The 72089-nt window shown below is 41.1% G+C and overlaps 2 protein-coding genes across 2 annotated transcripts; both read left to right on the top strand.

The window, feature by feature from the left end:
- Window positions 1–15644: 15644 nt before the first annotated feature.
- LOC128398912 (vomeronasal type-2 receptor 26-like) lies at window positions 15645–31676 on the top strand. The gene is made up of 8 exons (XM_053360178.1): window positions 15645–15747; window positions 16003–16291; window positions 19443–19734; window positions 20107–20205; window positions 21319–22164; window positions 23472–23681; window positions 29352–29445; window positions 30766–31676. Exons 1-8 carry the CDS (start codon window positions 15645–15647, stop codon window positions 31674–31676), a joined length of 2844 nt encoding a protein of 947 aa, XP_053216153.1.
- A 4367-nt stretch (window positions 31677–36043) lies between these two features.
- Window positions 36044–42768, top strand: LOC128398911 (vomeronasal type-2 receptor 26-like). Its single transcript, XM_053360177.1, has 6 exons — window positions 36044–36102; window positions 36881–37172; window positions 38339–39193; window positions 39762–39989; window positions 41043–41169; window positions 41858–42768. The coding sequence occupies exons 1-6, from the start codon at window positions 36044–36046 to the stop codon at window positions 42766–42768; spliced, it is 2472 nt and encodes an 823-aa protein (XP_053216152.1).
- The last annotated feature ends 29321 nt before the right edge of the window (window positions 42769–72089 follow it).

Raw genomic sequence — 72089 nt, 5'->3', positions numbered from 1 at the left:
CTCTTGATGCCTGTTGCGGAAGAAGCTGATGTGAGCACTGTCAGAGAGGAGGTTTTTCCCCTTCAATCTGGATGCCAACAGTTCGGCAGAGTCCTTTGACAAGCTGAGGTCTCGAACTAGATCATTCAACTCCTTTTGGGAAAATGGATGTGGAGCATCATCTTCAAGAACCACTTCTTCTTCTTCATGTCCTTCAACACTGGAGGCATCTTCGTCACTAATGTCAGGAAGTTCCCTGAAGATAGGCACTGGAATTTCATCACAATGAGCTACAGGACGACGTGCTGATTGAAGGTCAGGATACTTGAGGCTGCTCCGGTTCTTTCTGTCGATCCCAGTCACATCAACAGTGCAGAAGTAGCAGTCAGTGACATGGTTTGTCGGCTCCCTCCAAACCATGGGAATTCCAAAGTTCAGACTCCTCTTGCCATTGGTCCACCCACGTAGAGTCTCAGTGCATGATTTGCACACCATGTGTGGCGCCCAAGCTTTATCCTGGTCACCAAGATTAATACCAAAATAACTTTATGCTTTGCTGCACCAATTTATGGAAGATTTCGAGGTTTTATGACTTCAAACTGATCCCTTTTCGACATAATCACCCAGAACTATCAGACCTGAATACTTCTTGTCATTAAAATAATCATTTCCAATCAAAACAATTATTCGACATGGCATTTTACCCCCACCAACTTCTTCTAAAATGCTCCACACAAGCATACATGTGAACAAAAACGTAAAAAAATGACATGTGGCCATAGCTCAAAAACTTGACCTGATTGAGCAAAACCAATGTGATTTTTGAATTCAGCACATCAGATTTGTCCAAAATCAACTGAAAAAACACAGGCAACAAAATTGTTGTTGACCAGTGTTATTATTAAATTCAGTGCTTTTTTCTGGGGGGACGCATACCCCTAAACATTTTGTGAATCTAAGTTTGGCCTCATTGAGGGGCAGTATTTCAATATTAGTCGGAAAATGAGAGTACCCCTAGACATTTTTTTACCAAAAAAAAAAAAGCACTGATTAAATTTGTATACCGCCTTTTGTCAGTAGAACTCAGGGCGATTCACAACACAAAAATACAAGATAAAAAAAACATAATAAAAGCAAGAACAGAACAAAACCACCCTTCCCCTCCCCCCTACAACACATTTAAAAGGGTATCAGGTGTCAATCATCCAAAGGCCTTGCTGAAGAGGAACATTTTTGCCTGGTTCATAAAGGTGTATAATGAAGGCGCTAGCCACTGCAGAAAAGGCCCGTTCTCGTGTTGCCACTCTCCGGACCTCTCGTGTACAACTGGATACCAACTGCTAAAATGTGTGAGCATACAGTATTCCCTTAAAAAAGTTAAATCTGAGCTGTTATGAAACTTATTTCTGTAGTCATATATATATATATATATATGGCTCCATTGACACATTCAAGTCATGTTTATTGTACAAACATTCTGAAGTACCTTCCCTATGTAGCTGAGGAATCTTTGCTTACCCATCTGTTTTGAAATCATTCCTTCAGGACAGTTAGGACAATTGTAGCAACAAATCTGCTCCCCCTGTCGAATGATCTTGCTGTGTCCAGGATGGCAACTCTCAACACATGTGGAATGGGGCGGCTTCTATCAATAATCACAAATTAACAGATTTAAGATGGAGATTTCTCCTTTTCTCTGATTTCGCCTTATGTCTATGCTGTTGAATTTCACTGTTTGCATAATTGCATAGTAACAATTACATAGTAGCAAGCTTATTTTCTAGAATCCTTCAGCAGTCCCTCATATGTCTCTGGATTTTTCTATCCTACATTCTCCTTATGTTCCTTTTATCCTCACCACACAAATGAACATACACTTCATATACCGAATCAATCCCTTGGTCACTTTAGCCCAGTATGCCCATCAAGATAAGCATCAGCTCAGAAAGGTAGCAAGCAATGTTATGTAATATTTTGGGGGGGTATTTGCATACCACCTTTCATGAAGTATTTCTGCAGCGTACAACAGAAAACATATAAAAATGCATTAAACAAAATTAAAAATCAAAACCTCATCAAAATCTTTGACAAAATAAAATATAACAGGTGAAATTAACATGCTATCACCTCTGAATGTAACCACCAGCAAAATCCTGGAACACAAATATATCTCTATTATGTAGGACTAAACTCGACCAACAGCATTCCGTTGTCTTTTTGTATTGAGGAATATAAAGTCTTTCCCACCTGGTTAAACTTGCGATTCCACAAAATGGCAGTTCCATTAATGGTGAACTTCTTTACTTCAGGAGCCTGTGGGTTCATCCTTCCAACAAGAGCTTTATGGATGGACTGATTGTGGAATGTGATAGTATTGATGATATCATATCCAGTAGCCAACTCTCCATTTGCATCAAAAAATATTTCTTCTCCAGCACTGTTGTTGAAGTGGATGTGTTTCAGGAAGGCATGAAGCTAGATTGAGAAGGAAGTAACATGAACCAAGAGCAATGGTAGCAAAGTGATAATATGATTTCCCAGTTATTTCAATCTTATTCTGTTGACAATCTTGGCTAGATTTGTAGTTGGACAATGGATCAGAATGTCTAACAAGGGCAATGCTTTCATCTAAGGAGATGGCTTCTTAAAGAAATACCCCTTCATTAGCAAAGGAGGCCAATTCAACACAAGCTAAATATTTTTCTTACTTCAATCAGCAACCTCCTACACTACAGCAAAAACAACAACACAAAATTTGGCCATTGAAAGGCTTCTGGGTGCATATATTACAAAATATATAGCAGGCTGTACAATTCTAATTAATTTGGCATATATTACAATTGTGACTGACAGGAAAACCATACTTGCCACGGGTGAACACTGAGAAGGTTCCATGTCCCTCCATCACCTATTGCCTTCTTCATAGATCTTGAAGAAAACATCGCATGGAGAGCATGTGCTACAGCATAAACAGCGTTGTAGATACTGTAGCTCTGACCAGACATTCCCATTTCAAACACAGCTCCAGGGAGACTTCTCAACTTCTCCTCCCCAGTGCAGTTTTTTGCACCTGGTATGTAAATGTTATAGGCAGGAAACGAGCACACAAATGCATTGGACCAAAACCCATGGATGAAATAAAGCATAGAGTGATTGGGATTTAAAGTCTCAAGAAACTCTTCAAATTCTGCTACATCATTTGTGTGAAGTGAAAAGGACAAGGTGCCATTGAAGGTTTTTGGTGTGAAGACTCCACTGAAGAATACAGAAGAAAAATCCCACCGAGCTGTTATGATCCAAACCCTCTCTATTGGTTTCATCTTATCAAATTCATGTGATGATAGAACCATCCGAAAGCCCTCCAGAGATCGTGAATCTCCATGAACAAGAGTCACATTAGTATTGATTGATGAGATAATAGAGCTTACTCTTTCCAATTTAGTGTTATCTGTATCTTCCCAGTACTTCTGCAGTGTTGGAATAATTTCCTTAAAAGCCAAGCAAATATTGCTGTGGTATAACAGAGGAAGGAGAGTCCTAAGTAACATTTCTCCACTTTCATCATCCGAAACAATAAGGCCAATCCAGGTCCACCCAAAATGCTGAAGCAGATGAACAATCCCAACATACTGAGGACTTTCACTGGGGATCATCCGATAGATGGAAGGGAACTGTACTTTATCACTCAATGCAGGGTCAAAGGAAGCATAACTGAGCTAAGAAAAATGGCAGTGACATTTTTAGACTGTGTTTTATCATTCAGTGCAGGGGCAAAGGAGCCCTAGCTCAGCTAAGGAATATTAAAACAATCAGTTTAAGAACTCTATCTCATTATTCCTCAATTCATCTTGGTTTCTTCAAAGGTCCAGAAGAACAGGACCGTAGGCCTCTGTATTTGATCTTTCCCCAAAAAATTGCAGAGACTAAAACTCTCCCAATAAGGCAACTTCAGCAGGGTTACCATAAAATAACTACATATTAGACACAAACATCTACGTGATAAACTCAGTGCCTTTTGTATTTTAAAAAGAAATTTTCAGAGGTGCATTTGGCTCTGAGAATTTGGGGATTCAAACAGTGTCTTTCACTTTCTTAATAAAAAGAAAAAGAAAACCCTGATTTCCTTCTTGTCTGATTTTCACTCCTGTAAGAATTAGAGGTGAGCTCATGTGTGTGCGTGTGTGCGCGCGTGTGTGTTACATGCGAGATTTTATGTCGCAATGCTGTGAGGGGATGATTTGAGCAGGAGAAGTTGGAAGAAGTAACCAACAACAAGTGTGTGTGTGTGTGTGTGTGTGTGTGTGTGTGTGTGTGTGTGTAAGATAGATCTCAAGTACAAATTTCACCTTCTGGAAACAGCTTTTCCAAAGCTATACAATAATAATCACAAGATGGCAAAATATGCCACTACATCTTCAGTAAACTCAGCTCCTTGTGATTACAATTCACTGGAAAGTTCACAATGGAGGAGGGAAAACTCACCCAAAGGAACTTGACTAGTCCAGTTAGGTCCAGGATTGTTTGGGCCACAAATGAGAGTATGTAGGCCTGCCCACTCAAACAGGTTTCATCCATAAAAGTGAAATTTTATTAATTTTCATTTACATGGTATGATGACGAAGCCTTCTGGACTTGTCTCCTAAGTAAACAATACTCAAACAAGTATTTTCCCATGTAGTGTTGCTAGCCCCTGAGTTGAATGAGATCACTGCAGAGCTAAGAGTCGAACCATTTGGTCTGACCAATTCTGAGGAGATGAATGGCATGGATAGCAACCCAAATGACTCTTCCCCACCAAGTCGACTCCTGGTTTCACCCATGCATATAAAAAAATTGAAAGGCATACCTGTGGGATCTTGTAGGTATTTAAGATGTGGGGCATCTGCTTGGAGTTATAAGAAGTGAGTCCACCAATGATGGCCATTAGCTTGTATTTCCTAACACAGATGTAGTTAAGGGGGTTCTCCGAGCTCAGGAAAAGCATTTCCATAGTGGCAAGACAGGTTCCCATTGAATTGAAAGCATTTTGTCTGAAGATGTAAGATAGTGTTCTGTTGGGTAAGAGGTGGAAATTCTCGTTGATCTTGTTCAGGGCAAACATAAAGACAAGTAGTTGGTGGTAGTTATTCGGTATCACACTGCAATGATATTTCAGTGTAGACTTAGGGGTGTTATATATTCATTGATTTCACATACATACAGTAGATTTACTTATCTGCCCTGGAGGGCAGAACTCAAACAAATGGCTTTAAGTTACAAGAAAGGAGATTCTGACTAAACACACAGAAAAACTTTCTGGAATAGGAGGTTGTGGATTCTCCTACCTTGGAGGTTTTAAAGGCAGAGGTTGGATCGTCATCTGACATGGGTGCTTTAGCTGAGATTTCTGCATTGCAAGGGGTTGGACCAAATGACCCTTGGAGTCCCTTTCATCGCTACAGTTCTGTGATCATTTGAAGCTATTATTTAAATATCAGGCAGTAGAAAATATCTCCATAACTTTGTGCCGTAGAAAGTGTGATGTGGTGGTTAGAGTGTCCGACTTGGACCTGGGCGACTAGGATTGAAATCCCCACTAGCCATGAAGCTCACTGAGTGATCTTGAAGCAGTCACTGCATCTCAGCCTAACCTACCTCACAAGGTTATTGTGAGGATTAAATGAATAAAGGATTAAATGAGGAGGGGGAGATCTACTCATTGGAAATTGAGTAGGAAACGGAAATTGCAGAATGTGAAAGATAGAGTAATGAAATGGTGTGGTATATGTTTTTAAACTGTTGTTGTTTTGTTTTGTCTAGTTTAGTGTGTTAAGGTTGTGTTATGTATTGTTTATATATTGTATTGTATTCTTTTTTCTTTTTTCCTTTTCTGCTCTATTTTGTCTTTTCCTCTTGCCTTTTTCTTTCTTTTTTTTCTTGTAAGTCTTAAAAGTAATAAAGATTATTTTAAAAAAAGGAAATTGAGTAGGAAACGGAAATTGCAGAATGTGAAAGATAGAGTAATGAAATGGTATGGTATATGTTTTTAAACTGTTGTTGTTTTGTTTTGTCTAGTTTAGTGCGTTAAGGTTGTGTTATGTATTGTTTATATATTGTATTGTATTCTTTTTTCCTTTTTTTCTTTTCTGCTCTATTTTGTCTTTTCCTCTTGCCTTTTTCTTTCTTTTTTTTCTTGTAAGTCTTAAAAGTAATAAAGATTATTTAAAAAAAAGAAGGAAATTGAGTAGGAAACGGAAATTGCAGAATGTACAAAACAAAAACATTTTCTACAAAAGAGACACAAAACGTTTGATTCCTGAGTATGCTAAAGCTATCCAATATTAGAATCACTGGTTTTTATGGCCATTTCCTTTCTAAACGTTCTACACCGCCTTGGAGGGAAAAAAAGGGATATAAATGCAATAAATAAATCTCCACAGGCCATATATCTTTAGAATTATTTCCTGTTCCCTCATTATCCTTCCATGCTGCATTTCATTTTCCACATCTATTAAATTTTCTAACTCAAAGCATATCCTCTTTGATGACTGTGATTCGTGGGCTGCATTAGTTTGAAATTGATTTGCTTTGTCCTGGTCCAATCAATCTGTGTATCAATATACTGTATGTATCCATCTCTAGCTAGGCAGCTCCCTCTCATCCACTTTCAGTCACTACAAAAGACCTGACAAGGCGTTATTAGCTCTCTTCCTTCATGCCTCTCCTGCTAAGTAAGGTAGTTTGTCTGTGACTTTGCTCTATGCAAAGAAAGATCATTATTTAAGGTATACTCTAGCATGTGAACCTAACTCAATGCACCTTACTTGTAAGAATTTGTCTCATGCAGGAACCTAAACACTTGGTGAAGGAGGAATGGAAAGCTTGTGTTATGGAATAGCTAGGCTGTTGACTCCAGGTGTGGAGAGTATTGGCTTCAAATTTTCTCAGTATCAGTATCTGGGAAACACACCGACCATACCTTTGCTTTGTTAAACAATAGTGTTTCATGGAAGCAAAGCAAAAAAATAGAGCACAAACTGAAATGAAACACATTACCTGGATTATTTCTGAAAAAGAATTGTATGAATGGTTTGCTATCTTCAAGCAAATTTAGAAATTATATACATACATATATATATATATATATATATATATATATATATATATGGAAAACAGCAATCTAGCAGTCTTCACAGGTTAGCTCATTTCCTTAAATTCTGACTAAAATAAGACTATGAATAATAAACTATTTTGGCTATTTTCATTAGGCTATTCAAACAGAATTATAAATTGCCCCAACATTATATTTTTATATAATAAAATATTGACTTACTAGCCACTGATATCCACATGTGGAGTTCTATTAAATGACACATCATTCAAGAAAGGAATAAAGAAAGAAAGGAATTCACCAATGACAATACCCTCTAGAATACTAAAGTCATTTTGAACCTTTTGTTGCCAACCACATCCATTCTTCTCATTTTTGCTAACAATGTGACGCAGCAGCAGCAGCAGCAGGAACAGCAGCAATGACATTTGGTTACCAGAAAATTGTAGCAGTCACTGACAGACACGTTAATTTAGGCAAACACACCGAACAGTAGTCATGTGAATTATCAGTCCTGAAAACAACTCCTAAACAACCTTGGAAACACACTAAGGGATAAGTAGTCTTTGCTTCTTTCACTGATTCTAATTTGGACTCTCAAACATATGTCTGACATATTCCTTACCAAGAGCTATGTGTAAAAGGTTGTTTTGAAACCCACCTTTATAAATGGAAAGAAGTATTTCCTTAGCTCTTGAGGTGGATTCATCCGCATTTCTATTCCCCTCCTCAATTGTCTTTGAATCCCAGTGCAACAGTCTGATGAGTGATTAAGATAATTGCAGAGTAGATACTAATGGCCCTCTTTAATATTCTCAACTATACAGTGGTTCCGCTCCTTTCTCCTGGGCCATGTCCAGAAAGTGGTGGTAGGGGATGAGTGTTCAGACCCCTGGGCTCTCACTTATGGGGTGCCTCAGGGTTCCGTCCTCTCCCCCATGCTTTTTAACATCTACATGAGGCCGCTGGGAGGGATCATCAGGGGGTTTGGGCTGGGTGTTCATCAATATGCGGATGATACCCAGCTCTACCTCTCTTTCAAATCAGAACCAGTTAAGGCAGTGAAGGTCCTGTGTGAGTGTCTGGAGGCAGTTGGAGGATGGATGGCAGCTAACGGATTGAGGTTGAATCCTGACAAGACAGAAGTACTGTTCTTGGGGGACAGGGGGTCGGCTGGTGTGGAGGACTCCCTGGTTCTGGATGGGGTAACTGTGCCCCTGAAGGACCAGGTGCGCAACCTGGTAGTCATTTTGGACTCACAGCTGTCCATGGAGGCGCAGGTCAATTCTGTGTCCAGGGCAGCTGTTTGCCAGCTCCATCTGGTACTCAGGCTGAGACCCTACCTGCCCACAGACTGTCTTGCCAGAGTGGTGCATGCTCTAGTTATCTCTCGCTTGGACTACTGCAACACACTCTATGTGAGGCTACCTTTGAAGGTGACTCAGAAACTGCAATTACAGTGGTACCTTGGGTTACATACGCCTCAGGTTACATACGCTTCAGGTTACAGACTCCGCTAACCCAGAAATATTACCTTGGGTTAAGAACTTTGCTTGAGGATGAGAACAGAAATTGTGCTCTGGCGGCGCAGTGGCAGCAGGAGGCCCCATTAGCTAAAGTGGTGCTTCAGGTTAAGAACAGTTTCATGTTAAGTACAGACCTCCGGAACAAATTAAGTACTTAACCTGAGGTAGCACTGTAATCCAGAATGCGGCAGCTAGACTGGTGACTGGGAGTGGCCGCCAAGACCATATAACACCGGTCTTGAAAGACCTACACTGGCTCCCAGTACGTTTCCGAGCACAATTCAAAGTGTTGGTGCTGACCTTTAAAGCCCTAAACAGCCTCGGTCCTGTATACCTGAAGGAGCATCTCCACCCCCATCGTCCAGCCTGGACACTGAGGTCCAGCATTGACGGGCTTCTGGTGGTTCCCTTACTGCAAGAAGTGAGGTTACAGGGAACCAGGCAGAGGGCCTTCTCAGTTGTGGCGCCTGCCCTGTGGAATGCCCTCCCAGTAGATGTCAAGGCAATAAGCAACTATTGTACTTTCAAAAGACAACTGAAGGCAGCACTGTTTAGGGAAGTTTTTAATGTCTGATGCTGTATTGTTTTTAATATTCAGTTGGAAGCCACCCAGAGTGGCTGGGGAAACCCAGTCAGATGGGCGGGGTATAAATAAATTATTATTATTATTATTATTATTATTATTATTATTATTAGAGCAAAGAAAAACTTTTTTATCTACTTTCTAATGGAGGCCTGATCAATGTCAGTGCTGGAATTCAGAGCATTTTGGGTGCTCAGGACTCCACTGTTGAGTGCCTGAGGGCCCTGTTGCTGCCTCTCTCCATCTGGCCCATTTGTTTGTAATTATGTAAATCTTTTCATATTGCAAGCCGCCTTGAGCATTGTTTTGACTGTGGAAAGGCGGCGTACAAATAAAATGATGATGCTGATGCTGAAAACAAATTTAGGGTGTATCTGGCCAGTGCAATTGTGTTGATGTTAGCTAATATTTATACATGTTTGTGTATGTGTTCCTTTCTTGGAGCATTGATTTGAAAAGCAGAGTAGCAAAAATTTCAATTAATAAATAGCTCTCAAAATGACTCTTTGCATGTGAATATTTGGAGGGGGGAGTTGAGGAAAAAGAGCACACGGCAGGGCATGTTGAATTTTTCAGCTTTCAAATTTCAAAAAGGAGGGGTGGTTAAAAAGTTGTAACATGACTTAGGAATTCAAAAGTTATTTTGGTTAAAATAATAAAATTGAGTTTTGCTTGTTAAGTAAAATGTGTGTAAAATTGCATGGAAATCTCTTAGAATGGCAATGGTGCCCATCTGAGAGGTGCTTGAGCTGAGTTCCTGTGAGTTCACCATGAAAAAAATGCTCTACCAGTGACTGTCAGAATTGAAGCCTAGAAAGTGAATATCTTCTGGGTGTTCTGGAAGCAAGCAAAAGGCACTTTTGAATCAACCTGAACTGGCCAGGTGCCTTATTTGGAACAATGCCCGCTGGGAAAACCTGGACATTCTCAAAGGGAGGGAAGACAGAGAGTTCCTTAACAATTTTTGGGCCGTCAATTTCAGGGTGTTCCCTGATTGGTTGACAGGGACTGGACAGAGGAGGAATTGTGGAGATCGCCAGAGAAGAGGGAGACAGTATAGATTTACAACAGTGGCTTGCGAGAGGTCACAGCTCAGAGGCAGATGAGGGGGAAAGTTGGGAAATAATGGAAGAGGAGGAAGAGGAGGAGGAGGCAGGGCCGGAGCAGCTGGCTGACACGTTATCACTAGAAAGCATTCCAGACCCCCCCCCTTCTCCCAGGACCCAGGGAGCATTGAAAGTAGGAGAGCAAAAGGCTAGGAGACATGTGGCCCTAAGCGGCAACCATAAGGTGGGTGGTGCTGTTGAAGAATGAGGAAGTAGGAGAGAAGGGGGGGTGGAGATTTACTCGGAGCAACACCATTACTCCAAGAGGCTGCACTTCTAAGCCTCACTGTGAATATTTATTAAACAACATTGGTAAGAACTTTCCTTGTCTTATCCATTCCTGGCAATCTACCGTGGGGGGTTCCCACCAGGCAAATTGGGCCCACTTCAAGACAGGTGCACTGTGGTTTAACCGTAATTGTAAACAAGCCAAACAACATCTCTGTGCTATTTATAATGATTATAAATCCTCAGGGGCGACTACGCTTCCCAAGGAGTACTATCAGGCAAAATCAGCTTACAAATATGTGCAAAAAAAGGCCAAACAGGAATGGCAACTGAACCACTGGCAAGCACTTATAGCTGCCTCAAGTACCCGTAATTCCCGAAAATTCTGGCTGTTGGTTAACAGAAAATCTAAAAGATACCCCTTAACAGTTATTCCGGCCCCAGTTTGGGAATCCTTTCTAAGGAACTATTTTGCCTTACCAGACCTTAATATTAATACAATCGATGGATTTTATGAGCAGCTCCCTCTTTGGCCACCCACTGACCCGGAAGAAATCCACAGACTCATTTCTAATCTTAAAATCGGAAAAGCCCCCGGTCCTGACCTAGTCCCGGCGGAAGCTATAAAACTTCATGCAGACTGGTGGGCGAAAATCCTGGCCGCTACTTTTGATGCCGTAAACAACAGTGGGAAGGTACCAAGAATATGGAAGGATGCGATTATTGTTCCAATTCATAAAAAGGGCTCGACAGATGATCCGGGAAATTACAGGAATATCAGTTTATTGTCATTAATTGGGAAAATATATGCACGGTTCTTGTTAACTAAGCTTACTAAGTGGGCCGAAGAGAACAACCTGATTGGGCCTGAACAGGCTGGTTTTAGACCGAATCAGTCAGCGGTTGATCATGTCTTAGTTTTATACCACCTTGTCCGGAAATATTCCTCCCCAAATAGAGGCCAACTTTGTGCGGCCTTTATTGATTTAAAGGCCGCTTTTGACAGCATCCCCAGAGGATTACTTTAGGGAAAATTAGCCCAAAGGGGAATAGACAAAAGACTTTTGTGGCTAATAACTAAATTGCATGACGGATCGGCCGCTAGGGTGAGAATCACTCCGGCCGGCGACCTCTCAAATTCAGTAACTATCAATAGAGGTGTTCGTCAAGGATGTATCCTTGCTCCGACCCTTTTTAATCTATTTATAAGTGATATGAGGGCGCCTCTGATAGATTCTCAAGAAACGATCCACGCCCCCCGTCTTGCCCAATATCGTTGCCCCCTTCTACTCTGCGCAGATGACGCAGTGATCCTATCCTTCTCAAGAGTCGGCCTTAGGAGGGCATTAAAAATTTTCGATGTTTACTGCAAATCAAATTTTCTTACGATTAACCATGTTAAGTCCAAAGTCCTAATTTTCACCAAGAGTCGAAAAACCTATAATTGGAGAATAGACGGAAAAGCTATTGACCAAGTCTTTAAATTTCAGTACTTGGGAGTCCTTCTCCAACACAACATGGGCTGGAAGGTCCATCTTGCATATGTATTAAACAGAACTAAAGCCCTTTCCTTTGCGCTACTGCGTTTTTTCTTTTCAGATGGGGCTTTCCATATTCCATCAGTGTTAAAAGTTTTCAAGGCAAAGCTGATTGCAACAATAGCATATGCAATCCCGATATGGGGGTCCTTTGTTAATCTAACCCATTTGGAGGTAATCCAAAACCAGCTTCTAAGAAGGTTGCTAAAATTACCCAGGTGTGTAAGCAATACTGCTATACAACTGGAACTAAATGTTACATCTCTAGAAACCACATTATGGAAATGCATCCTCTGTTACTGGTTGGCATTATGGCATAAACTTCCAAATCTCCACTTGATACAGTGTCTCTGGAGAGATGACTTCCCTAGCCCCTGGGCAAAAATAATACATGGGAAACTTGTGTCCCTAGGACTATCTTCATCTGAACTATTAAAATTGGATTTAATTTCTGCCAAGAGAATTATAACTCACAAATTAGAGGAGATGGATTTACAATTTAATATTGCGACAGGTGGTGGCACCTGTTCGCCGATAAACCTTGGCTTAACACCACCAACGAAACTTCCATCTTATTTAACTACCTTATCTGTGGTGACGCACAGGTATGCCTTTATAAAGGCTAGATTCAATGTTTTCCCATCAAACGTGTTGGGTAACAGACTCTTCAACGGACAGATCTCACTCCTCTGTGACTGTAAAAGTGGATCTATAGAATCGTTATATCATATAATCTTCTGTTGTCCATTATATTTGGCTTCACAGTCCAAGTTTCTGGCCCCATATTTATCGAGAATTGCTGACGGACCTCAGGAAGCCCAAATAATATACTTATTAAACGACGAAGATACAAGTAGATCCCTTGCAGTCGCTAGATACCTGATTAATGTTTTATTTCAAAAGAGGAGAAATGGATCACTGTATGACTCTGACAGCTTAGCTAAACTTAAGAACCATCAATAAGTGCCAGAACTAAGATGCATACCCCCCAAAATCTGATGGATTTGAATGGCGGTTTACATAGAGCTTATTGTGTATAGTGTTTAGTTAACTGAAGTAAAATTGGTTTTATATGGGTGTTTTAACTTGGAACTGTTTAAATTGTATTGTTTATGGATAAATTTTGATGTATTGTTTTCGATATGGGCCAATGGCCGCAATAAATCTGATTAACACTGATTTTTGATTAACGGCTTCCTGAAGGGTTGCTATCACCTACAGCTGGAATTCAGATACCTTTTTAGAAACCTTTTGCAAGATATTTGGCTGCCAGCTGATCAGGGCAGTGTGTGAGAAGCAGGAGGAGGGTAGCTAGAAAGGGGATGGAGCCAAGGAGTAAAAGTATTTACTTTTTGTTTCCATTGCCTGATTAAATTTTATTCGTACTGGTGTCCTTTTGTTGGTCCCTGGGGACAAAGCCCTGGAAACCTCAAAAGGGGAAGCAGAACCTGCTGCAAGATATCTCTAGATGTGATGCAAGACACCACTCACACTCATGTGTGAATCTGCAGTTTGTCCTGCTACAGGCACCCCAATTAAAATAATAATAATAATAATAATAATAATAATAATAATAATAATAATAAATTTTATTTATATCCCGCCCTCCCCAGCCGAAGCTGGGCTCAGGGCGGCTAACAACAATAAAACAATACAAAAGTACAACACAAACAACACTCTAAAATCATTCATTATAAAATTAATTAAATTCAAGCCACTGGCCACTATTGGGCCAGAGCTCCGCGAAGATTGCCGAGGGAGGGAGTCAGGCTGTGCCCTGGCCAAAGGCCTGGCGGAACAGCTCTGTCTTGCAGGCCCTGCGGAAAGATGTCAAGTCCCGCAGGGCCCTAGTCTCTTGTGACAGAGTGTTCCACCAGGTCGGAGCCACAGCCGAAAAAGCCCTGGCTCTAGTTGAGGCCAGCCTAACTTCTCTGTGGCCTGGGACCTTCAAGATATTTTTATTTGAAGACCGTAAGTTTCTCTGTGGGGCATACCAGGAGAGGCGGTCCCGTAGGTACGAGGGTCCAAGGCCGTATAGGGCTTTAAAGGTTAAAACCAGCACCTTAAACCTGATCCTGTACTCCACCGGGAGCCAGTGCAGTTGATATAGCACCGGATGAATGTGATCTCGCAGCGAAGACCCCGTAAGGAGTCTCGCTGCAGCATTCTGCACCCGCTGGAGTTTCTGGGTCAGTCTTAAGGGCAGCCCCACGTAGAGCGAGTTACAATAATCCAGTCTGGAGGTGACCGTCGCGTGGATCACAGTGGCTAGGTCAGGGCGAGAGAGGTAAGGAGCCAACTGCTTAGCTTGGCGGAGATGGAAAAATGCCGCCTTTGTTATAGCTGCAATCTGCGCCTCCATGGAAAGGGAGGTGTCGAAGATTACACCCAAACTCTTAACGGACGGTGCTGGCACTAACTGCGCCCCCGCAAGAGATGGGAGTTGCCCCCCCAATCCCATATCGTCCCGTCCCAGCCACAGGACCTCTGTCTTCGAAGGATTTAACTTCAACCGGCTCCCACGTAACCATCCAGCCACAGCTTCCAAACATTTGGTCAGTGTGTCTGGGGCCGAGTCAGGATGGCCATCCATCAACAGATAGAGTTGGGTGTCATCGGCATACTGATGGCAACCCAGCCCAAAACTCCGGACAAGCTGGGCGAGGGGGCGCATAAAGATGTTGAAAAGCATTGGGGAGAGTATCGCACCCTGAGGTACTCCACACACCAAGGAGTGGCGCGATGACAATTCCCCCCCAAGCGCCACCCTCTGTCCCCGACCAGAGAGAAACGAGCGCAGCCATTGAAGGACTGTGCCCTGGATCCCCACGTCGGCAAGGCGGTGGTCCAGAAGTTCATGATCGACCATGTCGAAAGCTGCTGACAGATCTAGAAGAATCAGCAGACCCTTTGAGGAGATCCAGGACTGATATTGTTGTGTCACTTTTCTTCTCTATGTTAGGGCCCACAGGCCCAAACCATGTATCTTAATTTCTTAAGTCCCAATGGAAGCAAGGGTAGTTAGATGCCCTGTTCCTGGCTTCCGGTTCTAGTCTGCCTTAATGGAGGCAACTCCCATGACAGCAGGAGGTCATTGCCGAAGGAAAAACAAGGATGGTTGAGGGTAATTATTCTTGCAAGTTCCTCCCAGGGACGGGGGGAACGGGCATCACTTGCAGTTCATCTCGGTACCTGGCTCTTGCTCCAGCATGGAATGCGGGAGGCAGGGAGGCAATGAGTGCAAAAGCACTTCACCTGTCGAAAACCCTCCTACGCTGCCATTAAGAGGCAGAGGTTCTCCTGTTAATTAGAGCTTAATTTGGACTAAAGTAAAGGCATGAGCTAGAAGAGATGAGATCACAAACTGTGGAACAGAACCAGCTGCAAAGTCATTAAGGTTTGAACCTGACAGAAGACTCGAGTTGCCTGCCATGGCCTGAGCTTTTGGAATTAATATTGATAGTCATGGTAACATTTCAAGCTTTTAGCACAAAAGATGACATTTTTTTTATAACCTATAAATTTCTAAGCTACTAATGGTTGGAACATATTTGCTACTTTTCTTAACTAGAAAAGCACTCCTGTCCTCCTGTTATGCTACAGATTCCAGCACTGGCCAGTTCATTAGCAGCCATTGGATATGAAAAAGTTAATAAGCTTTCCTTAACTTTGCTGACAGATGAGGATATTGGAAAAGGTAATTATCTGCTCTGTAATTATCATGATCACTGTTCTCATGTAATTGTACAGAGATCCCACTGGTCTCAGGAAGACAGAAACAGATGGATTTGCTTCAGGAGTTGATGAAATGCTGCCTTCCATACAGAAACACAAATTTCAAAGCAAGCTTTTATAAGCAGCTCCTTGGAAGTATTCTATCAAGCCAATGCTTGATAAGCTGGATGGCGATGTGTGAAACAACGTTTGTTTAAACTTTATGGGGTTTTTCAAGGTGGCCTTGGAGCTACTCCTGCTCTGAGTATCTGCACAATGAACGTGTCCAGCTGTGGTAAAGACTTGTTGGTAGCGAGATGGACTTCATTATTGCTGCTCCTTCTGCTCCTGCAGTTCCCTGAGATTGTCAGCACAAATGCAGAGAGCAGATTGGGTCAGCAGCCAAAACCTCAAAATGGCTTTAGCATTCTGGAGAATCTTGCCATTGCTGAATTTGCCTCTATTGTTATTCCCGAGTTTCAAAAGTTCCCATATACGACATATCCTAATCCACAAATGAGACTCCGGTAAGTCAATTTATTGACATTATCAATAGTATCTATATGGCAGAATTTGTATTTCAGTTGAGTATCTTAGTTTGAATATGGCAAAAACTATTCATTATTCTAGGTTGTGTGTGTGTTTGTGTTAGCACAAGTTGTACAAATGGAAGTTAAAAGAAGATTGATTACTGCTGTTCTCTATTAATAGTAACACCTAAGCTATTGTTCCCACTCTTTCTTCAGAAAGGTTGATCTATATGTTTTATGTATTTACATACCCATCAACTGCCCTAGAAAAACTGGAACATTCTGTTTTATTCAATGAGAGCACAGTGGCCATTTTGGGTGCCTTGCTCTTATGCAATTTTGGGCAAAGATCTTGCCTTGGAAAAGTGGTTTGGGGGGGTTGTGATCTCGTGTGGTGCCCCAAACTGTGCATTTTTGGCCACCATACCAGAAGAAAGTGTTTTTTCTGGGTCTGTGATCTCTCACGGGCCACATGATTTGAGCAGGATTTTGGACCTGGAAGATGGTGTCCCAGATTTGGGCTGTGTTATGTTGCGGGGTATGTATTTATTCAGTTTCAATTTTGATCCTGCTATGCTTCCAAATGTATAATTTTCCTTGAAACATACATTAAGAGCAGTGTAGTTGTGATATTAAACTTCATAACTCAGATCATTGGACACAAACTTCTTCATACCAAAATCTAGCACAACATCATGGGGTTTTCCATTACATTATCCATACAGAATTAATTGAGTTTCTGCATGAGATAAAGCACTAACAATCTTATCTCATTTGAAAATAAGGCATAGGTTTATGTGTATTTGGCCAGTATCAAAGGTTTTGTTTTGAGATAGAATTGGAGTCCTCTGCACCTACATTTACACACTACATCGCAGCGCTTTCCATGATTTCTTATTCCCCACAAAATGAAGTTCCTACCAATCTTAACTTTCTTCAAAATAGTCCATACATAGTAGTTGTTGTTGTTTAGTCATTTAGTCGTGTCCGACTCTTTGTGACCCCATGGACCAGAGCACGCCAGGAACTTCTGTCTTGCACTGCCTCCCGCAGTTTGGTCAAACTCATGCTGGTAGCTTCGAGAACACCGTCCAACCATCTTGTTCTCTGTCGTCCCCTTCTCCTTGTGCCCTCCATCTTTCCCAACATCAGGGTCTTTTCCAGGGAGTCTTCTCTTCTCATGAGGTGGCCAAAGTATTGGAGCCTCAGCTTCATGGTCTGTTCTTCCAGTGAGCACTCAGGGCTGATTTCCTTAAGAATGGATAGGTTTGATCTTCTCGCAGTCCATGGGACTCTCAAGAGTCTCCTCCAGCACCATAATTCAAAAGCATCAATTCTTCGGCGATCAGCCTTCTTTATGGTCCAGCTTATGTCACAATTTAAAAAGTTCAGTGAAATGCCTCAATGCAAAAAAATGAAAAGGAAAAACTTGCTAAAACTTGTTGAGATAACTAGACCCTAACTTTTCTGCTTGACATGCTGAATGAGGCATTATCATCATAGGGATGAATCTCAAACCGGTGAGTCTCCAGTGTAAAACAGAGGTGTAAAAGATGAAGCGTTTGGTATTTTTTTATTAATTTATTCACATTTATAAATTAGATAGATGGACAGATATATATGCACAGAGAGAAGACAGCACCACTTCAAACCAGGCTGTTTCAAAGAAATACAAATAATGAAACAACCATTCTTAAGAGCACATGGCTTCAGACCAATTTCAGTAAGGGTTCAAGCACAGTTTTAGGACTGAGACAGCTTTGGTAACTCTGATGGATGGTCTTCATCAGGAGAGATGCAAGGGGAGTGAGACTTCCTTGGCTTTCCTTGTCCTCTTGGCAGCTTTCAACAACACTGATTATGGTGTTCTTCACGAATCAGAAAGGGTGATGGGATTTGGAGGTTCTGCTCCTAACTGCAGGATCATTGCCATAAAGTAGCAGAGAAGGTGGCGCTGTGGGTTAAGCCACAGAGCCTAGGACTTGCCGATCAGAAGGTTGGCAGTTCGAAACCCTGCGACAGGGTGAGCTCCCGATGCTCAGTCCCTGCTCCTGCCAACCAAGCAGTTCGAAAGCACGTCAAAGTGCAAGTAGATAAATAGGTACCGCTCTGACGGGAAGGTAAACGGTGTTTCCGTGCGCTGCTCTGGTTCACCAGAAGCAGCTTAGTCATGCTGGCCACATGACCCGGAAGCTGTACACCGACTCCCTCGGCCAATAAAGCGAGATGAGTGCCGCAACCCCAGAGTCGGCCACGACTGGACCTAATGATCAGAGGTCCCTTTACCTTTAGCAGAGAAGCAGTTGCTTGACCTCACTGCTATTGAGTTGTCAGTTTACGCAAGGGCATATTCTGTCTCCTGTGTTGTTCAACAAACATATGAAACTGTTGGGGTGTTCTCCAGGGATTTGCAGTATGGTGTCAAGAGTATGCTGGGGACTGATTATTCTATTTGAATCAGAAGAGAATGTGAAGTTGTTGGAAGCAGTGATGGGCTAGTTTTGGGACATTAAACTGAAAATGAATCATGATGAGGCAGAGATTCTTAATGTGAGCAATTCCTGCATAAGAAAATTCAGTGGACAAGATAAAAATCTTGTAATGCTTCAAAATGTTTTTAGTTATAATTGTTTTAAATACAGTGGTACCTCGGGTTAAGTACATAATTAGTTCCGGAGTTCCGTTCTTAACCTGAAACTGTTCTTAACCTGAAGCACCACTTTAGCTAATGGGGCCTCCTGCTGCAGCTGCGCTGCCGCCACACAATTTCTGTTCTCATCCTGAAGCAAAGTTCTTAACCCGAGGTACTATTTCTGGGTTAGCAGAGTCTGTAACCTGAAGTGTATGTAACCTGAGGTACCACGGTATATTCTCATTTCATTTTTTTATTATATTGCTACATTAGCATTTGTCACATGAGCTCTTTGGGAGGAAGGGAGTGGCAAAGGAAATTTAATAATAATAATAATAATAATAATAATAATAATAATAATAATGTACAAAGCAATGTAATGTTTCTTCTTCAAACAATAACATTAAATTGCTAATGATTTATAATATCTGTGAAACTCTACTTAAATTGCATTTGCATTAAATTAACTCAACGGTCCCATGAAATCCCTCAGTCTACATTGAAATATCTTTGCAGCTATTTGCCAAATTACTACCATCATGTCCTTGTTTTTGTGTTTGCCATGGTTGAGATCAAGAGGAATCCCCGACTCTTACCCAACAGCACAGTATTTGCCACCATCACTAAAAATGCTTACAATGAAATGGGCTCCTGTAAAGGGACTATGGATCTCCTTTTTCTAAGACAGGGGAACCCCCTTAACTACATCTGTGACAAGACATACAAGCTAATGGCCATCATTGGAGGGCTCACCCTTCAGAACTCCAAGCAAATGCCCCACATCTTAAATATCTACAAGATACCACAGGTGTGTCTATCTGTCAGTATGCATAGTATGTGAGAGCTTACCCCCCCACCCCACGCACAATGAAAGATGATAATTTGTATTTGATATACAGTGGTACCTTGGTTTACGAACTTTATCCATTCTGGAAGTCCGTTCTTAAACCAAACCATTCTTAAACCAAGGCGTGCTTTCCCATAGCAACGGGGAACTAAATGTACAAGTGGAACACACTCAACAGGAAGCGGAACATTTTCTGCTTCCAAGGCAAAGTTCACAAACCAAAACACCTACTTACAGGTTTGCAGTGTTCTTAATCCAAGTTGTTCATAAACTAAACTGCTCTTAATCCAAGGTACCACTGTATGTGCCCTTTTTCTTTTTTCTTTGCCTCAGTACTTTCCCCATGAAAGCTCGCTCTTTATCGTAGAAATGGAGCAAACAGAAAACTGTGGAAAACATGAATTGCTGTTTGTTCCAAATCAGCAGCAAAAAGTAGGTTTTTGTAGGGAAAGCACTGGGACAAAAGAAAAAAAGGACTTGGACACGACACTTTAAACGTGGACCTAGAAAGTACAGGGCAAAAGGAAGTGTGGCTGAGCCCTCACACACACTTAGCAAACTGCTTCCTCCTCCGACCCTGCTCCAAATCATCCCCTTATATGATCCATATCCAGTGCTCTTTTTCTAGAAAAAGAGGTGCCAAAACTCACCACAAACACCTCCCTTGTTGTCTTATAATGGCAATGGCACCCACCTGAGAGGTGCCGGAACTGATTTCTGATAAGTTCCGGCTGGAAAAAAAAGCCCTGTTCATATCACATGCACTGATGTTTGACTTCTTACCTGAGTCAGAAAACAGAAACAAATTTGGAGTTTTGAAAAAAAAAGTTTAATATGTGCCATAAAAAGGGTCTAACCTGTCCTTTTTTTCTTCATTAATTTTTGGCTCCAAACTCTCCCCTCCTCAAAAATTTCCTTTGCTTTTTTCAAAGTGATCCTGGATCTGATTCATGTTTTTGCAGTTGTTTGTTTGCTTGCTTGCTTGTTATTACTACATGGTAAAAGGTAAAGGGACCCTGGACAGTTAAGTCCAGTCGCGAATGACTCTGGGATTGTGGTGCACAATTCGTTTTACAGGCCGAGGGAGCCAAAGTTTGTCTGCAGACATGTGGCCACATGACTAAGCCACTTCTGCTGAAACCAGAGCAGTGCACAGAAATGCCATTTACCTCCCCGCTGGAGCGGTACCTATTTATCTACTTGCACTTTGGCATGCTTTCGAACTTCTAGGTTGGCAGGAGCTGGGACCAAACAATGGGAACTCACCCCGTCATGGGGATTCAAACCGCCAACCTTCCGATCGACAAGCCCAAGGCTCAGTGGTTTACACCACAGCACCACCCACATCCCTTGTTACTACTTAGCCCGTTGGTAATCTTCTCTAGATTGTTGTACTGGAGAATTTACAGTCGCTGCTGTATTAGAGGATCAAAAGCAATATTAGCACAACCTTCTATCCTACCATACATTTGTAGAAGTTATTGAAATTGAGCAAACATAGGAGATTGTTTTGGTTTCTTAAAAGGTTATTGTCCTTGTTCTTAGCTTAGTTATGGCTCCTTTGAGCCTGCCTTGAGTGATAAAACACAGTTCCCTTCTGTCTATCGGATGATCCCAAATGAAAGTCCTCAATATGCTGGGATTGTTCAGCTGCTTCAACATTTTGGATGGACCTGGATTGGGCTCATTGTTTCACATGACGACAGTGGAGAAAAGTTATTGAGGACTCTCATTCCTTGGTTACTCCAGAAAAATATTTGCATTGCTTTTAAGCAAGTTATTCCAACCCTGGAAGGCATCCACAGAGTAACATCTACGAATTTAATTAATAAAGTAAGATCTATTCTTTTATCATCCAAAACCAATGTGATTCTTGTTCATGGGAATTCGCAGTCTATGGAGGTCTTACGAATGGTTCTGCATGTCGATGAAAATGGACCTAAACCAATGGAGAGGGTTTGGGTCGTAACAGCTCTGTGGGATTTTGCATCTGTGTTGGATAGTCGGGCATTCACACCAAAATCTTTCAATGGAACCTTGTCCTTCTCACTCCACGCTAATGATGTTGCAGGATATAAAGAGTTCCTTGAGATTTTAAATCCTACTAAGACTGTACTTTATGATATTCATCATTTCTGGTCGAGTGCATTTTTGTGCTCATTCCCCACCTATAACATTTATGCAAAAACCTCAAGAATTTGTACTGGGCAAGAGAAGTTGAGGAGCCTTCCACAGATTGTGTTTGAAATGGGAATGTCTGGCCAAGCTTACAGTATCTACAATGCTGTGTATGTTATAGCACATGCTCTCCATGCGATGCTTTCATCGAGATTAAAGCAGAAGCTTATGGGAGCAATAGCCAGACGGAATCTTAATGTCCATCCATGGCAGGTAAGAGTCTCCTTTCTGTCACAACTGTAATGTGTGTACAGTGGTACCTCGGATTAAGTACTTAATTCGTTACGGAGGTCCATTATTAACCTGAAACTGTTCTTAACCTGAAGCACCACTTTAGCTAATGGGGCCTCCTGCTGCCGCTGCACCGCCACTGCACGATTTCTGTTCTCATCCTGAAGCAAAGTTCTTAACCCAAGGTACTATTTCTGGGTTAGCGGAGTCTGTAACCTGAAGCATATGTAACCCGAGGTATTACTGTACTGAAATGCATTTCAATGTCCGGATTAATGTCCTTTGTTGTAGTAGATTTCTGAAACTGATTGGTGTCAGACTTCTTTTCTCTCTCAATCCTTGGTTTATGATGAGCTGTTTCTTTGAAAGTTTTGAATTTTTCTACAGCAATTTCTCTAACTTGGTGGTGTTTGGACTACAACTTTGATCACCACAAGCCCTTATGACAAATGATAAGAAATTGTGAAAATTGTAATTGAAAACATTTGGAAGGTTGGAGGTAGGGGAAGGAAGCATGTCCACTTTTAACTTAAACACCAGAATCAGTCACATGTTCTGACATCAAGATATGAGATATCTACACCATAGCCTTCATTTTTCCAGGCTCGGTCAATGGGAGATTTGCCAGTCCTATCCTTGCCAGTCACTTCTGGGTAATGGGTGGTAGCAAAAAGTAACTCTTTAGATTTGTTTTTAAAAATATGTTATTTGCTTTTGATTGATTGGCTGGCTAAGTTAACTGAATGCAAAAGTTGCTTAAAGTTTTGAAATTTCATGCATATCAGTTAATATCTCAACCCTCTTCCACAAAAATAGCTGTTTAGTTGGCTGTTTTCCTATGTCATGAAGGCTGAAATTTCAATGGAGCAGGGTCAGTATATTAACTGATATGCATGAAATTTCAGATAGAACTCTATAATCCCTAGTGTACTGAGATAAGACCTTTGGAGCAGGCATTTTTTAAAAAAATGTTTTTTATGAACCTCCCTAACCCGCGTCCCTAATATGCATTGCTGTATGTTTAAAGTGGATTGGTTGGTAAATGAATTCTGGAGAGTTCTCCAGTAGTTCTTATGTGATTGGCTAACATTGGTCACATGGGAGGTATCAAGTGAAAGAGAGACTCCATTTTCTGTGAAGCAAGATGATGGTGCTTTCGAATCCACTCCACTTTGAACATTGCTAAGTTGAATGGAGTGTTGGAATGCTTCGTCTTTGCTTGAAAGAAAGAGAGCAAAGCCTCAATTCATGTCTTTCCTTCTCCAATCAAGCTTCACTCCTTTCTAAAGCTCATCCACTTCAACAATAGTGCTGGAGAAGAAATATTTTTTGATGAAAATGGAGACTTGGCAACTGGATATGATATTGTCAACACTGTCACCTTTTCCAATCTGTCCATCCATAGAGTCTGTGTTGGAAGGGTGGACCCACAGGCTCCTGAAGGGAAGAAATTCACCATCAATGGAAGTGCTGTTGTGTGGAACCACAAGTTTAAGCAGGTGAAAATTACTATTTTTTTCCAGAGCCTACTGATCTCTTTATGGGTCCAGGACCAAATCTGGCTGTTTCTGATTCCACCAAGGAATGGTTTAAAGGTCATACTGTGCAGATATTTTAAGAATAAGCATCAGAAATCCTTTTTAAAAACCTGCTTGGAACCTCTTTGAACCAGAGATGGTCTGAGTGATATAAAAAAAATGAGCAAGGCTGAAGGATGCTGTTACTTCTGCTGATAAGTGGCTAGCTAGACCATAAGGCTGCTATTGTTGGGAATGTACTCAATCTCTGCACAACCTGAAATAATTATGTGATAACCTTATATGGGGAGAATTCAAAATGCAATGTTTATTGAATACAGCTGAGAAAACAAAGGTAGAGAACTCTCATTCATAGACACAAACACACTTACAGCAAATCTACAAGGGATGTGTCCTCTGACAGCAAGCCAGCCAGTCTAGCAATTGGCTAGATCAGGCATCCCCAAACTCGGCGCTCCAGATATTTTGGGACTACAACTCCCATCATCCCTTACCACGGTCCTGTTAGCTTGGGATGGTGGGAGTTGTAATCCCAAAACATCTGGAGGGCCGAGTTTGGGGATGCCTGAGCTAGATGTTACCAGTACAGTCATGTTATCCAATAAGTCCACCCATAGAGTCCATGCTGGAAGGTTAGGCCCACTGCCTTCTGGAGGGAAAAACCCCATCATCAATAGAAATGTGATTGAATGTAATCAAACGTTTAACCAAGTGGGGAGGACTATCATTTTCCTGTGCTTTAAGTTTGACGATAGTCCAAAGGCCAAATTGTGGCTGGTCCTGGTTCCAAAACATGCAGAAATCCTAACTAATCCTAATAAAATTAAAGACCACACATTCAATAGAAAATATGACTGGTGCATAGGGATATTAAATTAAACAATTATAGCAGGTGGGGGAAATATCTGCCATGCAGGCCAAATGTAGCTTTCCCCTGGTGCCCAATTGGTCTGCAAGAATCTTCTGCCCATTGGCCAAATTTGGTTTGCTAAGGGTTGAAATTTAGCCCACAATACTGCTTCCCCCAAAATGATGCTTCGTCTGCTTCACATCTGCAGAGATTGGGGGCGGGGAGCTCTGACTGCAACCATTTTGAGCTGAAACCCATCAGAGTTGCGATACTAAACAAAGGTGTCCAAGGGTCTGACAGCATTGTATGTTTCACTTGAGGTTTGAAGCTGACACAGAAATGGAGATGAAGGAAGCATTTGAGATAGAGAAAGCAACAAGCCAAGGAATGTGATGGAACATCTGAGGGATGAAGAATTCTAGAAATGAGTCAGGATTAGTTGTGACTGAGTGACTGTGCAAAAAGGGATAAAATTCAATATGCAAGATAAAAGAGAATGTAGTTTATTTGCATCTGTTTGTATAGGCCTTGTAGGCCTTGCCTTACTGCTTCTGCTCTTAAGAACCTTTGTCTCATGACATGGGACAGGTCAAATTAAGAAACCTGCCATTTTAAAGTCAGCTCATCATTGGTCTACAATGTAAACCCATTCTTTCTGGATATTAATAGAACCTACCACAATCCACGTGTGTTGAGAGTTGCCGTCCTGGACACAGTAGGATTTTGCGTCAGGGGAAACAGATTTGTTGCCACGATTGTCCTCAGTGCTCTGAAGGAACAGTTTCAAAACTGATGGGTAAGTAAAGATTTCACACTTCCATGAGTCCAGAGTCCAGTAATATTAAATGGGCTCAAAGGGCTCATTTACACATGCGTGTTCATCACTTACTGCTTACACCATTACACTATTTATTTGATGTGGCTACAGATAATTTCATATCACGTCAGATGTTTCATAGAGTCTATGCACACACTGAGCTATTTGGACAGTGATCTGTGCTATAGATTTCTCTCTCTCTAGTCCAGCGGTTCTCAACCTGTGGGTCCCCAAATGTTGTTGGACTACAACTTCCATCATCCCTGAGCTCTGGCCTTGCTAGCTAGGGGTGATGGGAGTTGTAGTTCGACAACATCTGGGGACCCACAGGTTGAGAAAGGCTTCTCTAGTCAATAACCAAGTGAAGGCATTTATTTACTTACTTACTTACTTACTTACTTACTTACTTACTTACTTACTTACTTAACTAAATGTGCTTTCAAAAATAATAACTTCATTTCAGAAACAGATTTGGATAAAATCCTGATTTAAAAGGATTACTGGAACAGGAAGAAATTCAACAGGGATTGAAAAGGTAACAGAGATGAGTGCTGAGTGATAGGAGGGAATTCCAAAGAGTAGATGCCAGCACACTAAAGACAATTAGGATTAAAACAATTAGGATTAAATTTTATAATCTCATTTAAATTTCCTATTTTGCATGAATGATACAATGTGCCAAATAATATTCTGGGCAGAATGTGTGCTGTTCCTTATTATGAACACCAAATAAATTGAATAATTCAGTGCCACTATCATCCCTGTATTATACCCCCCAAAAAATTAGGATTATCATGCCAGTTCTTCTGTAATGGAATGAAGCATTCCATTCCTCTTTTTCTAGAGAAATAGATCCAAAGGTGTATTAAGCAGTTGATGCCCTCTAGTTTTAAGGAGATTCATTTGCACTTTTACATTCTTGAGACTTATAACTTTCAGATGCAGACCATTGCGACAAGTGCCCTGAGGACCAGCATCCAAACCAGAACCACGACCACTGCATTCCTAAGCATATTGTCTATTTAGCTTATGGAGAATCCTTGGGAATAATTCTGGCTTCATTTGCTCTGTTCCTTTCTCTGACCACACTAGTGGTGATGTGGATCTTCATTCAACACCAGGAGACTCCCATTGTCAAGGCCAACAACCGGAACATCACCTGCACTCTCCTCACTTCCCTGTTGCTTTGCTTTCTCTGCTCCTTCCTATTCATTGGAAAGCCTGGGAAGGTGACCTGCCTTCTCCGTCAAACAGTCTTTGGGATGGTCTTCTGTCTTGCTGTTTCTTGCGTGTTGGCGAAAACCCTCACTGTGGTTCTGGCCTTCATGGCCACCAAGCCAGGAAACAGGATGAGGAAATGGGTGGGGAAGAGGCTGGCAGTGTCAGTCATCATCCTTTGCACTCTTATTCAAACTGGCATCTGTGCACTGTGGTTGGCAACCTCTCCTCCCTTCCCAGAGTTTGACATGCATTCACAGGCTACTCAAATCATTGTGCAGTGCAATGAAGGATCAGCCGCCATGTTTTATACTGTCCTGGGCTACATGGGGCTCCTGGCCATCATCAGCTTCACTGTGGCTTTCTTGGCCAGGAAGCTGCCTGATACTTTTAATGAAGCCAAGCTCATCACCTTCAGTATGTTAGTATTCTGCAGTGTTTGGGTGTCCTTTGTCCCCACCTACTTGAGCACCAAAGGAAAATACATGGTGGCTGTGGAGATCTTCTCCATTTTAGCCTCTAGTGTGGGTTTGCTGGGCTGCATCTTCTTCCCCAAATTGTACATTATTGTCCTGAGGCCTGAACTGAACAGTAGAGATCAGCTTGTAAGGAAAAAGAACCATACATGAATTTTAAAAAGCTACAAGATAAAGATGCCCCTTATCTCCGCTACTATTCAATCTGGTATTCGAAGTACTTGCAAGAAAGATTAGGGAGGACAAGAAAATAATGGGCATATGGATAGGACAGAGAACATATAAACTTAAAGCCTTTGAGCAGGAATAGAATGCTGGAGAGGAGTTTGTGTGTATTAGAACCAGTCAGATATTTTTCCATGAAAAACAGTGGGAGAGATGGGTTGTATGTATAGTGGTACCTCGGGTTAAGTACTTAATTCGTTCCGGAGGTCCGTTCTTAACCTGAAACTGTACTTAACCTGAAGCACCACTTTAGCTAATGGGGCTTCCCACTTCCACTGCACCGCCAGAGCATGATTTCTGTTCTCATCCTGAAGCAAAGTTCTTAACCCAAGGTAATATTTCTGGGTTAGCGGAGTCTGTAACCTGAAGCGTATGTAACCTGAATCGTATGTAACCCGAGGTACCACTGTATGTATTATTGATTTATAACTAAATATTTATGTGGGCTCACAAAGTGACAAGTAACTCTTCTTGATATTTGGGAATATGCTATGCTTATGTAATAGTTTAGCAGGAATTGAAAAAGAGCAGCCAATGGAAAATGAAGAAGAGGAAAATAGAAAAATTAAGGACAAAATGCTAAAATATGTTAAATTTTTTGAAATGTATGTAATATTGGGCTTCAAATAAGGATGGGAAGTGAAACATCAAGATAGCAGGGGCAGGAAATCAACTTTTAAATTTGAATTAATTTCATGTTAATTTGTTTAAAATTTTTTGAAAAACCATTAAAATTAGTTGGCAAAAAAAGCTTTGCACTGTGATGTTATCTAGGTTGTGAGTGGGATGCATATGTGGTCATTAAGCGCCAGGGTTTTTTTAAATATTCCAAATGTGTTGTTGGCCCAGAGTTCCCATGTTCCTATAATACCCAACATGCCTTGGATTTGTGCAGTGGCTTTTTCATTAGCAGGCACTGGATATGAAGTTGATCAAGAAGTTTTTGGTGACTTTGTTGAGAGCTGAGTATCTTAGAGAAGGAAATTATCTACCCTGCAATTATCAAAACCACTATCCTCATGTAATTGAGTTGAGATCCCATTGCTATAAGAAAAAGAAAAACACATAGATCAATCTACCCCAGGAGTTCCTGTCATGCTGCTCTCCATGTATAAAGATAATTTTTCAAACCATCTTTTATACAAAGCTTTTTTGAATGGGTCTATCAAACCTAACTTTGATTGGAATCAGTGACACTAGAAAGTTGGTGGGGGTTTTCCCCTTCAAATTATTTTTTTATTAATTTTCCAAAATACTACAAATCAAACCAGGTTAAATTAATTTAAGACAGTTTCTTAAAATCAGGTTTCCTGCTCCGGTTCCGAACATATCATCATCACCATTTCCTCGCATAGCTGCATCATTTCTTATTTAAAGTCCAGTTGACATCCTTCAGTTGCCATTAAGCCATTCTTCCAGCTGGCTGCTTTTCCCACCTCCGTTACATCTTATAAATAAGTAATCCATTTCATGTGTGTAGTCCTTCACATACATTGCTGTTCCAGACCTTGTGTGCTGGGGAGAGTTCATTACCATCTTCCATTATTCTGTTCTTTGCAGTGTTTAACTGGATGGTACAAGGTCACATTCCATTTCTTCCACGTTTTACCGACTAGCTTACGAGCTGCAGCCATAATTTAATCACAGAATGCATATACAAACTCCCCCATTAGAATTCCACTCTGGAGTTCTTCCTTGGCACACAATTAGAAACAAGATTTTTCTTCAAATTCAGCCTCTTTGCCAGATCTGCATGGCAGCAGTTCATTCTTTTTTCACTGCAACTCCATCAGGACTCCTAGTCTGGTCCAGGAATATTTTTAAATAAATCCATTCAGCCTCGGTCTGGGGCAGGAGGGGAGGGCATAGCAAAACCTTGTTAAATGCCTTGTTGAAGGCTGGTTTAAACCCCTTGTACCATTATCAGGGGGGTCTTGGAGCTCCTCCTGTTCTGTGTATCTGTCACAATGTATGTGCCCAGCTGCGGGCAAGATTTAATGGTAGCCAGGTGTATGTCACTGCTGGTGCTTCTATTGCTGCTGCAGCTGCCTCAAATTGTCAGCAAGAAGGCTGACAATGGATTGGGTCAGCAGACAAAGGTTCGTGATGACTATGGCATTCCAGAGGACATTTTCGTCGGTGAATTTGTCTCTTTCTTTATTCACGAGTTTAATGAGATCACATATGAGACAACTCCAGATCCAGATATGAGAGCCTAGTAAGTAAACCATTCTAGCAAATAAGTCCACTGACTGAATTAAAATAACAGTTCAGTAGCTTAGTGTGAATATAACAAAGTTATTCATTGTTTGAGGCTTTGAAATATGTACTACTATGCCTGCAGCAAAATTTTAAGAAATAGAAATTGCAACAAGACCAATGAATTTAAGTCCTTGAAGTTCTGTCCTCTAAGAATGAAAATCATGACTGGGAATATTGAAACCATTTATACATTTTTCCCCATTCTGCAAAATGTATGATGTGTATAGGTTTTCGTTATTTGCTCGATTTTTATACTGTTTTGCTTTCAGAATAATTGTATTGCAAACTAAGTTATGGTAATACGCATGACATAAGATGATGCCTTATATACTGTACCTAGTGAGGTTATCAGCAAATCTAGTTGCTGATTACCAACACTGATTGGCAGTGGGTGTCCAAGGTTTCAGATAGGGGGTATTCCCAGCTCTTCCTGCAGATGCCAGGAATTAAAGGTGGGACCTTCTGCGTGCAAACCAGGTGCTCTACCATGGAGCTACAGCAATTCCCCAACAGTCAGTGCAATTTATCAATTCTGACTTAATAACTGATGACTTTTGAAGCCAACCTTTCCACAGTACAATCCAGCAGCCTTGATGTAACATCACAAGGCTTCCAATTCTATTTCCCATTCAGCAAATAATGGTGATTGTGCATGAGATAAAGTCTCTTGAAAATGGCATAAATTTTATATGCATCTGGTACCAAAGTTTCTGCCTTGATGCAGAAGCTGAGCCTTCCACACCTACATTTAAACAGCACAGATGCTACATCACAGGGCTTTGAAATGAAGTTCCCTCATCAGGGAAATTCCTACTAATCTTAGCTTCCTTAAAAGTAATCCACAGCTTTCAGTGAGTTTCAATTCAAAAGGTTCAGCTTGGAGAAGCAAGTACAGCTAATGAGAAATGTTACAGTGTAAAAAAAAAAAGTGGACACTTTCATGGGATAGTTTCACAGTAACTCTTCCGTTTAATTTGAGGGATTTTCATTGTAGGGGGGATCCATCAGTCAGGCAAGACCCCATCTGTAGTATTGGGAAGCCCCCAATCGTTCATCCAGGACACTCTCCAATCAAAATCTCTCCAATAGAAATATGTTCACAGACATATTTCATGCAAATATATTAAGTGATAAATGCTATATAAGTTAAGAGGGTGCATAAACATTTTAAACTATTGAAACTCTTTTTTTTTTCAGATGCAGATCATTGTGACAAGTGCTCTGATGATCAGCATCCTAACAAGAACCAGGATCAGTGCATGCCTAAGCATATAATCTACCTATCATACAGAGAACCCTTGGGAATAATTCTTACTTCATTTGTTCTTTTCCTTTCTCTGATTACTCTTGTGATAACGTGGATCTTCATTCAACACCAGGAGACTCCCATTGTCAAGGCCAACAACTGGAACATCACCTGCACTCTCCTCACTTCCCTGTTGCTTTGCTTTCTCTGCTCCTTCCTATTCATTGGAAAGCCTGGGAAAGTGACCTGCCTTCTCCGTCAAACAGTCTTTGGGATTGTCTTCTCCCTGGCTGTTTCTTGTGTGTTGGCAAAAACCCTCACTGTGGTTCTGGCCTTCATGGCCACCAAGCCAGGAAACAGGATAAGGAAATGGATGGGGAAGAGGTTGGCAGTGTCAGTCATCATCCTTTGCACTCTTATTCAAACTGGCATCTGTGCACTGTGGTTGGCAACCTCTCCTCCCTTCCCGGAGTTTGACATGCATTCACAGACTACCCAAATCATTGTGCAGTGCAATGAAGGATCAGCCACCATGTTTTATACTGTCCTGGGCTACATGGGGCTCCTGGCCATCATCAGCTTCACTGTGGCTTTCTTGGCCAGGAAGCTACCTGATACTTTCAATGAAGCCAAGCTCATCACCTTCAGCATGTTGGTTTTCTGCAGTGTTTGGGTGTCCTTCGTCCCCACCTACTTGAGCACCAAAGGAAAATATATGGTGGCTGTGGAGATCTTCTGCATTTTAGCCTCTAGTGTGGGATTGCTGGGTTGCATATTCCTCCCGAAGCTCTATATTATTGTACTTAGACCAGAATTGAATGCCAGGGATCAACTAATAAGGAAACAGAATTTTGCCATCTGATTGATTGCATTTTGTAGTTGTTCCAGTTTGGGTAATTATCCATCATGCAATTAGACTTCCTGTCCTTCTGCAATTGTAGTGGGATCCCAAGGCCCTCAGGGAGACAGAAACACAAATCTTATCCACCTCAGGAGTTGATGAATTACTCCTCTTTATTGATAAATAAAAGTGGATGTACCAGGGAATCTGAACACAAAAACACTCTGCTAATTTTGATTCCTGTTGATTAATATTCAGAGGCATATTGCCACCAACACTGGAGGTGGAACAGGACCATCATGGGTAGTGTGATTGATAGTTAAACTCCAACTCTTCTCTCACAAGTATGTACAGTTCTGATGTAGGCTAAGTCTTACTACTTTGCTTGTGAGTTTCCTGTAGGTATATGTGTGACCAGTATGAGAATAGGATCATGACTACTTGTGCAATTGGTGTGATCCATCAGGGATCTAATGACAACTTTTTAGACACTGCAACATCTTTCTTGAATAATACTGACTTTCATCTTAATGTGAAATTTGATGTGGGAAAAATGGGCTGTTAAAAAACTGAAACCCACCTATTGAATGAAAATTGTTATTGCTCCTGCTGCTGTTATTTTGCAATAATTCTGGCCTCAGTTCATGAGCTTTCCTTCTCCAATCTAGCTTCACTCATTTCTGAAAGGCATCCACTTTATCAAAACTGCTGGGGGAAGAAATGTTCTTTTATAACTATGGAGAGTTGGCAACTGGATATGATACCTTCAGCCCAGTCACATTCCCCAAGCAGTCTATCAACAGAGTCTATGTGGGAAAGGTGGATTTGCAGAAACATGAAGGGAATAAATTTATCGTCAAAGGAAGTGCTATGATAGGGAATCACAAGTTCATACTGTGCAACTGTCCAGTTTTAACTGGGAAATCACAGATTTGTAGAGTTGGAAGGGATCACATGAATCATCTAGTCCAGTCCCTTGCAATGCAGGAATTTTTCACCCAATTTGGGACTTGAACCCTTGACCCTGAGATTAAGAGTCTCATGCTCTACCAACTGAGCTATCCCTCAGTGCTCTGAACTGTGGTTCTGGCCTTCATGGCCACCAAACCAGGAAACAGAATGAGGAAATGGGTAGGGAAGAGACTAGAAGTCTCAGTCATCTTCCTCTCTATTCAAATTGGCATCTCTGTGGTGTGCAACCTCTGCCCCAACCTAGAGTTTGACAAGCACTCCCAGACTACCCAGATCATTGTGCAATCAGTGAAGGATCAGTCCTTATGTTACTTCTTGTAAGCCATTTCCTATTTCCTGTATTTTCCTTTTCTTCTATTTTGTAATAATCTAACCTAGAGTAGCCAATGTTCTACTTCTCCAGATGTTGTTGGAATCCAACACATATAAGCCAAAGCCAGTGGCTACATGCCTGGTATAAGCCTTTTCTGCATTACAAGGGGTTGGCTAAATGATCCTCAGAGTTCCTTCCAACACTGTGATCCTTTTACCTATGAACTTAGAAAGAGGTTTCATAGAACTTCCAATTCATTTCTTCCCATGTCATCTGTTCATACATCTGTATTCAACTGTACAATGATCAGATGCAGAGAATTTTCCATATAGATAGACAGATGTATTCATTTTATGAATAGTTTATTATTTTTTGTTATTATTTGTTGAATTAATATACCTCCCTATGCCCAGAGGTCTCACAGAACAAAACCAAAATATAAAACCACATAATGTATAATCAAAATAAAGACAACCCAATAACCCCCCTCCTAGAAAAAACAACATTTTAAAAGGGCACAGGATGTCTTTCAAATCAACCAAAGGCCTGGTTAAAAAGGAACATTTTTGCATGGCATCTAATGAAGGCGCCCAGTGAACTTCCCTGGGAAGAGCATTCCACAGATGGGGAGCCACTTCAGAGAAGGCCCGTTCTCATGTTGCCACCCTCCAGACCTCTCAAGGAGAAGGCACATGAAGGAGGTGCTCAGAAGATGATCTCAGGGTCCGGGTAGGTTCATATGGAAAGAGGTATTGCAATCCTGAGCCATTTAAGGCTTTATAGGTCAAAACCAGCACTTAGAATTAGGCCAGGAAACTAACTGATAGCCAGTGCAGTCAGACTAAGATTGCTGTAACATGCTCAAACTGTTTTGCTCTGGTGAGCAACCTGATTGCCACAAATCTGCACCAGCTGAAGTTTCTGATCCATCCTCAGAGGCAGCCCTACATATAACACATTGCAGTAATCTAATACTGCAACAGAGTATTGACAACAGGTGGTAGGCTATCCCTGTTCAAATAGGGTGCAGCTGGGCCACCAGCTGAATCTGATGGAAGCCACTCTGCGCCACTGAGGCCACCCAAGCCTCAAGCAACAGCAAAGGGTCCAGTAGTATGCCCAAGCTGCGTACCTGCTCCTTCAAAGGGAATGTAACCCCATCGAAAGCAGGACACCTTCCATCCACCTGGTCTTGGGAACCACCCACTAACTGTGCCTCTCACTTATCTGGATGGACTAGATGAACTTCCATTTCTTGGCTCTCATCTAGTCCATTTCCAAGGCAAGTCAATGGTCCAGCACATCAATTGCCACAGCTACAGATGTAAAGCAGAAGTAGATCTGAGTGTTATCAGCATATTGCTGACAACATACTCCAAAATTCTGGATAACCCCACTCAGCAGTTTCATGTAGATGTTAAACTGTGTAGGGGGCAAAATTAAATCCTGATGAACATCACATTAAAGGATCCACTGGGCTGAAGAGCACTCTCCAAGCATCACTCTCTGGGAATGACAATCCAAGTAGGACCGGAACCACCACAAAGTGGTGCCCCCCCCCCAATTCAGACAGTTATCTGGGTAGATAAACATTTTGTCAAAACAAAAATGTTTTTAGCAAGCCTCCCTGATGTCAACTGGCAGGGAGTTCCAAAGTGTAAGTGGTCTAGCCTATAACATTTTTATCATATCCATTTGAAATTTGGCATTTCCAAAGTGGGGCCATTTCTATAAGCTCCAGCATTCTGAAGTAAGCATGACAGTGTTTTTTCTTTACTTTTCTAAATGTAGTGGGGCTCTTGCCCTCCTGCGGTGTCCATCACACCCAAAATTCAAACCCTCACCTTTTCACTGGCAGGCATTGGGTTTGAAGGGAGCTAAATAAGTTTTCCTTAACTTTGCTGATTGTTGAGAATCTAAGAAGACCTTATTATCTATGGTTTAATTATAATCCCTGCCCTCTTATAATTGTATTGGGATCCCACTGCTGTCGGAAAGAATCCACTTGTGATGGTTCCTCTCCATTTATAAAGACAAGTTTCAAAACAATAGTTTGCATACTGCTGTATGGCTCTGCCACACAGAAGTGTTTAGATCCATATTGCGCTCTGAAATAGCATAGTGTGTTTAACTCCTATGCAGTTTTCAGGATTGTTTAGGAGGTACTCCTGTTCTGTGGTTCTGCCACAATGAATGGGTCTTGCTGGGTGTGTTTGCAGGTAACCAAATGGACATCTCTGCTGCTGCTCCTTTTCCTGCTGCAGCTGCCTCAGACTGTGAGCCAGAATTTAGACAACATATGTTATCAGCAGAGAAAGGTTCAAAAGAACCTTGGCATTTCAGAGAATATTGTCATTGCTGAATTTGTCTCTTTTGTAATTCATCTTTTTAATGAGATTGAATATAGGAGCCATCCATCACCAGACGTAGATATGTAGTAAGTACATTTTTATGATACGAAATGAGTCCATAGGACTGAATTAAAATTCTGGTTGAATAGATCAGTGTGAATATAGAAAAATTATTCAGCATTTTGTGTCTTGTTTTTTGATATGACTGGTCCTGATATCACAATGCCAGGAGAAAATAGGAGTCACAGTTGATAAAAATGATACTAAATGTATTTGGGAGCATGGAAACCATTCATGCAATCCTTTCTCCAGAAAGTATGAGGGGTAGATGTTTTACTTATCTGTTCAATTTTCACCCAATTTGTTTACAGTGGTAGCTATTGTATTTTGAGGTGAGTTATGTTCAGTTCAATTTCCCAGCTCTGTCTTGATACTAGTTTCATAACTGAGAATCTGAAGCTGAGCCTCTCTACATGAAAAGCCAACAGCCTGGGTATTCCATCAGAGGGCTTTCCATTAAATTTCTTATTCCCTAATAACTGGAGTTATTCATGGAGACAAATTCCTACTAACACTAACTTGAAAATAAATAATAGCTTTCATTGTGTTTCAGTTCAAATAATTTCAGCCTGAAGGGAAAAGGCCCAGATGATCAGAAATTATATATTATCTGTTAGGAAAATAGCTTAAGCCTAATTCTTCTACTTGATATGCTGATTAATGAGTTTTCATTGTAAGGAGGTCATTCAATCATGGGAGTCTTCACCTGTAATCAGAAGCAGTCCAGTCCAGTAACTGGCTTACTATTCTGGTAAGAATAAGAGGCATAAAGGAAAGAATTTAAAATGGATACCAAGGCTTTTGGTAGTGGCAGAAAGTGGGAGAAAATGTGTGTGATTTCATTCATTCACTTACAAATTGGATGATAGATGCATAAACAGCAACACAGAAAAGATTGCATCAGTTTCAAAGAATCACAATCCTCAAAAAGCATGTGGCTTCACTTAGAAGACCCAGGAGCTGTGGGAAATGAAACATGACAAAGAAATATAATGAGTTGACAATAATATGTAATAAGCGGAAAATAAGTAACAGTTATAAGGGTATTTCCTACTGTGCTACTTCATGCCAGGTATTTCAATAATAGTTTTTGACGGTCAATAAGGCCAGGGTATCTATATTGATGGGATGTGGGTTAAACCACAAAGCCTAGGGCTTGCCAATCATAAGGGCGGCAGTTCGAATCCCTGCAACGGGGTGAGCTCCCATTGCTCGGTCCCTGCTCCTGCCAATCTAGCAGTTCGAAAGCCCGTCAAAGTGCAAGTAGATAAATAGGTACCGCTCCAGCAGGAAGGTAAAAGGTGTTTCCGTGCGCTGCTCTGGTTCACTAGGAATGGCTTACTCATTCTGGCCACATGACCTGGAAGCTGTACACCAGCTCCCTTGGCCAGTAAAGCGAGATGGGCGCCGCAACCCAGAGTCATCCGCAACGGGACCTAATGGTCAGGGGTCCCTATACCTTTACTTTTATGTATATTAAGTCAATGGATATGCAACGACCCTAAATCTACACTGAAATATCATTGCAGCATCCATCCGAACTACTACCACCAAGTGCTGGTCTTTATGTTTGCCATGAATGAGATCAACCAGAATGTCCACCTACTACCCAACAAGACACTGTCTCCCATCTTTGGTCACAATTATGAGAATGAAATGGGAGACTGTGGCGGAACTATGTATCTCCTTTTCCTGAAACAGGGAAGCCCTCTTAACTATATTTGTGGCAAGGCATACAAGCTGATGACCATCGTTGGTGGGCTCACCTCTCATAACTCCAAGCAGATGCCCCACATCTTGAATACTTACAAGATGCCACAGGTGTGTCTGCCTTTCCATGTATGTAGGTGCAACCAGTAAGGGAATCAGAGGAGGAGACTCATTTGTGTTACTGCTCATGTATTTCCTGCTCCTCAAAATTGATCTACTTAAAGGGCTTCCTCCTCAAAATTGATCTGGTTATAGGGCTCTGCTCTTAGCTCTGCACAAATGTTTTCGAACTCGGGGAATAACTATACTTTATGAGGAAAAGTGTGCATAGCAACCTGGGTGATAGGGCAAGAGCAGAAGGTCATACCATTAAGCTATGTGGGTGAACAGGAAGAAGATCATACTTTAAATAAACCTGTTTGAATGAGTATGCAAAGACAATCTCATCAGGATCCAAAACAAACCTGGAACAATTTTTTGCATTAGTTTTTCCAGAATATTTGAAACAAGTCAGGTTCATGATGCTGTCCAAATTTACTGGGAATGCCCTGTATGAAAGAGCACTCACTCTCTCACAGTGTTCATAGTCCAGATGCCCATTTTGGAAAATTAAAGGAGATATTAAAAACCCCAAAATCCTGAATCCCTCTTTTCCCAAAATTTCAATCTTTATTTTACAATTAAAATTGGGAAATTTAGAGGATATTACACAAGTCATAGAAGTTTTCATCTCATCCCTTTTCTCCATTAATACTCAGTTTTAAATTCTCTTTGTCCATGTTTAATTAGCCGCTTGGTAATCCTGCGCAGATTGCTGTACTGTAGGGTTTAGAGCCTTAGCATCTTTTGATGCAGGATCAAATATAAAATGAGATCATTCATTATGTTTTTTTGATGTGCTGTAAGCTGCTCAGAATGGCTGGGGAAACCCATCCAGATGGGTGTAAATTAGTATTATTGCTGCTGCCCCTGCTAAATACTGCCAGACTGATGAAGGCAGTAACTTTAAGTAAGGCTGTATTCTTCTCATTTTATATTTCTATTTTCCTTGCCCTTATGTTTTTTAATATATATTTTTTAGTTTGGTATATTGTCTACTGTATTTTAGAATTGTATTAAGTGTTGGGAGGGGCAAACAGATACAGGTATTGCTAATAGGAGAAAACAAATGACAATAAAATGAGCTCAAATGTCTATCCCACTGGGAAAGTAATTTCAGCTGAGGAGCTGTCATAAATGGTTGTACAGTCTAAAAAAGACACTGCCATTTTTCTTAGCTCAGTTATGCTTCCTTTGACCCTGCATTGAGTGACAAAGTACAGTTCCCTTCCGTCTATCGGATGATCCCCAGTGAAAGTCCTCAGTATGTTGGGATTATTCAGCTCCTTCAGCATTTTGGGTGGACCTGGATTGGCCTTGTTGTTTCTGATGATGACACTGGAGAAATATTATTGAGGACTCTCATTCCTCGGATGCACCAGAGCAATATTTGTACTGCTTTTAAGGAGATTATTCCAACAGTGAAGAATTTATGGGATAAAACGATTGAAACTCAAAGGCTTTTGGAAGCAATAAGTTCAGTTCTCTCATCAACCAAAACTGAAGTGATTCTTGCCCATGGAGTTTCACGGTCTATGGTGGGTTTGCAAAGGATTCTGATATTACAAGAAAGGGAAATGAAGCCAATAGAGAGAGTTTGGATCGTAACAGCTCAGTGGGATTTTTCATCTGTATATGATAGAGGTGCATTTGCACTAAAATCATTCAATGGCACCTTGTCCTTCACACTACACACTCATGATATGGGGGAGTATGAAGAGTTCCTTCGGACTTTAAATCCTAATCGGTCTAGGCTTTATCTCATCCATTGGTTCTGGTCCAATGTATTTAGGTGTTCATTCCCCAAATATAATTTTTATCAGATGGAAGGAGGTATTTGTACTGGGGAAGAGGACTTGGGGAGCCTCTCTGAAATAGTATTTGAAATGAGAATGTCTGGTCAGAGCTACAGTATCTACAATGCAGTTTACTCTGTAGCACATGCTCTCCATGCCATGTTTTCATCAAGATCTAAGCAGAAGGCAATGGGAGATGGAAGTGCATCGAACCTTTTGAATGTGTACCCATGGCAGGTAGGATTCTCATGTCCATCTCTTGCAACCTCTGCACCTGCATCCAATCTACATCTTCTGGCTGCTGCACCGGCTACAAAACAGAGACGCTGTTAACTGTTTAAACAGTTTTTAATTGTTTTGATTTTTTTCTTCTCCTTGAAGGACATGATGGCTGGAGAGGACGGGGACAACAGCAACAACCTCTCCCTTGCACACTTCCCAGGGTGATGCAAGCAGCTGGAGGGAGGGAGCAGGGGGAGGAGGAGGACCAGGGCTGGGCTCTTGGCGGCTACCGATTGTTTTAATGGTTTCTCATTTGTGTGAAGTTTTGTTGTTGCTGCTGCTGTTTATATTGAAAGAGGGCAGATGTGTCTGGGAAGAGAGAAGCAAGGCTGAACATGGTGGAGGCTCCACCACAGTGGTTCTGTGTAGGTGCAGAGTTGGGGCAGACAACTGAAGCAACATGAGTAGGAAAGAACAATTTGACTATGATATTAGGATAGTAATACCATGTCAATAGGATGAAATGGTGACTTTCAAGGCAATCACATAACCTCACTGCACAAACTTTCCTTCTCCAATCTAGCTTCATTCCTTCCTGAAAAACGTCCGATTCAACAACACTGCTGGGGAAGAAATATATTTTGATAAAAATGGAGAATTGGCAGCTGGATATGATATCACCAACACAGTCACATTCCCCAATCGGTCCCTCCGTAGAGTCCGTGTTGGAAAGATAGACCCACAAGCTCCTGAAGGGAAAATGTTCTCCATTAATGGAAGTGCTATTGTGTGGAATCACAAGTATAACCAGGTGGGAAGGACTACTGTACGCAACTGTCCTGGGATTGGCCCAGGAACAAATCCTGGCTTGTCCCGGTTCCACACAGGACTGAAGCAAAGCCCACATCCTCTGCCTCTATGCAGATACTTTGGGAGGAATGCACAGCAAACCTAAAATAAAAATCAAAAAATGCATAAACCCCTTCAAAAGAAATGACCTGCACACCTTTTAAAAACCACAAATCTGCAATTTTGACCAATGACTAGATATTTCAATTCTGAGAACAACAGACTGTCAGACTCATCAGTAACTGCTATAAAGATGTTAACAGATCCAATACTGTTAGCACAGATGGAGAACATCTGCCACCACATCAAGGAAAAAAACAGCATCACTTAGCTTTAATGAATGAAGCCCTTCTGTACATACCATCATTAAACACTTAGCTGTAACCTTAGAAACAACATCATTTCATTTTTACCATAGCTCTTTCAGTGTGCTTTCATTGTTTTTTATTTTCTTGGTAGCTGACCAAGTGGTTTCTCCTTTTACGTGTGTACCAGGGATGAGAAACAGAATCTGACCTGTGGGCCTGATCTTGCACTCACCCTAGGTGGGTCACAGCTTCTCAGCTGACAACCACCTGAAATCACCATGTTGTCTATTGTCCCAGTTTTTTTCTTTGCAGAGTAGTTTAAACTCAAACTGCACCACAAAGGAACTGATCTCAGTGCAACTTGAAGTCACTAAAAAAGCTCGTTTCCACTTGGGAGCTCTGACTGAGAGCTACCAAGTTGACCCAATCATAGGAGCCAACTCCTAGGGGCTGAGGTCCCTTCACCCCCCCTCCAATAAAATATGGACATTGCCATTCAAATGGTGTATGTGTGCACCATTGCACCTGCATCTTTACCTGCCCCACACCTGATGTAGCACATCAGCTGTGCTGTGAGTGGGCATAACTTGGGGAAGATTGTCTTGCAAGCCAAATTAGGCTCCCTGCTGGACCTAGTTAGATGTGCAGGGCAAAGATTACAAACCACTGGTCTACTTCCTAATTTCTTTCTATCTGGATATTATTAGAGCCTACCCCAAGCCACATGTGTTGAGAGTTGTCAACCTGGACACAGCAGGATCTTGCAACAGGGGAAACAGATTTGCTGTTATGATTGTCCTCAATGTTCTGAAGGAATGATTTCAAACAAGACAGGTAAGTAGAACACAGTTACAAGGGGGTGGCAGTCCATATGTCTGTAACAAATAGTTCCTTAAGGGCCTGGTTTACATATATGCATCATTTTTGCCAACAGCATTCCATTATGACTTGGGTGAATGGGCCATGGTAAATATAAAACCTTCAGATGAATTTTCATAACACATTCAAACATTGTTCAGCGATCTGGTGTGTAGTATTTTCCTCCAACATCTATTAAAGAAATATATATTGCATTGCTTCTCATATAATATTTTGTAGTGATTTAACCAGTGCTTTTTTCTGGGGGGATGCAGGGGTACACATACCACTAAACATTTTGTGTATCTTTGTACTTTGGTCCGTTTACTGTATTTATTTTCCCTGATATGAACTATAAAATGGTGATTTTCTGGAGTCAAAATGAGAGTACACCTAAACACTTTTTTGGGGGGAAAGCACTGGATTCAGCAATAAGAATCAGCATTCAAAACATACATTTTAAATATTCAATTCCTAATACAAATGTATACTTGGAGAACAAATTAATTCAAGTGGTGCCAAAATGATAATGAGTTCCATTCTCTTCCCCCAAGAAACATTTGTTCACAGCCATATTTCATGCAATAATATTCAATGGGTGATGCCTTCTAGGTTAAGAGGACACATCTTCATTTTTTTTACTGTTGAGACTTATAATTTTTAGATGCAGACCATTGTAAGAAGTGCCCTGAGGATCAGCATCCAAACAAGAACCACGACCACTGCATCTCTAAACAAATTGTCTACCTATCCTATGGAGAGCCCTTGGGAATAATTCTGACTTCATTTGCTCTGTTCCTTTCTCTGATCACACTAGTGGTGATGTGGATCTTCGTTCAAAACCAGGAGACTCCCATTGTCAAGGCCAACAACTGGAACATCACCTGCACCCTCCTCATTTCCCTATTGCTTTGCTTTCTCTGCTCCTTCCTATTCATTGGAAAGCCTGGGAAGATAACCTGCCTTCTCCGTCAAACAGTGTTTGGGATTGTCTTTTCCCTGGCAGTTTCTTGCATGTTGGCAAAAACCATCACTGTGGTTCTGGCCTTCATGGCCACCAAGCCAGGAAACAGGATGAGGAAATGGGTGGGGAAGAGGCTGGCAGTCTCAGCCATCATTCTCTGCTCCTTTATTCAAACTGGCATCTGTGCAGTGTGGTTGGCAACCTCTCCCCCCTTCCCAGAGTTTGACATGCACTCCCAGATTACTCAGATCATTGTTCAATGCAATGAAGGATCAGCCCTCATGTTTTACACTGTCCTGGGCTACATGGGTCTTCTGGCCACCATCTGCTTCACTGTAGCCTTCTTTGCTAGGAAGTTGCCTGATACTTTCAATGAAGCCAAGCTCATCACCTTCAGCATGTTAGTATTCTGCAGCGTTTGGATATCTTTTGTCCCCACCTACCTGAGCACAAAGGGGAAATATATGGTGGCTGTGGAGATCTTCTCCATTTTGGCCTCTAGCGCTGGGTTGCTGGGTTGCATCTTCTTCCCCAAATTTTATATTATTGTTCTGAGACCTGAGCTGAACACCAGGGATCAGCTCATAAGGAAAAAGAATGATAACATCTGAATTAATTTATCCTTCCATCTTATAATTTATTTCCTACCCTTTCCTCCTATGTTGCATTCTTTTTTAAGGATATAAATCCACAGACAATGATGTATCTACTTTTATTTTGGTAAATAATAGTCTCTCCTGTTACACAGGCTCCTATTATAACACACTTTTAGAGTTGTTCCACAAAGCTATTTTGTACCTGAAAAAGTTTAAAGGCCACCCCCCTGCTTCATTTGTTACCAGACCATATCCCTTAACTTCCTCCTGAAATCCCATAACTTTTTACATTACAAATGTTCTGGTTTATTTTTGTCCAATTTTTGTTACACTTTAGCCCATACGGATAGCAGTAATGTAGTAGCATTGGGGAAGACCCACAAACCAAACTAAAACAAAATAAAGCTGCAATTAATGCACTATTGTTATGTTGAGACATGTTTGAATCTACATTAATCTTTGTAAAATCCTTGGGTGTGTACACATGGAATGATAATTGACCAAGGCATCTCTTTTTGTCGAGTCCTTTTCCTTCTGCTGTTTCCATATTGATTTACACATAAGACCTGCATTTCACAAATTTAACCATGTTGGGAGGGCAGTCAAAATATGCTCCTTGGAAAACTTGTAGAAGTAGAATTGGAGGGGGGAAATCCAAAAAAGCTAAATACATTTTCCTTTGTTAGGCATGAGTGGATTTTTTTTATTTATTTAAAAAAGTGAAAGAAAAAAGAAGTTTAAAATGAATTGTCTTTCGTCCAATCTATATGAAATTTGGAAGGTCTCTTGGTCCAGGGTTGGGTATTATTTAAATATCTCCAATAGGGGCAAGAAGTGAAATGTTATCTGTTTTGATCTTAGAGGTGACCGAAGGCCAAAGATGGAAATCCTTGAAATACCAAAACAACGAAGGGCTTTCACTTTGGCCCGTTGTCAGGCCCTCCCTTCAGCAATTCAGGAAGGCCGTTATAGGAAGATACCATAAGAGAAGAGGAAATGGCCATGTGGCTCTGGGCAGCAGGAAACAAGGGAACATGCCCTTCTTCACTGCCAGTATTATATAGACATTTGAGCCAGGTTTATCCAGCCCATCCTAAATAAGTTCCCTGGGCATTCAGAACAACACAACATCTCCCAGGATGAAAGCCCAGAAGTCACATATTCAGTTGCCAGATTTTGTGCTGCCATGATAGATATTCATCGAAGGATGGTCTATGCTACAAATCAGTCCTAAATTGAAGGCTCATATTGTTAGATCCACACTTCTGAAGCCCCACCCCATACAGCTGTTTTAACTGGTCTCTTTTAACTTTTATTATCAGTTTTTACTTATCCATTATTTATGCTTCATCAAGTATTCTATGTATATGTTTCAATCTACGTTTGGTTCTTGCTCCCATGTATTTAATCATTATCTGCTTAGATTCATACTGTTATGCTATTTATTTAGATGTTTTGCTTATGCTGGTCTGTGACCGTAAAAAAGCAAATTCATTCATTAAAAATAAAAATAAAAATGGTATGACTCAGTAGGACAGTTTACTATATTCCTTGAATTTGTCACACAGTGTCCTTTTGGATTACAGTACCTACTGGGCACTATATTGACATCATTGAATGTGTATTTGCAATAATTTGTAGTTTGAAAAATGCCACACTTTTAGAGGGACATGGAGGGACAGATGGACACTATCTAACGTATGAATGATTGCACCAGGAAAATATACTCAGGTGGCTTCCAAGTGTAGCTACCTTGAGAAGATGATGCACCAGGGTTCCTGGTTTATTCTATTTCTAATAATAATAATAATAATAATAATAATAATAATAATAATAATAATTTATTATTTATACAGCGCCCATCTGGCTGGGTTTCCCCAGGCACTTTGGGCAGCTTCCAACAGAACACTAAAATACAATAATCTATTAAACATTAAAAGCTTCCCTAAACAGGGCTGCCTTCAGGTGTCTTCTAAAAGTGACACATGAGAAATTACTCTATAAGGGTGGGCATTGAAGATGGCCACTTTCATACATGAGGACCTTCTCATGTGAATATCCAATTGGACTACAATTTCTATGGCCAGGTTAGGTAATGACTGTTTCTAAACTGCAGTAAGTTAAAGCTGTTTTCAAACTGAAACAATTTCCTGTAAAATCATAGGATCATAGAATCTTGGAGTTAGAAGGGACCCAAGAGTCATCTAGTCCAACTCTAGTCCTGCAATGCAGGAGTCTCAGCTAAAGCATCCATGACAGAAGGCCACCCAACCTCTGCTTAAAAAGCTCCAGTAAAGGAGAGTCCACAACCTCCCAAGAGAGACTGTTCCACCATCGAATAGCTCTTACTGTCAGGAATTTTTTCCGTATGTTTAGTCAGAATCTCCTTTCTTGTAACTTGAAGCCATTGGTTTGAGTCCTACCTTCCAGAGCAGGAGAAAACCAGTTTGCTCCATCTTCCATGTGACAGCCCTTTACATATTTGAAGATGGCTATCATATCTCCTCCCAGTTTCTTCTTTTCCAGGCTAAACATACCTAGCTCCTTCAAGCATTCCTCATAAGGTTTGATTCAAATAGTAAAGGAAGAACAGTAGAAGGGAGCATTGAAAAGAGGAGGAAATAAGGATTATTAGAAAGTCACTGGATCCAACCTCATTTCATACTACATCATTACATTTTGAAAGCGCAGACTCAGATTTGCTCCATTGATGTATTTACTGATTCATTCATTTTTGTTCAATTCCTCATATCAAAGTGAAGAAGGTTCTTTAAAAAAACTATTTAAAGATATGTTTTTCAGGTGTCAAGAATCTAGCATATACAAAGCATAAAGGAACTGTATGTTTTGTGGATTGTATTTGAAATACTTCCCCAATTGCCTTCATCCATTTCAAACACAGTTTTAGGAAGGCCCCCCAAATTTTATTGTGTACATCATACTTTGTAAGTGAACAGGAAAAAGCACTGCACCAGAATTATTGGATTAAAAAACTGAACTCATATCAGAAGGTCAGTGGTTCGAATCCCCGCAACGGGGTGAGCTCCTGTTGCTCGGTCCCAGCTCCTGCCAACCTAGCAGTTCGAAAGCACGTCAAAGTGCAAGTAGATAAATAGGTACTGCTCTGGCAGGAAGGTAAACGGCGTTTCCGTGCGCTGCTCTGGTTCGCCAGAAGCGGCTTAGTCATGCTGGCCACATGACCCAGAAGCTGTACGCTGGCTCCCTCGGCCAATAAAGCGAGATGAGCGCCGCAACCCCAGAGTCAGTCATGACTGGACCTAATGGTCAGGGGTCCCTTTACCTTTAAAATCCTGAAACCCTGGAACTGCATTTCTGAGGAGAGCAAAGGACAAAGTACCATTGAGGGATTTTGCTGAAAATTTATTCCAAGTTAAAATCACTTTTAATTTTAATTAAATTAAATTTTATTTTTGAATTTTATGTTTTTGCTCTTAATTCTGACTAGCCATGAGGTGTTAACGAGAAGCAGAGTTCAGTTATAGTGATTTTGATTATTACAGGGCCGATAATCCCCAATACAAATTGCTCTTGTTTGAATTTGTGCCAGAGGGGAGATTACTTTTGAAGATATAGTTTGTTCAGGTTTCTAGTTATCTGTACCCCTTGGTATCTGAATTTAGAGCAGCAGACTTTTATTTTTGTGCATTTGCAAAATAAGCTATGGCAAACTATGGCTACCCTATGGTTAGCTAACTATCAACTAGCTAGCTAATTAGATAAATGTGCTTGTTCTGAGACTTGAGAATCTTAGCAAAACAGATCACCCACCCTGTAATTTTTATAATTATTGATCAGCATCACTACTTCTAAACGTCACATGGGAAATCAGAGATGAAGGCACAACAACATAGTCTATATGCCTGTCCTATCAATTTACATGAATCCGGTTGTGGATTTGACGCACATACATAGTTCCATGCAGCCAGGTTTCCCTGTAACTTCAGCCAAGACTGAAATTGTGACTACAGGCAAACATGATGGCCTCCTGTTGCAGTTCAGCACAAGAATGGTTAGCGTTCCACCTGCTTTTCCTGCTGTTGCTGCTGCGTTGTTCTTCTAGCAAGAGTTTGAACTCCTCCACAAGCAGATTGAGACAAACAATTCAAACCCATTCATACGCTCCTCTGGCAGACATGACCATTGGTGCTTTTATATCCTTTACGCAAGTAGACTTCAGAATTCAGAAATTAACGGAGAAACCCCAATCCTCTTTAATCTCTGCAAAGTGAGTAGTTTCTTATTTATTGGAAAATTTTCTACTGGGCTCACTGATCATTCTTGACTTAATGAAATAAACAACTGCATCAGCTTCTCCTGTAAGCCTTCTAGGATACATTCAGACTTATGTCCCACTACTCGAGTTAGCAGAAATAAGGCCATTATCAGTCTCAGGCACCACGTGTGGCTAATCAAATCCATCTGCAGCACAGCGTTTGGGGAGTTGGCATGAGGGTGGGATATTCATTCTTGTGAGAAGAATCTAGAAGTGCTTATTCCTAGTCCTTCCATTAAAATTCGGACTTGCTTGAAATGCCACTCTACTCCCCCTCCCCACAGTGCACTGGGGTGTTTCTGTTTGTATAAGGAGAGAGTCTGCCACTCTGAAGTGGCTCTCCCTACAAACTGATATTCTTTTAGATGATACCCAAAAGTTGACCTTTTTGTTCAGAATGCAGAAATTTATATTCTTCATCAACTGCCAAGTAAGTAGTTAATTATTTATTGAAATGTTTTCTAACCCAGCTGAAGTTCTTAAGCTTCTTGAAACCCATGGAAGTTTCAACCCATCCCTCTGCCAAAATTTGCCCCCCGAGGCCCCCAGGACCCACCTCCAAAAATAACGTCACTCGGACACTTGTTTTAGTTTTAAGTTTTGGGGCAAATTCTGGGCACAACTTTATTGAATTACAATCACGTGAGCGGTGTCAGCTTAGGCATTGACTCCCAACTATAACTGACTCCACCTCACTGGGTGGCAGTCCAATGGGGTAAACCAAACGAGGGAGCAACGTCGATGCGGACCAACCGAAGCTCACTCCGGGGTTCCTGTGGTCCTGGCATGGCCCTAGCCCCTCAAGCGGGCTTCGGACGAAATCCAGGACCCCCAGCTTCCTTTAACGGAATACCCAGTTCCTGGAGGGGCAGGTTATAGCCACACCTCACCTCCCCACAATCCAAGTGAGACAATGCCTAACCGCCACCTTACAAGTTGTGACGATTGCTAAGGGGTAGGCAAAAACCAAGTGGCTAGAGCCAATTTGCCAAATTCCTACCCAGCCCCTGCTCCAAAACAAGCGACCCAAACCAAAGCAAGGCCAGAGAAAACTACCTAATTCTAGGGAGGGAGGGCCGGTGTTTGGCAGTGAGAAGCAAGTGCCCCTCCTGTGTAACGCTGCCACCTTTTAAAGCCCCTGGGATCATGCCACCCTCTAGAGATTGACTAAAACAGCCTGGTGTGATCCAGGGGCTATGGCCAGTGCTTAGCTACTCCCCCCCACACACACACCAATGAACCCCTAGGAGGGAAGTCCCAGGAGCCCGCACGCAACCAGGACCCTCTAATAGCAGGATCCCATTTACTTGCAAGTAAGCTGTGCACAGTTCCCTGGGCTTCACTTCCCCCCAACATGCATGGGCTTTTAACCTGACAGTGCAACCCTATGCATATCTATTCTGATGTAATCACCACTAAGTAGCATTTAAAGTAAAGGTAAAGGGACTGCTGACCATTAGGTCTAGTCATGGCCAACTCTGGGGTTGTGGCGCTCATCTCGCTTTATTGGCCGATGTCATGTGGCCAGCATTGGTGTCATGTGGCCAGCATGACTAAGCCACTTCTGGCGAACCAGAGCAGCGCACGGAAACGCCGTTTACCTTCCCGACAGAGCGGTACCTATTTATCTACTTGCACTTTGACATGCTTTTGAGCTGCTAGGTTGGCAAGAGCAGGGACCGAGCAACGGCAGCTCACCCCGTCGCGGGGATTTGAACCGCCGACCTTCTGATCGGCAAGTCCTAGGCTCTGTGGTTTAACCCACAGCACCACCCCAGGTAAATGGCTGCAACCAGATTGCAGCATAAAACAGATTTGCGTGAAAGCCAGTTCCATCAAGGACAATGGGATGTTTCTTCTCCAATACTTGGGATCAAGGACAGCTTTCATTAACACAAGTTTACATGCAAGGAAACAATTTCCAATGGAAGCTTGTGTGATCACAACCTGTAATCCTGTACATAATTATTGGGGAGTCAAATCTCGTTGAATAAAAAAAGAAGAGGAAGGTTTTGCTTCCAAATTTGTTTTTTAAAAGAGGCATGCAGCAGCATCAGAGCTACAGGTAGCACTTTCCATCTGGCAGGAGGACAGAGCTTAGCTGGTTTCCACAAATGGATCATCATCTTCCAAAGCACAAGTCTGAGCCTAGGTGACACAGACCTTGCATTTCCCAGAAACAATGCGCCCTTGTCCGGTGCTAATGGCTTGGGCTTGCATTAAAGGAGCAGTTTAAAACACCAATCATACAGAAAGTAGTGAGGGGAAAAGACAGTAAAGAAAGAAAGGGGGAGAGTATGAAAGAACATCCCACTCCTACAGTCTCATCTTTATATCTGTCTTAGACTCAGATTCAAAGGACACTAAAAAAGGCCTTGTGGCCCGCAGGTTAGACCCTTGTATATTGTTTAGTTCTTCTCCAGGTTCAATAGGGAATACATTCCCATGAATATTTCATGTTTCAGAAATGGAAGGAAGATGGTGGACGATGAAACTAAACAAGGGGTAGGCATGGACACTGTATATAAGAACCTAGTTAAATGGGGACACTAATAGAGACTGACTGAACTTGGCAGGGTAAGAACTTCTGGTTCTTTGATTCCCATATCGAAACCCACCAGTTCATTAATACCACAACAATGGATCACTTGGAACCCACCATTCACATACATTGAATCAAAACCTATTAGGAGACTGCTGTAGTTTCATTAGTTTGACTCAAATGTTCCTGTCCTGTGGGTTGCAACAATCGAGGAACATAGATTTACAAATCAAAATGCAAAGTGAAACACAGTTGTTTCTCTTCTGTCAGTATTACAGTCTTTTCTGTCTCATTACAGACCCATCCCGAAAAACTACCAGCATGTTGTTGCCTTCATCTTTGCCATGCAAGAGATCAACAAGAATGCCAAATTCTTATCCAACATCACACTGGGATCAACATTTTATGAGAATGCTTTTAATCCTTCACGAACTTGTCAGAACACTCTTGCTCTTCTTTTCATGGAACAACGAAATCCCGCCAATTACCACTGTAATGAGGAAGGTAAATTAATTGCCGTCGTTGGAGGGCTCACCTCCCAAAACTCTATTCAGATGGCCAATATATTAAACATCTACAAGATTCCACAGGTATGTGTGTAGACACATAGATACAATCACAAGGGCCAACATACACAGGAAAACCCCAAAAGAGCATCCATGTTAGCTTTCAATCCTAATACATTATGTTTTCTACACTTGTGTCGTACATTAGACTTGGTATGGGTACATGATTATTGTCAGGGAACTGCCATCGGAGCCAAGAGTGGAGGTAAGGCTCCCCAACGATGCAGGAGAAGGGACCAGCAGGGAGAGAGAGAACACTTCCTTTGGGGAAGGAAATCGGTGTGACACCAGGAAGAAAGGGGAGCAGGGAAGGACTTCGGAGAGATGGCTCCAAGACTCTTCCACAGAGACCAGCGGGGAGAGCCCAGGACCTCCGCTGGCCACGCCCACTCTGCGCAGAAGACTTCCGTGCAGGGAGGCTAGGCGGAGACTTGGCATCAAAGAGCTTTTATGTTGGAAGAAGTTCAGGAAATGCCCACTGACGGATTCTGCCAGTGACTGAGACAGCCACGGAAAAAGGGCTGTCCAGCCAGGGAAAGGTTTAGCCAGACAACGTTGCCTAGAGCAGCAGCCCCCTTACGCACGAGCAACCCCAATTTAACAATTATGTTAAAGCCTCCTAGCTATGTGTTGCCAACACTGCCGTCTCAATTTGCATTGGGATTTGAGGGGGGCAATAAACCCATAATACTAATAATCCAAGCGCTGCTTCTTCCATACCTGGCCATGCTACAAAGCATGTAATCATAGGAGCATCCAGCTTCCTGCTTATAAATTTCTCCTAGCCTGAGAATTAAAAATGCCAGTGGTGTATACTTAGAAAAGTAAGACCAAGTGGTTAACCACCACAATACAGAAGTATGCTTTCTATGAACTAATACAGTAGGTGTTTTTTGGATTCCTGAAAATATAATTCCTGGACTTCCAGTGCTTCCTGCCTAAATGGAGGCAGCCCCCATGCAAGCGAAGATCATTTGCAGAGGAAAGCAAGGATGATTTGAGAGTAACTGTCCTTTCAAGCTTCCCCCAGGGCCCGGGGGGAGTGGGCTTCACTCACAGATCATCTCAATAACTGATTCTCACTCTGGAATGAATCTGACAGGCAAGAGATGCTGAGTGGAAAAGCACCCGACATTTTGGTAACCCCCCGATGCAGCCGTTAAGAGCAGAGGTTCTTCTGTATATTAGGAAGGAATTGGCTCTAATTTACAGACATGTGCAGGATGAAGGGCACAAGATTACAAACTGCCAAGAGCAGGCACCCCCAAACTCCAGATGTTTTGGGACTACAGTTCCCATCATCTCTGACCACTGGTCCTGTTAGCTGAGTTTGGGGGTGCCTGGCCAAGAGAATCAGCTACTGGGTTGCATTGTTTCGAACTGGAAAGAAGATCTCATTTGTTCAAGAATATGGTATGTTAGCGGGGAGGGGAACCTTCACCCTTCTTTATCAATATATATTTGCTATATTTGGCAAACCTCCCCCTGAACGACAACAATTGAGAAAAAGCAAGAAGAGAAAAAGAGAATGGAATTACATTTATGGATTAAAATAAAAATAGAACTGCATGAGAATGTTAGAATGATTTAAAGCATCTAACTCCATTGGACGGTAATTTGGACTATGGTCTTTGATCTGCAGTAGCTCTGTTGGGATGCCAGATTGTTAGAGATAGGAATCTGAGTAGAAGGAGAATTGGAAACTCACCCGGAGCTATGGCAGGATGCCAGATGACTCCCATGCTCAGGAATAAACAAAAATGGTATAATGATGCAGCTTGAATTTCAACAGAAGAAGAGAAAGACTAGAAAAATGGAAGTAGAGATACCATGTAAGACATGATTATAACAATGAAGAAACAATGAAGAAAATAAACATCTCCCACAGGAAATTAACAGGAAACAAAACTCTTTTTGCAGAAAATCTTTAGCTAACAAATATTTCAACACAAAAGGAGGTCAAGAAATCTGTAGCTGTGGATAAGGGACTAAGATCAGGACTGAATGCAAATGGATTAATTAAAATCTTGGAAGCAGAAAGAAGTAAGAACTTTGCACTCCAAAGCCAAGCACATAAAAAAGCACCCAAAATGTATAATTGGCTGTATTATTGATTTATATTTTAATGGGAATTGGAAATGGATAGTGATAAAATGTGGTTGTCATTGGGTTTTAACAACTGAAAGTTAATAACAATTATATTATATATAATTCCTTTCCCTTTAGCTCAGCTATGGCTCCTTGGATCCAGGGCTGAGTGACCAAAGGCGCTTCCCTTCCTTCTTCCAAATGGTCCCCAATGAAGAAGCTCAGTATGATGGCATTGTTTGGCTACTCAGGAAGTTTGGGTGGAACTGGATTGGCCTCCTTGTTTCAGATGATGACAGTGGAGAAACCTTCCTTCGTACTCTCAGACCAAGGCTTTCCCAGAATAATCTTTGCATTTCTTGGACAGTGGTGATCCCACTAGTGACAACATATTTATCTCATGATCTTCTTAATCAAAAATTGAAACCAATTTTGTTTGCTCTCACAAGGAGGGAAATGAATGTGATTCTTGTCTACGGAGACAATCAGTCTCTAGAGGCTTTGAGGCTGGTTTTAATCTCCTGCGAGGTTTTCTTTATGTACCCTCTGGAGAAGGTGTGGATTACAACATCTCAATGGGATTTCACTGCAGTGCTGGTTGGAGACAAATTCCCTTCCATATCCTTCAATGGCACTTTGTCATTTACACTCCATTCAAATTCAATTCCAAGGTTTCAGGACTTTCTACAGACCATAAATCCATGGCAGCCAAAGCTTTATTTCATCCAGCAATTCTGGGCCAGTGCATTCCTCTGTTCATTCCCAGATAACAATCTAATTGACACAATTTATGAACCCTGCACTGGGAGGGAGAAGCTGGAGAAACTCACTGGACCTGTGTTTGAAATGGAAATGTCCAGCCAGAGCTACACCATCTACAATGCCGTACATGCAGTAGCACATGCTCTCCATAGCATGTATTCCTCAAGAGCCAAACAAAAAGTACTGGGTGAGAGACAGATGCAGCCAAAAGTTCAGCCCTGGCAGGTACTGTCAACTACTCTCCTCAATGTTAGAAGCACAGGTGTTATTATTACTGGTTCATATGTTGCACAGCTGAGTCCTGGCATGGAGGAGAGGCCTTGGGGGTTTTCCCTGGTGAGCTCTATCATTGGGAGGGACTTGATCTCAGTTAAAGGCCGCATGCTTTGCAAGCTGCACATTCAAAGCTCTTTAAATTAATCCATCCAGGATTCTCCTACTTGGGGATGCACAAGGGGCAGGACTATCCTTTGGTATCAAAACTGGGTTGAAACCTCGGATATATGCCCTGTAGCACTGTGGTAATTCAGAGCAGACAGTTCTGGGCTACAGAGAACAATGGTTTGACTTAGCACAAGGCAGTTGCATATGTTAATGGAGAAGGGTTTTGAATTACCCAGAATCTATGCCAAGTAGAAATTATACTAAGTCATGTCTCTTAGTATTGCAACTGGAAAGGCTTACAGCTCAATGGCAGAACATCTTCTTTCATTCATAATATCCCATGTTCAACCCCCATCATCTCAAGATCATGCTTGGAAAGACTCTGAAACCCTAGAGAGCCAATAACAATCAGTGACTGAGCTATTTAGGGCAATGATTTCACTCACTGTAAGGCAGCTTTCAGTGTCCTATAACATACTGATGAAGGGTAGTAAAAAGCCAAAGGTCCACTTGTCAAAGGGAAAAGAGAGAGCGTATTAGCAGACAATGTTTGTGTATTTTTTCTCTTGCAATCTAGCTTCACTCCTTCCTGAAGAACATCCACTTCAACAACAGTGCTGGGGAAGAAATCTCTTTTGATAAGAAGGGGCAGCAGGCAGGTGGCTATGATCTCCTCAACTTGGTCACATTTCCCAATGAGTCCTTCCAGAGAGTCTGAGTGGGGAGGGTGGACCCTCAGGCCCCCCCAGGAAAAGAGTTCACAGTGGATGGAAGTGCCATCGCATGGAATCCCAAGTTCAAGAAGGTGGGTTTGGCCATTTTTTTGTTTTGATCATCATCCATCTTTGATCATCATCCATCATCTTTTAGGAGAAGATCAGGAGATCCAGGAAAACAGAGATGGCTACAAAGAAGAAGTGTGAGGAGGCAAGCTCTGGTACTCTCTGATGAAATACTGTTTTTGTTACTTTATTCAAATTGGTTGCTCCAGAGCTAGTTTGAAGCTAATTTGGAGCTCAGGTTAAAGAACAAGGTCTTTCTGAGTGAGGAATTGGCAAGTGTTTAAAGCTCTTGAAAAGAGACTGTTGTGCTCCAAAATGCCTTGTTGGCAACAATCTTTGTTTGAGACTCAGTCCAGCCATGTGGAGTGCAGATAGGGGGGGAAATCATATACCACCTGAAGTTTGTGGTCACTAACGTTGATGGATGGAGTGCTGGTGATATTCTGTCCCAGTGATATCCTGTTGGTCTCCATCAGGCTGGTGGTGGGGCCAAAATCCATGCAGGCTTGGCCATAATGTGTGGGATGAAAGCATCCAAAAGGCTAAGGAAAGGGCTAATGCTCAGAAGGCTATAGAATGCTGTGCTGTCATATGCCTGATGCAATTGATTGGTGGGTGGGTGGATTGATTGAATTTATATACCACTCTATGCCCAGAAGTCTCAGAGCAGTTCACAGAATAAAATCACCTTGGAGCTCACAAAGCTGACAGATGCAATATGAGATAAACCTTAAAAATTGGTGAAAGAAGAATGGAATGTTTAAATAATTATTTGGGGGACAAGGGCTCAACAAGAAAGACCTGGTTATGTTTAGAATGATACCGCATAGAGAAATGTTCCCTGATACCAAGATGAGGGATTCCTTTGGGATGCAGATAGAGAGAATTGATAAGAATAATAATCTGTTGTGAACTTGACAGAAGGGTACAATAGATGAGCTTTCCTGTTTTAGCTCATCTTCCTTTTTTCTTTTCTTTTTCTTTTTCTTTTTTTCTTTTTCTTTTTCCTCTTTTCCCATAGTGGTTTATGTTTTATGCCATGTACTTTGATATTTTTTGTAGTTTTGAAGTTTTCTTATTTTTATTATTATTAAGGATTTTTTTGCAATTTTGTGGTTTTTTTAAAATAGTATTTATTAGGGTTTTAAGTTTACATAAAGGCAAAAGAAAAAACACCAAATTAAACAATAGCAAAACAACACATCACAATTAAAAAACAGAAAAATAGAAACAATTAAAGACAACAAAAGAAAAAACAAATCGAACCTTCCCGTAACTTATCTTTCATTTGCTTGTTTCCCTGACCTCCTCACACCTCCCTTTTTTGTATTCTAAGTCAATTATCCAATTCAGCAAATCCTTTCCCTCTCTTCAAAATTTTTATCCTGAAAATTTATCTTTAACTTAATATAGGTTTACCTTCCCTCTTTTCACCAATTAACAGTCTATTTTTCTTAAATATTTGTTACATTTTTGCTAAAATCACATAGATTCATTCCAAAATCATTCTAACATTCATTAATTTTACAATGTTTCTGTAAATAATCTTTAAATTTCTTCCAATCTTCCTCCACCGACTCTTCTCCCTGGTCTCGGATTCTGCCAGTCATTTCCGCCAGTTCCATATAGTCTATCACCTTCATCTGCCATTCTTCCAGAGTGGGTAGATCTTGTGTCTTCCAATACTTTGCGATAAGTATTCTTGCTGCTGTTGTGGCATACATAAAGAAAGTTCTATCCTTCCTTGACACCAATTGGCCGACCATGCCCAGGTCTGGTTTCTTCAGAAAGGTATATTTAAATACCTTTTTCATTTCGTTAGAGATCATCTCCCAGAAAGCCTTAATCCTTGGGCATGTCCACCAAAGGTGAAAGAATGTACCTTCCGTCTCTTTACATTTCCAGCATTTATTATCGGGCAAGTGATAAATTTTCGCAAGCTTGACTGGTGTCATGTACCACCTGTATATCATTTTCATTATATTCTCTCTTAAGGCATTACATGCCGTGAACTTCATACCTGTGGTCCATAACTGTTCCCAGTCAGCCATCATAATGTTATGTCCAACATCTTGTGCCCATTTAATCATAGCAGATTTAACCGTTTCATCCTGAGTATTCCATTTCAACAGCAAATTATACATTCTTGACAAGTTCTTAGTTTTGGAATCTAACAGTTCTGTTTCCAATTTTGATTTTCCCACCTGGAAGCCAATTTTTTTATCCAAATTATATGCCTCCTTTATCTGATAGTAATGAAGCCAATCTCGCACTCTATTTTTTAATTTTTCAAAACTCTGCAATTTTAATCTGTCTCCCTCTTGTTCCAAAATTTCCCAATATTTCGGTCATTTAGCCTCCATATTGAGCTTTTTCTGAGCCTTCGCTTCCATTGGTGACAGCCACCTTGGGGTTTTATTCTCAAGCAAATCCTTATATCTTATCCAAACATTAAACAGTGCTTTCCTGACAATATATGATTTTTTTGTAATTTTGGTTGTCTATATTTATATATACTTGTTTAAAGCAAAATAAAGGTATTTTTTAAAAAAATCCATCTATAAAACCACAAACTACTTAATCAAAATCTTAAAAACCGAATAACCCGCCCCCCCAAAAAACCTACAAAGATGTATTAATACAAGATGTAAGATGTATTAGAAACGTAAGTAACACCTACCTACATTGTATATTTTAATCTACAAGTTCAAGTACACCAAGAAAGGATTAATTTTTATTTAAACTTTAAAAGAGAGTGTCTTGCATAGTTTTTGTGGAAGGAAAAGGGGAACTTATTAATGGGTCAAACGACCAGGGCTATCTTCCACATAACTCTGTAAATGGCAACTAGAGTTTAATTCCCATAAAATGGTTGGTGAAAACTTCCTTGGAGAGCACTGTCAAGGTTGTGTCACCTGCAGAGAACATCCAAAATATGTATAGCAACCTTATTAAATAGCTTTCATCACCAACAACCAGAACCTGCCTCTTCTTTGTCTCACTCATAATGGTTCTTCATTCCCTACTCCTGCACACCTAAGAAGAAGAAGCATCTGCTGCCGGCTCCTTATTTCAGCTCTCCTCTCCCTCCAGGAGGGAATCAGCATTGGGTTATGAGGAAACAATCGATCAAGAGGGAGAAGGTTGGCACCAGCTTCTCTTTGCCATTCAGACATGTGCTGGGCTGGCCAAATGGTTAAGTGACAGCACAAAGCATCTTTATCAGGGGGCCTGATGCTTGCCCAGGGAGCATGTGCTTGACAGCCATCCTCTAATTTCAGTCCTGTGACCTTTCTGCTGCAAAGCAGACATAGATGGCAATAAGATTTATGTAGAGAAGCAAGCTTATTCCATTCAAAATCCCTTCCTTGTCATTACCATTAGATGCTGCCCATTTCCACCTGTGTTGAGAGCTGCCACCCTGGACAGAGTATGTTTGCCCAGCAGGGAAAGCAAATCTGTTGCTATGACTGTGTTCAGTGCCCTAAAGGGAGGATTTCAGTCCAGAAGGGTAAGTGAAGGAACCGGAGTCAACTGGAATTCCAATCTTCCTCTCCAATATAGACATTCATGTTTCAGTCTTATTATGCCAGCTTATTTTTTGTCATGGATGCCAAGCACATGTGTTTATGTTACTGATACTTATTCTTTTTTAATCTCCCCTCCCCTTTCAACAGCCATTCTAGAGTATATTGTGTGAAATTACGTCCACATGGGAGTAACCACCATTGAAATCAGCATGACATCCATCTGGGTAGAAATGGTTAAGATTGCACGCCACAGATTTCCTTTTCTCTCCATTGAACCTGTAGCCAACAAATTTGCATTTTCTGTTATTTACAAGTAGTGAATTATCTCCTCTATTTTATCCACACAGTTCCAATCCTTAGGAACAGTTATTTCTTGTCAAATATAGATTTGACAACCTCCATTATGGAAAGTGTAAAAAAGAAACACTTGGGCTACAAGCCTTGAAATGCAAAGAGGTGGGGTTGGATGCAGAGATAGACATGTTTAAGGGGAAAAGACTGAAATCAATCAGTATACTCTAACCATGACAAATAAATATGAATAGATTGATTAGTACAGCTGAGATGCTGAGATGCTCAGAGAGGAACCATCAGTAATATGTTCTGTGTACAGCATAATAAACAGTACCAATAATATTAATGAGTATCACTTCCAGAAATGCTAAAAGCATGCTTCTCACTTTCAGATGCAGATCAGTGTGAGAAATGCCCAGATGATCACTACCCAAATGCCTTTCACAACCAATGTATTAAAAAAAAAATAAGCTACCTATCCTATGAGGAGCCCTTGGGGGCAATTCTGGCCTCCTTGGCTCTCCTGCTTTCTCTGGTCACAGTTGTTGTGATGGGGACCTTCGGTCTGCACTGGAACACTCCCATTGTCAAAGCCAACAACTGGGGCATCACCTGCACCTTGCTCTCTTCTCTGCTTCTCTGCTTTCTCTGCTCCTTCTTATTCATTGGCAGGCCTACAAAGGTGACCTGTGTCTTGAGGCAAACCGTCTTTGGCATCGTCTTCTCCATTGCTGTTGCCTGTGTGTTAGCCAAAACCCTCACTGTGGTTTTGGCATTCATGGTGACCAAGCCTGGGAACAGCCTGAGGAAATGGCTTGGGAAGAGGCTGGCAGGATCCCTTATCACCTTCTGTTCACTCATTCAAGCTGGCATCTGTCTTGGGTGGCTGGCATCCTCTCCCCCATTCCCAGAGTTTGACCTGCACTCCCAGGATGGGCTGATCATAGTGCAGTGCAATGAAGGCTCTGACATCATGTTCCACCTTATTCTCGGCTACATGGGTCTTTTGGCTATTGTGAGCTTCTCTGTGGCTTTCTTTGCCAGGAAGTTGCCTGATACTTTCAATGAAGCCAAGTTGATTACCTTCAGCATGCTGGTCTTCTGCAGTGTTTGGCTGTCCTTTGTCCCCACTTATCTGAGCACCAAAGGGAAATACATGGTGGCTGTGGAGATCTTCTCCATCTTGGCCTCTACTGCTGGCTTATTGGGTTGCATCTTCCTCCCCAAAATCTACATCATTATACTTAGACCTGAGATGAACAGTAAAGAGAGGTTAGTAAGGAAGAAGGATGACCATAGTTGAGAGGGTGAAAGAGATGCCGTTAGCCAGGGAGCTTATGTTCTGGCAAGGAGATGTTATTTCCTTTGCTTTTATTTTGATCATCATTTCTTTGTTTGTATGTTCCATCTTCTATGCCATCCAAGGAGTACATAACTCTCCCTCTCTTGCTATTTCTCAAAAACTCTGTGAAAAAGCTTAGATTGAGAGATGCCATCTTCCCCATGGCTGAATGGGGATTTCAACCCTAGTTTCCCAGGGCCTTGGACAACACACTCATTGCTGCACATTAAGCTGGGGCCATGGGGTATTTATGCTTCTTTTGTAAACTTTGCTAAATATCTGCATTTTTGGCCTGCATTTCTATACCCTCAAAAGACACACACAGGCCAAGTAAGGAAAATTAACCCTCTGCTCACCTGCTGCTGAGTAGAATGTGCAATGCTGTTACTTACTGTGATCTACTTCTCCAGGGTGTTGTCTGTGTGGCGAAACATGAGAATTGATTCAGGCCCAAATGCAGGTCAGGCCTTCCTCAGGTCAGGTTGCGGCTAATGTGTTCAATGTCCCTTCATTTTTAAATGCAAATACTTATTTTCCTTATGTTTATATATTTGTACATTAAATTCATGTTACAGTAATCACAACGTCCAACTGCTTTATGTGGGTTCTGTGATTCTACTAATATTTCAGATTTACAGTACAATTGTGCTTACCTATCAAAAACAGGTTATATTTGGGGAGTGAACAGTGAAAAATAGAATACCATAAATTTTGCATGAAATATATTGAAGACTGATATGGATTTATGGACACAACAATGTCCTGAAATCCAGGCACCTTGTTGCTGTGGAGTGTGAAGGCCAGTGTTCCATTTAGGAATTTTGCTGTGAATTTTCCTGTAGTAAAAGTAACTGTAACATCCCACTGGGCTGTTATAGTCCATACCTTCTCCATTGGATGTATAACCTTTTCATAAATTCCTAGAAGTATTCTCAGACCCTCCATAGACTGAACATCCCCATACATAAGAACCACATTGATTTTGTCCAAGGAGAAGGATTTCAGCAAAGGACTTAATATTAAATGTTGGAATTCTGTGTGTCATAGCAATGCAAATGTCCCTCTTGAACAGCTTTGGTTTTTAGTGTTTTAAGAAACATTTCACCACTATCATCATCTGATATGATGAGGCCAATCCAATTCCATCCAAAATATTCCAGGAGCTGAACAATGCCATCAAACTGTGGGTTTTCATTTGGAACCATTCGAAAGAGAGAAGGGAACTGAGTTTTATCACCCAACACTGGGTCAAAAGAAACATAAGTCAGCTAAAAGGAAAAAAAACACAGAAATATTGGGAAGTTGATTATTATATATGTAAAAAGTCCAGCCCTCTCAAACTTCTGCATCCAATCATTGCATAACTCAATTATTTATTAAAGCCATCCCTCATATTCATGTTATTTATTTGCATTCAAAATCAGAAAGGTAGAAACCTTACTAAAATATTTGTTCTATTTTATGTCTCTTATCATTGTTGTTTCCTTTTTCCAAAACCATAATTATATAGTTTGTCCTTCATCTAATTGAATCGCCAACTAATATTATAGGCCAAATGTTATAATTTTAGGAGAAATACCCTAATGGCAGTCAAAAAGGAGAGATGGAAAACAATTACTCTTTGGCTGGGGTAAAGCTCAGCTTGGGAGAAGGTGGGTAAGGGAGAGTTTTGGTACTCTTGCATTTAAAGGAATGATGGGCTGTTTACAGGACCCTACTCAGTTGCCCAAGTAGACTCTCTGAATTTTACAAGTTGTGATAGGGACACACGTTTTTTGTTGGTATCCTTCTGTATTGAGAGACAATGGAAGACTGCACCACTAGTCAGCTCCAGAATATGGAGACTCACACCTGTGGAAACTTGTAAGTATTCAAGATGTTGGCCAACTGGATGGTGTTCTGAGAGGTCAGATCACCAATGATGCCTATGAGCTTCTTCTCCCTGATTGAGGGGATTCCCTTCTCCTGTGAAGAGTAGATGAAAAATAGACCAAACCGCTCTTTCTGGATTAAAAGCATTCTCCTGTATGTTTGAGCCCAGAGTAATGTTGGGGAGCAAGTTGTCATTTCTGTTGATTTCATGAATGGCATATACAAAGGCAATGATGTGCTGATAGTGTTTAGAGAATATCCTGCAATGAAATGTTAATGTAATTTAGATCCCCACAATCTTCCGTAAGAGAAATATGTGCATTTAATTTTCATGAAAACACAGCTGCCAGTCCAAATCCACCAGGTATTACTCAGAAAGGACAGAGAAATTTTTACCTATCCTTTAACTATAAAGGTTCCAAACTGAAGTTTGTGTTTGATTACTCATCAGAGCTCCATCTGACACAACTACTAATCACTTTCATGGCCCCTATTTTTCTCACATATATTAATTTAATAGAGTCTTTATAGGCTAACTATAACTCAGCAGAAAGTATTGCATTGAATCCAGCTGTTAGCTATTCTCTGCAGGGCCTCCAGCTAGTGACAGCACATCTAGAATAAGCTGAGCACAATCACAGTAATTTTGACAATTGCAGTTCAGATAATCACATTTCTTGAAGTTCTCAAGTCCCTGCACAATCAGAGGAAATGCTCTTAAAGGCTCCCAACACAGCCAAAGTCTGCTCTTCATGCAGAAATGATAGGGTTTAATAAGCCTTGTGAGAATCAAAGTGCAAAGGTCTCTGAACAGATTACTACTAATATCAACTTCTGGGATTAAATTTTTACAAAGGCTGCTGGGTGACCTGCACCCCTATAACATATAAATAATAAAATAAAATAAAATAAAATTGTTATTTTATTTGCATATATGGATATTGGTACCACTTAAAGTGGTATTTTCCTTCCAATATGATCCTCATACCAATCCTTCAATGCAGGCTTGACTGAGAAGCTGAAAAAAGCAACAGCAACCCTGACCTTGTTTGCCTCCTGTGTACCACCTATTGAAGTTGGACTGGGAGGGGATGAACCCCCTTCCCTTCCCTTCCCCTTATTTCAGCTGAACTTCCCTCAAGATCCACATCTTGCAGGATTGGCTAACCCATGACATGAGGTGAGGTGAGGTGAGCTATCTGTCAAGACCTAAAGCTCTCTGTCCCTCAATGCAGTTTGCATTATTTCAGCTACTGCAATGGAAGACCTGGTTCTTTCACTTTAAGAAAATTGCCTCTGTGCCTGGAAGCACTCCATAAAGTCATCATTGTTGCAGACTCCAGTCACATTCAAAGTAGCCTTTTCAAATACACAAAATAAGCTTCTATCCCTTCAGACAGGGGTCCAAATAGACACCTTTCCCAAATTCAAACCTTTCCCCGCTTAATCCCCATGGATGGCCAGTGATAAGTACCCATCTCCTGGAACACAGTAAAATAACTTCTACCTTCCCAGTAGACCACCGAATATTTCCTCTGGATGGTGGGGGGGGATGGTGAGGGGGGGAATCATATAGAAGGTCCTTTTGTGATCTAATTGTGTGAAAACGTTTAAAGAAAGAATACCAAACTGTAGCCTTTTTTATTTTAAATAAACCATTTTCATAACAACAAATTTTAATAAAGCATACTTTAATAAAATAGATACATTCATTTTTATGGTTGGATGGCTTATATTTTTTATGTATGTGTATGTATGTGTATGTGTGTGTGTGTATGTATGTATGTATGTATGTATGTATGTATGCATGTATGTATTTATATGTATTGTAGCTATCATGTGAGATGACCACTGAGTTTAAAACACATTAGAAAGCCTGAGGAAATAAATTTGCTTCGTTCGCTGCCTTTCCCATTTTTTCCTCATGGCATTTTATTTCCTTCAAGAAATAAAGAAATCTGAAAGTTTAAGCGTCATCTTTTTTTTCCCTTTCCTATCTGTTCTCTGGTATTCAGATCAGGTCTCATTAAAATAATATAGCACTTGGGAAGGAAGATACAACCTAATAAACCAGAACTAGAGACTAAGATGGAGAAGATCTCCACAGCCACCATGTATTTCCCTTTGGTGCTCAGGTAGGATGGAACAAAAGACACCCAAACACTGCAGAAGACCAACATGCTGAAGGTAATCAACTTGGCTTCATTGAAAGCATCAGGTAACTTCCTGGCCAAGTAAGCCACAGTGAAGCTGATGATGGCCAAAAGACCCATGTAGCTCAGGACAATGTAAAACATCGTATCTGAGCCTTCGTTGCATTGCACTATTATTTGTCCCATCTGGGAGTGTGTGTCCAACTCAAGGAATGGAGGAGAGGTTACCAGCCATACAACACAGAGGCCAATTTGAATAAGGGAACAGAGAATGATGACTGACATTGCCAGTCTCTTCCCAACCCATTTCCTCATCTTGTTTCCAGGCTTAGTAGCAATGAATGCTAGAACCACAGTGATGGTCTTGCCCAACACACAAGAAACTGCAATGGAAAATATGGTTCCAAAAACTGTTTGCCGGAGAAGGCAGGTCACTTTCTGAGGTTGGCCAATGAAGAGGAAGGAACACAGAAAGGAAAGAAGCAGAGAGGACAGCAGGATACATGTGATGCTCCAGTTGTTGGCTTTGACAATGGGTGTGTTGTGGTGCTGAATGAAGCTCCCCATCACCACAACCGTGATAATGGAAAAGAAAAGGGCAAAGGATGCCAAAACTGCCCCCAAAGGTTCTCCATAGGATAAGAAGGTGACAGTTCTGGGGATGCATTGATTCTTTTCCTCATTTGGATATTGATCTTCTGGGCACTTCTCACATTGGTTCGCATCTGAAATTAACGTTCCAAATATTATCTAATACGCAAATATTTTTCAGCTTTATCTGAGATATTTTACTCTTCATTGTGCCACTCATAACATGCCATTGACCTTCAATGGTCAAACGTTGTTCAGCATCACTGAAGAATCATGTGATAAAACTGAATATAAGGTAGCTGAACTGATCTCCTTCAATATTTTCCATTAGGGATAAGATAAACTCATATTTGCAATCTGTGTTTTAAATCATCTCATTCCAATACAACAGATTCCCAAAGAAATCTGCCATTCCAGAATGAAGCAAGATTTACTGGCCTTGACAAGGTTCAGTATGCCTCTCTGCATGTCTGCTGTGATCACAGTGAAACAGCATCAAGGGCTTAAAGGTATTTATGGTGAAATACTCCAGGTGTTGCTCCTATATTATTTTGGTTACAGACCCTTCTCATTATGGTTGTTGGATTTCATGGGGATCCTGAGTTGGGGGCCCTCAAGGCCAGAGAGGACCCTGCCACTTAAATAATGTGCCATGGGGCAAGTAGCAGCACCACTTCTTGGCGACATACGTAATATAGCCTACAGTCCTTTTGTGGCCTACACCAATCCAAGATGAATTTCTATTCTGGAGCAGGAGTGTGGAATCTTTGGTCCTCCAGATGCCATTGGGCTAAAACTCATTTTAGCCCCCAGCCAAGGATGAAGTCACTGTAGTTGAGCAACATCTCTAGTGGTCCATGGGTTCCCCTCCCCAATTATAGAGGAAAGAATGTGGGAATTAGTGTAGGCTGAAATGCAGAGCATTTGCCATTCCCTGCCCCCCCTCCCCGCAGGCAACATAGCTTCAATATTCACATCCTTACCAATATGAACTGAAATCCTTCCTTCAGGACACTGAGCGCAACCGTAGCAACATACTTGTTGCCCCTGCTGGACGATTCTGCTGTATCCAGGGTGGCAGCTTTCAACACATTTGGCACGAGGTGTCTTCTAATGATAACCACAAGTTATAATGGTTATGGTGGAAATAACCTGGTTTTCTCCACATCCCTTCTTTATAGAATGCAGTGTTTGAAGGAGTGTGGGATGCCATCCCAGTTATTTTCATGAGGATTAGTGTGGGTTGATTAGTCCATCCTCATAAACATAATTGGGATAGCATCCCACACTCCTTCAAGTAGCCAACAGTTACAGTGTTACTATCAGGTGGACCAAAGCTCAGAATGAGCTCAGACTTGCAAGAGAGATTATGTATGAATGAATGAATGAAGGAATGAATGAATGAAGCTTCCTTTGGCTATGTCTGAAGCAAGAGGAAGACACACAAGTGGTAGGTTCTCTGTGTGCAGAAAGCATTATACTGTCAATTCCTATACCATTGGCTTCAGGTTATATACGCTTCAGGTTACAGACTCTGCTAACCCAGAAATAGTACTTCGGGTTAAGAACTTTGCTTCAGGATGAGAACAGAAATTGTGCTCCGGTGGCACGGCGGCGGCGGCAGGAGGCCCCCTTAGTTAAAGTAGTGCTTCAGGTTAAGAACAGTTTCAAGTTAAGAACGGACCTGCAGAACGAGTTAAGTACTTAACCCGAGGTACCACTGTATATCAATGTAAGAATTTTACAGTCGGATAATATTAGGCCCATGCACTCTAGTCAAATGTTATTTCAATTCCCAGATGATTTCAGGTCTCATTTTGTACAAGCAACACACAGTGGGAAAGGCAAGAAGATGCAATTTCACTCCCATTCCACAGATATGGAGGAAATAGGGGGTCTTGTTTGATACCAGTGGTTGTAAGCTCTGCTGCTATATTATTCAGAGCTAGTAATAGCACAGGAAAGGGTAAAGAACTGGGTACATTTGCAGGGTTTCTGTTTATAGTCAATCCATATCATTTATGTAGTAATTTATTCTTTAGCCATAAAAATGATGCTTTACCTGATTAAACTTGTGATTCCACACAATGTTTCTTCCATTGATTATGAACCTTTTGCCTCCAGGATGCTTTGGGTCCATCCTTCCAACAAGGAGTCTGCGGAAGGATTTATTGTGGAACATGACCCAGTTGACAATATCATATCCAGCTGCTACATCCCCATTCTCATCAAAAAATATTTCTTCCCCAGCACTATTGTTGAAGCGGACATTTCTCAGAAATGGGCGAAGCTAAAGAAGAGGGGGGTGGAGTTTAGAAAACAGGTCCCAGAGTCTGCAGTAGGGATAGAACATTCCTGAGTAACAGGACATCTGGTTTGCATTCAGAAGACCAAGGGATCAGCAAATCTGTCAATTGTGGTTTCTATTTCTTTCTCTTTTTTAATCTGAAATTTCCCCCAAAGTCCTCATGAGTACCCACCAGCATTTTAGTGCAAATCTCCCAATAATCACACTTTTGCATGCAATTTTGCTAACTGGACACATTTTTGCAAAATAAAAATGTTCCTGATATAATGCATCTTGTATTTTCACTAATATATTCATATATACACATATAGATATGCACACATTACTCTTGTATATACGTTACATTTTTGTACATTTTACTTAATTGGAAAACTGCATTGCACCATGTTTAGAAGTGCAAATGTCGAAGGTTGGCAGTGTTTTGGTTTTCACAGAGTTTAGAGAAAGTATGAATTAGGTAGGCTCACCTATAAATGTGAATTGAATTGAATTTATCCTCCATCCCTAATAACATGCCAGGTTCAATCCTTGGCATCTTCAGGGGGGGGGGGAAGTCTCCCATCTGAAACCTTGAAGAGCCACTGTTGGCCAGAATGGACAGTATTCACTCATTCTAGATGGACTAATGGCATGACTCAGTAGGACAGCTTACTATATTCCTTGAATTTACCATATAGTGTTCTTTTGGATTACAGTACCTACTTGCCACTATATTAACATCATTGAATGTGAATTTGCAATAATTTGTAGTTTGAAAAATGCCACACTTTTAAAAATCTACAAAAAGGGACATATGGACGCTATCGAACATATGAGTGCACCAGGAAAATCTACTCAGGCGGCTTCCAAGTGTGACTACCTTGAGAAGATGATGCACCAAGGTTCCTGGTTTATTCTATTTCACATGAGAAATTACTCTATAAGGGTGGGCATTGAAGATGGCCACATTCATACATGAAGACCTTCGCATGTGAATATCCAAGTGGACTACAATTTGTATGGTGAGGTTAAGTAATGACTATTTCTAAACTGCAGGAAGTTAAAGCTGTTTTCAAGCAGAAACAATACCATGTAAAATCATAGCATCATAGAATCTTAGAGTTGGAAGGAACCCAAGAGACATTTAGTCTCCACTAAGGAATCCATAACAGAAGGCCATCCAACCTCTGTTTAAAAATAGGCAATAAAGGAGAGTCCAGAACCTCCCAAGGAAGACTGTTCCACTGTCGAACAGCTCTTACTGTCAGGAAGTTTTTCTGTGTGTTTAGTTTGAATCTCCTTTCTTGTAACTTTAAGCTACAGTATGGGGTCGAGGCCTACCCTCCAGAGCAGGAGAAAACAAGCCTGCTCCACCTTCCATGTGACAGCCTTTTAGATATTTGAAGATGGCTATCATATCTCCTCCCATTTTCCTCTTTTCCAGGCTAAACATACCTAGTTCCTTCAACCTTTCCTCATACGGTTTGAAAAGAAGTAAAAGAAGAAAAGAAGGGAGCATTGAAAAGAAGGGAGCATTGAGGAGGGCATATGAGGAGCCCATCATTAGTTTTTGAATTTGATATACTGGGGCTGTGTCAATGCTGCACAAGCAAACATTTCAGGTTTGAGATAAGTGAAGATCATGCTATAACATCCTGTCAAAATGGAAAGGTCGTTGCTCCTTTAGAGTATTGAAGAATTTTACAAAATCTCCAAATTACTAAAAATCCCTTTTCATACCATTTCCTATTGAATATTCCTCAATGTATCAGTGAACTTAATTTTGTTTTTGGAAGCAGTAACAAAAAAATGCTGATTGAAAACTGCTGCAGAATGATGTTACAGGCCTTTGGCTATGGCACAAATTATTAGAAAGTCGCTGTATCCAACCTCATTTCATACTATGTCATTGCATTTTGAAAGTGCGAACTCAGTTTTGCTCCATTGATGTATTTACTGATTCATTCATTTTTTGTTCAATTCCTCATATCAAAGTGAAGAAGATTCTTTTAAAAAACTATTTAAAGATATGTTTTTCAGGCGTCAGAAATCTGTATATTATATTATAATATGCAAAGCATAAAGGAGCTATATGTTTTGTGGATTGTATTTGAAATACTTCCCCAATTGCCTTCATCACTGAGGGAGTGGAGAGGCTCATACGCAGCTATTGGGTGGCATTTGAGTCCTAAAGCTCAAACATAATTCATTGCATTTGATTGGTAATAAACACAAGCCATATGTTACCTGCCATGGTTGAACATTCAGAAGATCTCCTATAGCTTTGTGTTTAGTTTTTGATGAGTACATGGCATGGAGAGCATGTGCTACAATGTGGACAGAGTTGTAGATGCTGTAGCTCTGGCCAGACATTTCCATTTCAAACACAGCTCCAGGGAGGCCCCCCAACTTTTCCTTTCCAGTGCACTTTGTCATAGATACATAATACTTTGGGAGTGAACAGGCAAATGCACTGCACCAGAATTCCTGGATGAAATAAACTGAAGACTCATATGGATTTATGTTCTCAATAAAATCATGAAACCCTGGAACTACATTTTTGTGGAGTGCAAAGGACAAAGTACCATTGAGGGATTTTGCTGGAAATTTATTCCAAGTTAAAATAGCTGTGAAATCCCACTGAGATGTTATGAGCCAAACCTTCTCCATTGGTCGCAGATGAACAAATTCACTGTAATCTAAGACTATTTGTAAACCAGCCATAGAGTGAGCATCTCCGTAAACAACTATGACACTGATGTTATTTAACTGGAGCACAAAACTTATCCGTTCATAGTATTTTTTACGGTTTTCGGGTGTGTGACTTATCACTATTGGAACTGATTGTATTACAGCAATACAAATACCACTCTGAGAGAGCTTTGGTCTCATAGTCTGAATAAATGTTTCTCCACTGTCATCATCTGAGGTGAGAAGGCCAATCCAGTTCCATTCAAAATAATTCAGTAGCTGGACAATCCCATCATATTGGGGGTTTTCATTTGGAGCCATCCGGAAGAAAGAAGGAAACTGGGTTTTATCACTCAACACAGGGTCAAAGGAGCCATAAGTGAGCTAATAACAATAAGAATATAGGTATGGTTAAAACTGCAGAACTATATGCTGTCTTTGAACAAACAAAAAGTACAGATTGAATTTGCACAATTTTATATCCCAGCAAATATCATTGGTGCAATCTAGGTTCACACACAAAGTAGATTATGAGCAGGAAGCTGGAGAAACACAATAACTCAAGCCTAGAAAAAAGTGGACTAGGGATAGCTAAGGTCCTCTTCTTCCAAGAAACCTAGAAGAATTATGAGATGTGTTCTAGAGGACCCCGCTCAGAGGATCCATTAGAGTTCTTGACCCTTTAATTTCTGAGACGACCACAAGAGGGGTGTTGGATGGGAACATGCACAGGTCAAATGCATCTATACTACAACTCTGCATAAAAAATTGAAGACATACCTGTGGAATTTTGTAGGTATTTAAGATGCTGGCTATCTGTATTGAGCTTTGGGAGGTGAGCCCACCAATAATAGCCATTAACTTCTTCTCCCTGCCACATTTGTAATTGTGGGGATCTCTATGTCCTGTGAAGAGAAGTTCCAGAGTGGCCCAATAGGTAAACATGGAATGAAATGCGTTGTCATAGATATCTGTTACCAGTGTGATGTTTGGTAAGAGGTGATTATTCTTGTTGACCTCTTGAATGGCAAAAACAAAGGCAAGGACATGCTGGTAGTTTTTTGGCATTAACCTGGAATGAGATTTCCACAGGTCATTAAATTTAAACTACTTACAGATGCAAAAGAGAGAGGTGGCTTCTCCCTGCCGGATTTGAAATTGTATTATGAAGCTTCTTGCCTTTATTGGTTAAGGGATTGGATTTTGTTGGAGAACACAGATCTATTAGATCTAGAAGGATTTGGTAACAGATTCGGATGGCATGCATATTTATGGTATGATAAGGTAAAAGTTCATGAAGGATTTGGGAACCATGTATTTCCAAAGTCATTGTATTAGGTGTGGGACAGATATAAGAATTTATTAGAACATAAGACACCATGGTGGCTATCACCTCTCGAGGCAATGAGTGTGAAAAAAATATGAGTAAAAAATGGGCCACCTATGAACAATTAGTGAAGGAAATGGATAAGCAATGGAAATTAAAGGAGGTTAAAGGTTTTGTGAATGACTGGTTGCATTATCATCAAATTAATGAAATGTTTAAAGATGATAAAAAGAAAAATGGATTTGGATATATAAAATTGAGATTTGAATTAGAATTATTAAATAATAATGTTTTAATATTATCTAAAATGTATAAATTATTATTGGAATGGCTTTTGAAAGTTGAAGAAGTTAAATCAGTTATTGGGCTAAAGATATTGGTCATAATATACAATTAGAAGATTGGGGGAAATTATGGAAAGAGGGAATAAATATTGTTAAGCAAAACATCATTGCTGATCTGATTTAAATAACTCAAGAAATCTACCAGTTGATCCCAATCTACCTTCTATCTACCTTACTCTACAGACCTGAGATTACTCAGTGTGTTTTGCCTGCTCCAACAGAGTAAATAAGCTAGAAGCCTGCAGAATTAGTGTATGTCCCTCCATATAGATGCAAGATTAGACCTCCCATGATCTTTGATTGCTGTATTTTTTGTAGATGGTGGCTGAATGTGGGGAGAGATGCTACCCGTGTCTGATGTGATATGAAATCTTAACTGTGTTCCGGGGTGGCGCCATCGGAAAATGGCTGATTCCCTCTAATTCGGAGGGGACTGGCTCCACAGAAACTGGGTCTTTACCGCTACGGCGCAGCGGGGACCCTTTAAAAATCACAGGCGGGTGAAGCCTGTGACTGTGGGACTCGGCGGGCACCTTTTTGCGCCCCCCCAATCGGCGAAGGAGTCCAGTTTTGGGCTCCGGAGCGGAGCGGGGAAGTGGCGCTGTGCTGTGAGTCGTCTGCTTCTTCTGTGGAGTGAAGCCGCGAAGCCGTTGCCGGAGAGCGCTGCCTTCTTCCTGAAAATTTGGCACTAAAATCAACGATCCGTGAGTAGGTCAATTTTGGAATTAAAGGAACTGTATAAAAGATTTGGCACCGAATGCGGAGAGGTATAAACAGGAAGTCTGCCTCCCGTTCCTGTAAATGAAGTAAAGCAATGAACTTGTAAGCGGAAACCTCAAAGGACGTTCTTAAGGATTACAATCCGAACATCAAACAAGCGCTTTCCCCCCTTGGATACAGGGGAGGAGGGGGGAAAGGATTTGAACAGTATTTCCCTGTAAAAGAGAGAGCAAGAGCAGCTAAAATCCATCGCTCAAATCCCTGAGACCGGCTTCTAGCAAATAGTAAAAATGCCGTATTGGGAAACGTGCTGTTGCTGAAAGTACTTTCTTTTTTAACAGCTAACTCTGCGCCTAAAGATACAATTAAGATACAATATTACTGACTGGTTTCTCCTGATTTTAAAGTATCAGGCAATAAATTGAAATAGAAATAGAAACTGTTGTCCTTTTGAGACTGGGGGATAAAGGGGAAAGTAAGTTACTTTAAAATATTATTGACTGTTGTTGCTATTGTGTCCCCCTAGAGGAACTTTGAAATTGCTGCAACTGCAGCTGGATTAAGGGAATTTTCCACTTCAAAACAAACTCTGACTCTGAGTGTGTGACTGGCCTTGACAGACTCTGACTCTGACTCTGACTTTGAGTGTGTGACTGACCTTGACTTTTATCTGGAGGGTTATGGCAGATGGGAAAGACAAGTTAGAGTCCCTACAAGCAACCAGGTCTGGCAGAGTACTTCGTACGGACGGTGGGCTGCAAAGGAGA

Source organism: Podarcis raffonei, chromosome 13 (assembly GCF_027172205.1).
Source record: "Podarcis raffonei isolate rPodRaf1 chromosome 13, rPodRaf1.pri, whole genome shotgun sequence".
NCBI classification, from domain to species: domain Eukaryota; kingdom Metazoa; phylum Chordata; class Lepidosauria; order Squamata; family Lacertidae; genus Podarcis; species Podarcis raffonei.
The sequence above is the reverse complement of the archived record's forward strand: the minus strand, read 5'-3'. Positions and strand labels throughout refer to the sequence as shown.

Excerpts from the sequence above, each read along its gene's own strand:
- LOC128398912 (XM_053360178.1), top strand. The coding sequence starts at position 15,645 with ATGCTACAGATTCCAGCACTGGCCAGTTCATTAGCAGCCATTGGATAT. Across the intron at positions 22,165-23,471 it reads TTAATGTCCATCCATGGCAG|CTCATCCACTTCAACAATAG; the intron begins GTAAGAGTCTCC and ends TCCTTTCTAAAG. Across the intron at positions 23,682-29,351 it reads GGAACCACAAGTTTAAGCAG|CTGCCTCAAATTGTCAGCAA; the intron begins GTGAAAATTACT and ends TTGCTGCTGCAG.
- LOC128398911 (XM_053360177.1), top strand. The coding sequence starts at position 36,044 with ATGGGAGTCTTCACCTGTAATCAGAAGCAGTCCAGTCCAGTAACTGGC. Across the intron at positions 36,103-36,880 it reads GTAACTGGCTTACTATTCTG|CATCCATCCGAACTACTACC; the intron begins GTAAGAATAAGA and ends ATATCATTGCAG. Across the intron at positions 39,990-41,042 it reads GGAATCACAAGTATAACCAG|AGCCTACCCCAAGCCACATG; the intron begins GTGGGAAGGACT and ends GGATATTATTAG.